This window comes from Protopterus annectens, chromosome 2.part2, assembly GCF_019279795.1.
Source record: "Protopterus annectens isolate FY-2018-M chromosome 2.part2, PAN1.0, whole genome shotgun sequence".
Taxonomy (NCBI): domain Eukaryota; kingdom Metazoa; phylum Chordata; order Ceratodontiformes; family Protopteridae; genus Protopterus; species Protopterus annectens.
This window is the reverse complement of record NC_056730.1, coordinates 85,625,705-85,697,793: the sequence shown is the minus strand read 5'-3', so window position 1 is coordinate 85,697,793 and position 72,089 is coordinate 85,625,705.

The following is a 72,089-nucleotide window of genomic DNA, read 5'->3' as shown; positions in this document are numbered from 1 at the left end:
TATAAGAGTATAATCTAGCATTTCAGAGGAAAAAAACAGCGTATTTATAGCAAAGACACAGTCTGACAGGTAATGACATATGTCAGAGTATAATAACAATACAAGGTGCAAGACATTTGCCTAGTAATATTAATTTCTCACATAGAGAAAAGAGTAAACATCGTACTGCAATCATCTGCTAGTTAAAGGATATGAAATACTGATAACCTGTTGACAGCTAATAGTAGAGCTGGCAGCTAATTAGTGGTACAGGAGAAGGGGGGTTAGTTGGGGTATGGACAAGGACATAGCCAGTGAGATTTTAGGTGTGCTTTAAGAGCATTTTTGAAGAGACTGCTGGAAGGGAGGGTAGTTAAGGCAGTGGGAAGTGAGTTCCATATTTTGGATATGGAGTAAGAGAATAGCGCTTCCCCTGCAGAGTTGTTGGGTTTGGTGACTTGGAGTAGATTTTTTTGCAGGGGCGCAGGGGTCTGGAGGATTGGTAGGGTTGGAGAAGTGTATGAAGTGAGGGAATTTTAAGAGGGTGGTTTACAAGTTTATGAGCAAAGGTAAGTTGGGTTAGGTGTAGGAGTTGAGGGAGCTCAAGCCAGTCTAGGTTTCTAAGGGAGATACAGTGGTGACTGCGGTGGGAGTCCCCTGATGCAAACTTTGCAATTTTACTGTAGCAGGCTTCGAGTTTCTTTAGGTCTGAATGTTGAAGATTTGTGAGTATGGGTGATGCATAGAGTAGGGTTGAGATTAGTTGGGAAGTTGCGATAGAGATTCTGGCTGGTTTGATTAGGTATTGTTGGTTTCTATACAAGGCACCCAGTTTTTTGTGGACTTTTTTATTGAGAGTGATATGTGAGTGTCAAATGTGAGTTTGTTGTCAGTTTGTACACCGAGTAGCTTAGTGTGGGCTGTTGATGAGATGGAAGTGTAGTCTTTGACAAGTATGTTGAAATGGGGGATGTTTGGGGTGGATTTTGAGGATTGAAAGATGAGGAGTTTGGTCTTATTTGGGTTGAGGAGGAGTTGAGCATGTAATAGCCAACTTTCAACAGAAGAGAAAGATGCTTGAGTGATCTGTTGTAATTCTGTTAGAGTTGGAGCTGTGCAGATGAGGGAGGCATGTTTGGTGGCAGTGTGCAGGTCATTGGTAAAAATGGAGAAAAGCAAGGGGCCAAGGATGGAGCCTTGGGGAACCCCAAGAGTAACAGGGAGGCAAGGGGATAGATTGCTGTGCCAGACAACTGACTGCTGGTGGCCATGTAGATAGCTGTGGTACCACCTGATGGCAGGTATGGAAAAGGAGAGGTTGAAGTGTGCAGAGAGTAGAAGATCATGTGATACAATATCAAAAGCCTTTGATAGGTCAAGAAATACAGCAGAGGAGGAAAAGGCCATTGTTTTTTATGTTGGAGAATGGTGTTAGTGAAGGAGAACAGAGCACATTAAAAGCCTTTTTGTTGTTGCCATGCAGAGAATATTTACATAACTAGATAATGTATAAGCCTTAGGTATTGAAATGCATATGACAGTATTTGTAGTAAAGGACAGGATTACAGTATTTTCAGAAGCTCACTACATTTGTTGGAGACTTGCAGTCATCTTTGCAGGCTTTACTAGTAAACTAAACAGAACCTCAATCTATCATGTGTGGTCCATAACCTGTGCAGTAATCCTTTAAACAATTTATCTTGAGCTTGTTTTTTGTTTGCTGTTCATTTTTTACTTTGATCATGTTTTCTCCATGAAACAAGTAGAGAGTTGTTATCAGGCAGTGGGTCTTTTTTGGATAAGAAACATTTTTACAAGTGGGGTATCACAGAGATTGCTACTTTCAGCATGTTACTTGGTACTTTTATAAAGCTGAATATAAATTATAATTAGAACTACAGTGCAAGGAGAAGTGGTTTGAGTTGCGTACTGCTTGTTTTTTATACTTGATTTTGACTGGCATTCCAGAAATGTATTTAAAAAGTAATTTATTTTTTCATGCCTCACAACCTTTTTGTTTCCATCTACATATTAAGTAAGCTGTCATGCAGACAATGCATTGAAATATTTTTTTCTTCTACACTTCATTTTTTCTTGATTGGACTCTCATAATGATGGATTGGCAACCTGCGCAGCATATTTAGTTAAAGCCCCAGTTTTCGTGGTTTTGGGTATAGCTCCACCCCTTTCTAGTTGGCCACACCCTTTCCCATTGGCCCTACCCATTCCACTGTCTCCTGTAGCCCCCCTTTGATTTGAAGTCACCAGCCGCCACTACAAAATGATCACATGTTACGCTTATTTGTATGATTGTAATGACAGACATTTTCAAATTAAGAAAGAATTAACTAGGCAGGCAAAATGTAGACTTTAAAGTTGGAACTAGAAGAGAAAGACAGTCATGATAATTATACCATGCTCAATTAAGAGTGAAAGAAGTCTGAAGAAATTGTATGAGTTGGCAGCTTGCATTTTAAAGCTAAAAATCAACTAAAGGATACTGTTAAACGAATTGTTTCATCCCAATGTAATACCATAGATATGCTAGTCAATACCCAGGACTGCATTTATGAATGACTGCCCATATCCAGGAGGGTAGTGGGTGCTCTCCCTGGTAAGAATTTATAGTGCCCCATTCACTCGTCCAGGTTTCTTTTGAACAGTGTCATAGAGGTGCTCTGTTTTACATGAACTGGTAACCTATTCCAAAGATGTGTCAGTCACTGGGAGACAAATCCATCTCTCCAGCATGTCCTATTTAAGCCGCAGGCCATATTTAGGTCCCTGGGTAGTTTTAGTCCTGTACGATTTACGGATGTGCAGCAAGTTTATTAGGTTTTAGTTTGAGATTGCTCTGTAAACCAGGCATAAGTCTCCTTAAGAAGTCTATATGATACAGAGTATAGTGACAGAGGACTTTAGTCGGTCTGTGTACAGCATGTGCTGGAGTCCCTTGATCTTCTTTATTAGAAACCTCTGAGATCTCTCCAATTTCTGCAGGTACTTTGTATGGTACATGCCGAATGGGGCGCTATGCTCAATTATGGGCCTGATTAGTGTGGAGTATAGAGGGGTTATAACCTTCTTTGCTTTTGAGGCGATGCTTTTACTAATTAAGTGAGCAATGCAGAAAGTCTTCCTTACTACAGTAGACACATGGTGGTCAAAGTTAAGGTCACAGTCAACTTTTGATCCCAGATCCCTTACCACTTCATAGGTACTTAGGGTATTGTTGTTGATTTGATAGTGTGAAGGGACATTATTTTTGTTTAAGGGTATGAAGATGCATTTGTTTGCATTCAGTTTGAGACCATGACCAAGACACCAGTCGTTGGTCTTCGTAAGACCCTCTTGGAGTATACTGACATAATTTAGGGATTCAACAATTGCACCTAGTTCATAGTCGTCTGCAAACTTGGTCAGCCACAACCCCTTAGTTTTGGCCTGAACTTCTGAGAAGTATATACCAAACAGTAGGGGGCCCAATACTGACCATTGTGGCACCCCACTGGTGACAGGTCTGCTGGTTGATGTGGAATCACCTGCTTCGATAGTATGTGTCCAGTTTGTGAGCCAGTGTGTCTGGTTTGTGAGATGTTTGCCAAAGAATCTCCAGATCTAGTCCAGGTTCAGAAATTAATGAAAATTAAAGAATATTTTTACTTAAAATTAAATAAGTTATCTGATAGCTATTCAAAGAAAGAAGGGCCAAGATCATCTCAATGAATTCTAGACTTGCATTATCATGTCATGAATTTATCAGAGAAAGAACGATCATTGATTTGGGGAAATTCATAATTTAAATAATAAGGTAAAGGAATTAGAAAATAATTATAAAACATAATGAATTCTGTGGGGAAACTGAAGTAAATTAATGGACCACATTGACTGTTGAAGCACTGTTCGAAGCAATGAAGAAATAAAATATTTAGCTTTGGGGAATGTTAAAAGTAAATAAAATGATTCAATTTAAGAATTCAGAAACTAATTTAGCTAATGCATTGGGGAAATGTGAAACAAGAAACTCCTGTTTATCTTACATTGCCAGTTTAAAGCAGCTTAAAACAAATTATGGTTGCCCAATAAAGACTATTGCATACCGGTTTGCTAAACAGATTCTGTGCATATATCACCTTTATGTGAAAATATGAGAAGAATTCAAACTACAGGAAATTAAAAATGCTGATAAGGGGTATTCTTCTGGTAGACATGACAAAGTTATATACATTACTTTGCACAGGGGTGAGGCACAACATTTATGCACATTTTAATGCACTTGTGCAATTTGCAGGCACAACAGATGCAGGAAGAATGGATTCTTTGAAATAGAAATAAAGCCCAGAACCCCTACTAACTCGGGAACATTTACAAAATATTTTAGTGCAAACTTCCTGCTCTTAAGTGATAACATGCCAAAATTTCCCTGCAAATACTGAAAACACTGCTGCCTATTCAGTATTGTTCATAGACACCCTGTACAGTCATGTTAATAAATGTACAGAGACAATTGTGCCTACAGGAATAAGCACAGAACAAAACCAAAAAAGCAAGCCACCCTGGTGGAATCCCAACATAAAAAAGAAGAAAGTCATGGCTAAAATTAGGAAGTGTAGAACCCATCAAGATATTAAAAAAAAAACTCCCATCTATTTAACTACATAACTCAGAGGGGAAATCAAAAGCCAAATCTGAGGTAAAAATAGCCTCTGAGGTTAAGGACAACTATAAGTTTTTCTTTAGTTATGTCTGCAACCTCGAAGGCAGTACATGATAATGTGCAGAACCTATTGTAAATGGAGCCACCTACATTAAGAAGATATAGCAAATGTATTGGCTGACAAATTCAGCTCTAGTTTTAGCCCTATTTGCCTTCCAGCCACCCTGAAGATGTTGAAGATACCCCCCCCCCCCAAGTATTACTAGGGAACAGGTTCTTGATGTGCTGTCCAAGTCAAAGAATATTGCATTAATGAGCCCAGATGATATCCCAGGATGCCCCCTAAATAGCATGAAACAAGACCTATCCAGACCCCTAGAGTCTCTATTTAACATTATCCTCCAGATAGGCATTGTGCTACACAAATGGAGAACTGCAATGGTCATCCCCCTACATAATTGCATGCCATCTACAGACTGTGGTAAATAAAGACCCGTAAGTCTGACTAGTCTCATATGCAAAGACACGGAAAGAATTATCATGGAAATGATTAACAATGACATAGGAAATCTAGAGACACCAGCTCCACCCCAGTTTAGTTTTGTCAGATAATGCCTTTTCAACCCAGTGGACTTCTTCAAGAAGGTCACCAAAGCAATGGACAAGGGCAAAATGGTGCATGATGCCTACCTTGATGTGGTCAAGGCATTTGACACAATATCCTGCCCAGGCATTGTAGACAAACTCATGGAATTAGGTATAACCCCCTATGTCACCAGCAGGATAATCTGGTGGTTCTCAGATAGGACCCAAGAAGTTAGGATAATGGAGTCCAACTCCACAAAGAGGCCAGTCACCAGTGGAGTCCCTCAGGGCGATATGCTGGGTCCGCTCCTTTTTGACATCTACTTCTCTGAGGTCAAGACCAACATCAAGGGCCTCTGGCTGACTAATTTTGCAGATGATTGCAAACTAGATGCAGTCATAGAATCCTCCCAAGACACTAATATCTTCCAATAAGGGCTGTCTCAGTCAAATAACTGGTGCCAGTCTAAAACTCAGTGCCATGAAATGCATTGTAGTATCTACTGGGAAGATGGTTACATCTGGAAACTACCTCATTGATAACACACTCCTAAGAGTAGATCCAGTAGTCAGGGATTTTTGGATGAATGTAGGCAGTAACCTGGTCTTTGACAATTATGTGTTTATGGTAGTAAATAAATTATTCAATGTTATGCAACTTATAAGCAACAGTATGGCATCTAGGTCTAAGGAAGTCATTGTTCCACTGTATTTGGCTCTCATCACACCGATCAATGAGTACCATGCCCCCTCTGGCATGTACCTGAACAGGAACATGCAAAAACTAGAACATCATCAGAGGTTCTACACAAAAAGGATGTCCGAATGGAGAGATGATAAAGGGTCCAAATGGAGAGATGATAAAATCAGCAAAAGAAGAGAAGTATTGCTGGAATTGAATTTATCCTCAAGTCTTGGTGAGTGTGCTCCTTCTAAAAAATCTGGCAACTCCTCCACTGTATGGAATAATTAAACCTTCGTGCCACTACCCCTTCCCTGTCTGTCCACTCCATACATTTCAGTCCTATCTGCTGTAACCCACGCAACTGTGTTCTGGCCTTACCTGTACTCACTGATGCTTTTTCAACTCACTTCTGCTGAGGGTTTTCCACATACTCCATTCGCACTTCGGGTTCACTCTGCTCCCCTACCCTGCCCCCAATTCTCATCCGCCCCACCACCTGTACATTTTTCCATCGCTAACTCCTCTCGCAACACCCATTATCCAATAATCACTTGCCACACCCACCAATCACACCACACCACTTCACACACACAAGCAACTACAATATGACCCACTCCATCTGACACCCACACTGCCTAGTATTAATAGTATTACTAGATACCCTCTCGTACCTTACACAACTCCCACAGCCCTCACATGACCTACCTTCACTCTACACATCATCCAACAGTCTCACCTACCCCCTTCTCCTCTATACCTCCAGAACTCTATCCCACCTACACCACCCTACTCTTTAGGCCCCAAATCCTTCCAATTTTAATCTCACCCAACCATCTCCACCACTCAACCCCTAACAAATACACCCTCTACCCATACCTTAAACCCCATTCTACTGTAGATCACATAAAACACCTACTATTCCTAGTTTCCCTCTTTCTGTCTGGTGATATACATCCCAACCCTGGCCCCAACAACTCCCCATCCAACGATGCCTCCCCTCATGTCAGCACCCCAAATTCCATTTGTTTCATCACAATTAATGGGCAAAGCTTATGTAACAAAATCCTCACCCTCCATGCCTGGCTCTCACATAATCACCCTGATATTGTAGCCATCTCAGAAACTTGGCTTAAGCCTAACATAAAAGACAATGAAATACTGCCTCCCAGCTACCAAATGATCTGGAATGATAGAACCAGTAAAAAAGAAGGTGGTGTAGCCATCATCTACTCCTTCTCCTACACAGTAACAACATTTATAAACCCCATTCCAAAATTTTCGATGTCAGAATTAACCATAGCCCACCTATAAATCAACAATCATAAATCCATATGCATAGCAGCCATATATATTCCCTGAAGCAACAACATTCCAGTACTATAAGACATCCTCTCCTGGTTCTCATCTAATATCAAAAATGAAACCTTTATCCTCAGTGATGTAAATATTAACTGGGCCAATATCAATTCTCAACCCCCTTCTCAAGCAACCAGCCTCTTCAATTTCAGCCAGGTCATTCAATCTCCTACTAGGCCTAACACAAATGGTGACTCAGGAACCATCCTCAACTGGATGTTAGTATCCTACCCTAACCACATCTCTACTTCCGGTATCCTCCCTGACCCTATCAATGGCCACCTGCCAGCCTTCACTGTGTGCCACCCATCTCCACTCCATAAGCAGCATCACTACATTCAAACCTGTAACCTCTCTAATTTCAACCCACAAATATTCATTGACTGTCTAAACCAAATTGACTGGTCCCCCCTTAAAACCTTACCCCTTGACAATGCTATCTGCCACTTTAATGAAACCTTCCTGAATCTACTAAACAGCCTTGCCCCACTCAGAACCAAAAGGGTCAAATCCATCATCTGTCCCTGGCTATCAAAAGAAACCAAACAAACTATGCTCCAACGAGACAAAAAATGGAATCAATACTATAAAACTAAACTGCCCAACACCCTGTTAGAATTCAAACACCTCCGGAATACCATAAAGAAATAATAACTAGAGATCACAAATCATACTACACCAAGCTCCAATCTGAGCACTCCACCAACCCAAAAAAGTTCTGGAACACCATCTCCTCTCTTCTCAACCCTGATAACAAAGTAAACCCTTGCCCTAACACCAACCTCTCTGACCTAGGAATCCCTTTTAACACCTTCTTCATGGACTATATAGCCAAATTAGCCACCTCCTTCCCTCAGGTCTATATTATAACATCAAAGTCTTAAAACTTCAAATGTTATAATATCAAACCCTATGCACCGAACGCTGAAAGTAGCAAAGCTGCAGAATATCAAATACTTTCCCAGGGAAAGTATTCAGTGGGCCGTTTCTGCAGCTTTGCTATTTCCTCAACTGTGGAGCAAAGGTTACGGACCGGGTTGAGGTAAGTGTGTGAACGAAGGTGACTGTGCGATAGGGACCTTAGGGTTAGGGAGCGGGTAAGGTGAGTGTGCGATAGGGACTTTAGGGTTAGGGAGCAGGAAGGTGAGTGTGCGATAGGGACTTTAGGGTTAGGGAGCAGGTAAGGTGAGTGTGCGGTAGTTATGGAACTTAGGGCTAGGGTTGGGTGAAGGTAAGTGGATAGCTAGTGGTGTATGTATGGTTTAGTGTAGGGTTTTGTGAAGTGTATGTGTGTGTATTATTTATTTTGGTGTGCTTGTGTTGTGTGTATGTGTGTCGGAACAGCAAATTTTTTCCCTGGGAAAAAATTCGCTATTCTGAGTGTTCGCTGTTATGGTCTTTTGATTGAAATGGTTCGATATTATAACATTTGAAGTTTTAAGACTTCGATGTTATAATATAGACCCCTTCCCTCATCCCCCTCCTAACTCTCCCCCCACCCCCCTCCTTTCTGCCAACGCACAACATCCACCCATCTTCAACCTCAACCCCATCCCCACAAGCACAATAAAAAAACTACTCCTCCAGCTAAAACCCTACTGTACTGCCCCAGACAATCTACCCCTCTCTACCTCAAACTATCTGCCAACAGCATAGCCCTGCCAGTCTCCATACTAATTAACAAGCATATTGAAGAATCCCATGTATCTTCTATATGGAAACATGAATTCATCATTCCTCTCCACTAAGGTGGTAAAAACGATGACACCACCAATTTCAGGCCCATCGCTATCCTCTCCCCACTATCAAAAATCCTGGGGAAATGTATACATAGACAACTGATGTCATATCTAACGCACAGTAACCTCCTTACCCCCATGCAACATGGTTTCCGTCCTGGCCACATCACAATCACTGCCCTTCTATCCTGTCTGAAATGCATCAACCATGCCCATGACTCTAGCAAATTAGTATCTACCCTATTCCTTGACCTACCCAAAGCCTTTTGACACCATCTCCCACCCCATTCTACTATCTCAGTTATCTTCTCACAACCTACCTCCTTCTTCCTTAGCCTGGTTCTCCAGCTACCTCTCCAATCAAGCTTGTAAAATGGAAATCTTCTATCTCTGCCTTCCTACTCACCCCACCGGCATCCCCCAGGGATCTGTTCTTGGCCCCCTACTCTTTAACATATTCATCAACAACCACCACCACTTCATCCCAAACACCTCTCTAATTCAGTATGCAGATGATTCTACAATCATCTGAACTGCTGACTCCCTCTCCGACCTACAGTTAAGACCTCTCCGACCTTCTCCTACACAGTAACAACATTTACAAACCCCATTCCAAAATTTTTGATGTCAGAATTAACCATAGCCCACCTATAAATCAACAATCATAAATCCATATGCATAGCAGCCATATATATTCCCCGAAGCAACAACATTCCAGTACTATAAGACATCCTCTCCTGGTTCTCATCTAATATCAAAATGAAACCTTTATCCTCAGTGATGTAAATATTAACTGGGCCAATATCAATTCTCAACCCCCTTCTCAAGCAACCAGCCTCTTCAATTTCAGCCAGGTCATTCAATCTCCTACTAGGCCTAACACAAATGGTGACTCAGGAACCATCCTCAATGGGATGTTAGTATCCTACCCTAACCACATCTCTACTTCAGGTATCCTCCCTGACCCTATCAATGGCCACCTGCCAGCCTTCACTGTGTGCCACCCATCTCCACTCCATAAGCAGCATCACTACATTCAAACCTGTAACATCTCTAATTTCAACCCACAAATATTCATTGACTGTCTAAACCAAATTGACTGGTCTTCCCTTAAAACCTTACCCCTTGACAATGCTATCTGCCACTTTAATGAAACCTTCCTGAATCTACTAAACAGCCTTGCCCCACTCAGAACCAAAAGGGTCAAATCCGTCATCTGTCCCTGGCTATCAAAAGAAACCAAACAAACTATGCTCCAACGAGACAAAAAATGGAATCAATACTACAAAACTAAACTGCCCAACACCCTGTTAGAATTCAAACAACTCCAGAATACCATAAAAAAATAATAACTAGAGATCACAAATCATACTACACCAAGCTCCAATCTGAGCACTCCACCAACCCAAAAAAGTTCTGGAACACCATCTCCTCTCTTCTCAACCCTGATAACAAAGTAAACCCTTGCCCTAACACCAACCTCTCTGACCTAGGAATCTCTTTTAACACCTTCTTCATGGACTATATAGCCAAATTAGCCACCTCCTTCCCTCAGGTCTATATTATAACATCGAAGTCTTAAAACTTCAAATGTTATAATATCAAACCCTATGCACCGAACGCTGAAAGTAGCAAAGCTGCCGAATATCGAATACTTTCCCAGGAAAAGTATTCAGTGGGCTGTTTCTGCAGCTTTGCTATTTCCTCAACTGTGGAGCAAAGGTTACGGACCGGGTTGAGGTAAGTGTGTGAACGAAGGTGACTGTGCGATAGGGACCTTAGGGTTAGGGAGCGGGTAAGGTGAGTGTGCGATAGGGACTTTAGGGTTAGGGAGCAGGAAGGTGAGTGTGCGATAGGGACTTTAGTTGGGTTAGGGAGCAGGTAAGGTGATTGTGCGGTAGTTATGGACCTTAGGGCTAGGGTTGGGTGAAGGTAAGTGGATAGCTAGTAGTGTATGTATGGTTTAGTGTAGGGTTTTGTGAAGTGTATGTGTGTGTATTATTTATTTTGGTGTGCTTGTGTTGTGTGTATGTGTGTCGGAACAGCAAATTTTTTCCCTGGGAAAAAAATCACTATTCTGAGTGTTTGCTGTTATGGTCTTTTGATTGAAATGGTTCGATATTATAACATTTGAAGTTTTAAGACTTCGATGTTATAATATAGACCCCTTCCCTCATCCCCCTCCTAACTCTCCCCCCACCCCCCTCCTTTCTGCCAACGCACAACATCCACCCATCTTCAACCTCAACCCCATCCCCACAAGCACAATAAAAAAACTACTCCTCCAGCTAAAACCCTGCTGTACTGCCCCAGACAATCTACCCCTCTCTACCTCAAACTATCTGCCAACAGCATAGCCCTGCCAGTCTCCATACTAATTAACAAGCGTATTGAAGAATCCCATGTATCTTCTATATGGAAACATGAATTCATCATTCCTCTCCACTAAGGTGGTAAAAACGATGACACCACCAATTTCAGGCCCATCGCTATCCTCTCCCCACTATCAAAAATCCTGGGGAAATGTATACATAGACAACTGATGTCATATCTAATGCACAGTAACCTCCTTACCCCCATGCAACATGGTTTCCGTCCTGGCCACATCACAATCACTGCCCTTCTATCCTGTCTGAAATGCATCAACCATGCCCATGACTCTAGCAAATTAGTATCTACCCTATTCCTTGACCTACCCAAAGCCTTTTGACACCATCTCCCACCCCATTCTACTATCTCAGTTATCTTCTCACAACCTACCTCCTTCTTCCTTAGCCTGGTTCTCCAGCTACCTCTCCAATCAAGCTTGTAAAATGGAAATCTTCTATCTCTGCCTTCCTACTCACCCCACCGGCATCCCCCAGGGATCTGTTCTTGGCCCCCTACTCTTTAACATATTCATCAACAACTACCACCACTTCATCCCAAACACCTCTCTAATTCAGTATGCAGATGATTCTACAATCATCTGCACTGCTGACTCCCTCTCCGACCTACAGTTAAGAACACAGTCAGCTTTTACTAAAACAGAAACCTGGATGCACAACCACCACCTTGCCCTAAATGCAACCAAAATTAAACTAATGATCTTCACCCCCTCTAGAGCCACCACCACTGAAAAAGCCTCCTTCACTATACTAAGTCAGGATAACACCCCCATTGAAAGTGTATCACATACAAAGTTGCTTGGTATCATCATTGATGAGCACACAAAAGTCGAGATCCATATTCAAACTGTCATGAAAAAAAAAAAAACATCAAAAACTAGGTCTCCTGTAGTGACACAATCACTTCCTCACCCCCTCCACCAGAAAAGCCCTATCCTCCTCCTACCTTCTCACCTCTCTCTTATACAGTGCTCCCCTGCTCACCAACATTCAACTTGGATTACAGTCCAAACTAGAATCCTGCTGCAATAAAATAAGCAAATTCACCACACACTCCAAAGCTTCTTCCCATCACTGCATCTCCCTCCACTCCCTACAATGGCTAGAACTGCCTAACTACCTTAATTTCCTAAAACTCACCACAGCCCACAAATTTATCTTCAGGCCATCCAGCTGCCCTACTCTCTCCACCACCTTAACCCCCTATATTCCAAATGGTTCATTACGATCTGAAAACCAAAACCTCCTACAAGTCCACAAACCTTCCCAACCCCCAGGTCACTTTCTGCTTTCATACTCCCTAACCAAACTTTGGAACTCACTCCCCTCCCCCCTTCGAACTACTCCACACCTCCCCAACTTCAAATCCCTCCTGCACTCCTACCTGTCCTCTAAATGGACTTGTCCCTGCTCTTTCCCTACTTGAACCCTTTAGCCTCTCCCTTTGACACACCTTTTCAACTCCTGAAATCTTCTTAATACCACCATCTGAACTTTCTCCTATCTTACACAACTTTACAACCACTACTAAACTGCATTTTTACCCTCATGCTATTACCTGCAGGACTGCATTTCTACTCTCACCTCATTCTCTGCTATTTTACTTCCATGTAAGACTCTTACTCATATCTAGCAATGGCACACCTTAAAGACTGCATCCTGCCCTCATCCCACTATCTGCTATTTAACTTCCATGTAAACACTCTTATTGTTGTCTTGAAACTACTCACCTGTGGAATTCCCTGTGTGCTTGTAGTATTTCCTTACAAGTTATTTGCTTATTGACACTACTACCAACCTATACCAACAGCACTCTCTTCTTATATAATGAACTTACTAACCCCAGCATGGGACAACATCCTATGCCTGAATGTCATCTCAATACTTCTTTCTGAACCCCCTTCATTTCATTGATGCACAATGCCTGCATCTATACATTCTTACCAAGTTTTACTTCTCTTACGGAATGTATATGTACGTACTGAATATTTATCTACAATTGCTACAGATACTCTATATACTCATGCTTGTGTTTTTCTTCCTACTTTGTTAATTGTACTGTCATCATGTCTTTCATGCTCTGCTTAATATGCATGTTTTAATTATTACTGTTAAATATTTTTTACTTACATTGTAATTCTCATTGTTACTGGAGCTTTTCTCCCCGGGCCTCCACTGAAAATGGGTTCTTCTTGGCCCAGTGGACTTCCCCGGTTATCAAACATAAATAAACAAATAAATAAATAAATAAATTAAACCCCAAAAGTTAGAAGTTTGATAAAACAAATGAACACACTAATTAGGACTGTCCATAGAGAATTATGTGATATAACAGAAGTAAACAGGATATATTACTGTGGCAGCCAAATTAATAACTGATAAAGTCCTACCACAAGGACACAGGGCAGTAAGGGAAAGGACGGGGAGAAATCAAATGCCATCATGGAAGTTATCGAATAGAGAAAACTATAAAGCAATTAAGACAAAAAAAAGTGTCACTATTAGAACAGTATAGAAGAGGGAACAGATCCATAAAAATACTCAGAAAAATAGACATGATAAAAGCAATGCGCAGTATTATAACAGATCAGGATTTATCATGCGCTATCACAAATAATAAACTAAAAATATCAGCACAGTCAGAAAAACGTAGAAGATACACAGATAAATATAAAGAAAAGTACAAAATAAGCAATTTATTGATGACCCAAAAAAGCCATTCTTTTATCAAATTCATTTACAATAAATGAAATGCAATACATGTGGTTAGTGTTACTGAAATAAATTCACTTCCTAACCATGTACAACAGGGTAGCTGTGTCAAGCTTCAGTTATCAATTTGAACCATGCTGATTACTCAGATTTTGGCATACTTAAACATATGTCATCTTTTTAATGTGATATACAGTATTAAAACTCAGAGTGATTTAGGTGAAACATATATTTAGTGCATTCTTTGCTTGTAATATATAAACAAGTGCAACATGTGCAGGACTCATTGATTTAAACAGAAACAGAGATTTTAATGGCAGATAAAGAACATCTATTCAACAATGTCTGCCATTTCTATACCTGCATGATAAACTGTAGGTCCCATTTACCTAGTACCTTATTTCTTTTTCCTTCCATCTAGAATAACCTCCTTACATCTGTCCTATGTATTATTCAATTACTGTCACTGCGTTTGAGGCTACAACCTCTTCACAAAGGCTGTTCCAATCACCCACCACCCTTTCTTTGAAAAGAAAAATTCTTATAAGCCTTCCATTTTGTATCTTCAAACTGTGGGCTCCAGCCAAATTAATCCTTTTTTGAAACAGTATATCACTAGGATTCTGGTCTAAGACCCATTTGAAACAGCAATAAATATGTGGTTGTGAGGTAACAACTACTGAGATATAATTTTTTATGAAATACAGAAGCAAAACTCCTGCTGGTGGTGTAGCTGTTTCATCTAAAGACTTCCCTAACTGATGAGTGAAACTCCTGGCCATATCAACTGTGGTGGGTCACAGTTCACTAGCATAAATATGTCAAGCTGGAATAAGAAATTCATGAAAGTAATTTGCACATATGTATCTCATCAGCATTCCAAAGTTAGTAGAAGTGGTTGGGTGGGTAATGGTAAAGTCAGATGCTAAAATTATACTGCTGTGTGAGAGCAATGCTTACTGGAGAATCATGACCCCTTTTGCCATGATGTAGTAAACTTGAATTGGTTATGACAGGTCATATAGTTTCCCACAGAATTGGCATGTTCTCTCCATGTATTTCAAATGTGTACACCGACTCTGGAAATTGTAAATATTTTTGCTATGTTTATATCTTTCATACATTTACAATGTAAATAGTTTTGCTACTCGCATATCTTTGTTCCCTTTCCTCAGCCATGCAGCCCAACCACCTATTTATCAAATGGCAATAATGTAAAAATAAACAATCAATAATCCCTGCTTGTTCCATCTCTGACTGGAATATATTAAGATCATTTACCTTTCCTGAATAAAGGACTTTGGTATTTCAAGAGTAACTTTTTATAAATCTGTCCTGCTCTTCTCCATGACCTTTTGACATGAAATAGGTGTGTTTCCCTTGGATGATACCTAAACTAAAACTCTGCCATTACTGCACAAGATTGTGTTTTGAGGCAGTAATAATGGATAAACTCCTAATTATCTTCAAATGGAGGGATAGTAAAGAAATGTCTATACGTTCCTTATGGTAAGGGTTAAGGACTGTAAAAAAGCCTTTTTTCACAAACAAACCTATCAAAAATTAACTGAGATCTCAGAAATGGTATAAACCAGTTGTTTCTACTTAGTAAAAGTAGACATTTTTTTTTATTTACTTTATACATAGGCATATGGTATCACACAAGTCCTTTTGCAATCACAACCTTGTAACAAAGTTGTTGCGTCTTTTGGCTTTTCCCAGTTAGGGGCCACCACAGCGGAACTCCGGTCCGCTAATGATTGGCAGTAGATTTTTACGTGCCGAGTTGCCGGCCCTGATGCACAACCTTCAATGAAGGTACGCCCATGCACGCATGTCTCCACACAGAAGACGTTCTAGCTGAGAATCGAACAGGACAACATCTTACTGTGAGGCGACAACGCTACCGCAGCACCTTGTAACAAAGTAAAGATATATAAAACTGTAAAACTTGCATACCATGTACTCTTTTTAGGTTGGCAGTAAGTGTACATTTTTTTCTTGAAAAGAGTTTAAGGGATTAGTACAACAGGGGAGTACGGTGTACTCAGCTTCATATGCAAGCCACACCTGAAAAATATGGCTAAGCTCATAGAGTATATATTTGCAGTTTTCAGTTAATAAATTGCAGTGATTATTAGATTTGAATTCTTATACTGTGCAGCTGTTTTTTCTGTTTCTTTGTTTGCTGATCATATGGTTATTACCACAACTCTGTCGAGTCCTTCTCCAGCTGACCAATCAGCAATCAATACTGGGCTGTCAAGCAGCAAGCCATGAGGACATTTTTGCAATGTTCCCTATGTTGCTTAAGTATTCCAGATGTGCGAGGGAAAATGAGTGCATGATGAGGTTATAATTTATTTCTAGGAGAGACATAACCCCTTATACAACCATGCTTCTTAATTAAGTGGACAGTCCACACACACACACACACACACACACACACACACACACACACACACACATATATATATGTATGGGTCTACTTCAGATGAATGAAAACTAACTCAAAAAAGAAATCGACAAGACAAAATTGCCAAAACATGAGTTTAATGAAAGACTGGAATGGCGAAACTTTACCCATGCTAAGTATCTACTCGACCAACATTAAAAAAGAAACACACCCCACCAGCTCCATCCCACGCAGGTGGGGGGCTATGCTCCCCCTCTAAATATTCCAACAATGAGATCACACTACAGAGCAGAAAAGGGCACATTTCCCCATGTTGGAAGACTGGATACGTAGCCTGGGTGAAGGTTTGGCAATCTGGTCATTCGTTAAAATGCAGTTTTGGAATAAGAAATTCATGAAAGTAATCTGCACATATGTATCTCATCAGCATTCCAAAGTTAGTAGAAGTGAGTGGGTGGGTAATGGTAAAGTCAGATGCTAAAATTATACTGCTGTGTGAGAGCAATACTTACTGGAGAATCATGACCCCTTTTGCCATGATGTGGTAAACTTGAATTGGTTATGACAAGTCATTTAGTTTCCCTCAGAATGGGCATGTTCTCTCCATGTATTTCAAATGTGTACACCGACTCTGCAAATTGTAAATATTTTTGCTATGTCTATATCTTTCATACATTTACATTGTAAATAGTTTTGCTACTCGCATATCTTTGTTCCCTTTCCTCTGCTTTTGTGGGGTCCAGGCTGTGGCTGAAAGGATCAGCCGTGCAGCCCAACCACCTATTTATCAAATGGCAATAATGTAAAAATAAACGATCAATAATCCCTGCTTGTTCCATCTCTGACTGGAATATATTAAGATCATTTACCTTTCCTGAATAACACACACACACACACACACACACACACACATATATATATATATATATATATATATATATATATATGTTAATAGAAGGGCTGAGAGAGATTTTTTTCTATGAAATGACCAGTGGGAGACGAAATCTGGGGAACAACTAAGTTGTGACTGTTAATCTGTGAATGCCAGATTTTGTTCTAATAAAAGTTGTTGTCAGCGTAATGAGTTAAACCACTTGTTTAGGGTACTTAGGTTTAGTGTGAGATTTTCATGAACAGTATGGTGATGTCCACTGGAAGAACAGAAGATAAAGTAAGTGGGATAAGGTAGAAAGTTAGCAGAGGTGAGAATATTGGGAATATTGTTAATGCAGCAGTAAAATCATGGGTATGACCAAGACCCACGAGAAACTGCTAACTGCTGGGGTTTTGGTGACATGATGGTAGTATGGCATGTCATATGAATGGTACAGTCTTTTATATTAGTTTTGAGCCATTTAAGACTGATGTTATCTAGACTGAATTGTAGAAAGGTTTATAGTAGTTTGTAATGTGACATGGTGTCAAAGGTTTTGTTTAGCTCTAGAAATACTATGCTAGTTAGTTTGCTGTTGTAGACATGCTTGTGGATGTTGTTAGTAAAAGAAAGGAAGTTTCCAAAGATGCTGTGACCCATACAAAAGCCATATGGATTTTGACACAACAGCTTGTCGAGATCATGCTGTGATATCAGCTGCTCTGAGATAACATTTCTGAGGATCTTTATGATAGCAGATAATATTGCTATGAGCCTATACTGATACAGAAATGATGTATTAGACGTTTCTAGATTGGAAATAATAGTAGAAAATTTCCTTAAGTCAGGGAACGTACCAATTTCCGTAAGCCTGGGAATGTAACATTTCCATAGGTCTTGGAATATACCAGTTTCTAGAAGTCTGGGAAGATACCAGTTTCCATAGGTCTGGGAATGTACCACTTTCCATACACCTGGAAATCTACCAGTTTACACAGGTCTGGGAAGGTACCAATTTTAAACTAGATACTGATGATATGCAGTAAGGGGATAGTACTGATGTATAACGTGCATGTATGAACTAGGGCAGAGTTGTTCAGGGCCTGATCAGCCATATGGATTAATAGTCCTGAGCTGTTTGTTAATTCCAGACAGCTGGATGAGGTGAAACAGAAGATGGAAATATGATATGGTACAACTTTTTTAATGGTGGTTTGATTGTGTGTTAAGGTTTTGTAGTTTTTCTGCACTGCTGTTAAAAGCAGAAGCCATTGATTCTGCTAGTCTAATATTTTTGGTCTTATTGAGTTTCTGTAATCTGTTTTTCATCATCAGGCTTAATATGTCTATCCATCAGTGTTAAATCAAGCAACATTTTCCCTTAGAGTATTTTCTTCTAAACTGAGAGCACTTTCTTTGTTCTCTGTTTCCTGTGGGCATTCTAGAAAAATTTCTAGAACTTCTTCCTGTGATAAATTCTCTTCAGTTGGATCCTGCATCACCAGTTGCTCTTTCATATGAAATCCCACTGGCTTATCACTCCACAACATTGACTGTGTCAGAGTTGCCACCGTTTCCTATTCCTTCCCTTGCTGTACAACTCCAGCTGAACTTTTGTACTAGTTTCCTACTGAAAACTCCAGAGTATCTTCATGTGGCAACTGATCAAATGCTTCCCATTCCACCTGTTTTTCCTTAATTTGGGGACTCACTGTTCTGTCATGACGTTATCTGAGTTGGATTTTCTATACTAAGTCCTTCACTTTGCAGGTAATCCATAACTTCAGTTTCTATTTCTTTCACTTCTCCATTAATCATCCTCTTTTCTACTTCCCCCCTTTGTTTTCTAATTTTTGTATTGTAAAATTTTCTATATACCGATATCTTTGCCTGTATTTCTCTTCAAATATCTTTGGTGGTGCTCATTTTGTATTGATTAGTTTTGGTTTCTTCTTTGCATAAATATTTCACCATATTGAATCTCTTTTTCATTCCCATGTCCATATTTCCTCTTCAGATGTCTCTCACTCCACCTGTTTCTCCTTATTTTGGGGACCCATTGTTCCATCCTGCTGTTACATGACCTATGTTAGACTTTGTACACTAAATCCTTCACTTTGTAGGTATTCCATAACTTCAGCTTCTATTTGTTTAACTTCTACTTTACTAATCTTCTGTTCTATACTCCCCCTTTGTGATCTTATTTTTTTTTGTATTGTGAAATTTTCCATATCTCGGTGCTTTTTGTGTATTTTTTTCAAATATCTTTGGAGCTGCTTTATTTTGTATTGATTAGTTTGGCTTTCTACTTTGCATAGATATTGCACCATATCATATCTCTCTTTCTTTCCCATGTCCATGTTTCCTTTTATACCTTTCATAATCTCTTGATTTTGTTGTTTATATTTTCACACTTCCTCAGTCGCTTTTCTTCCAAAAGGCCCAAGGTTTCTTGGTCTATATAATGTTTTTCATGAACCTGTTGTATTAATGGACACAGATTTGCTTTGAAGCTTTAGACAGTTGTTCTTGTACAAGTACTTTTCTTTTCAGTAATTTCTCCCTTAAACTTTTTGAATATCTTCTATCCAGAAATTCTGGGCTTCTTGCACAATAGCAACGATGCATAATTTCTTACTTATCCTCAATAGTCTACTCTATCATCTTTATGGCTCTTTTTTGGCCTGTTAGTTTTTGTGGGCTACAATTTCCTTCTCCAACAGGGGGGCATCCTCCCCCTGGGCCTGGCCTAGCTCCATTCTAGGAATGTTTCTGTGTTTTGAGGATTCTACACTGTCATTTTTTTCCAGTCCTGGTACCAGTGCACCAAGGAGGATTGAGAATTTTTTTATCCTGTATCTTGTGCATCCAGCTGTCTTTTTTTATTTTTTAACTTCCTTCTGTCCATGCTATATAAAATACAGTCTATATTTCAGTGTTGTCTTGGTGAGATTTTGTAAAAAACAAGGTTCACCTCATGAAGGTACTCACTAAGACTTGAGGATGAATTCAGTTCCAGCAATACTACTCACTTTGCTGACAGATTTTATCGTCTCTCCATCCAGACCCTAAATTTATCCATTGTAAACTAAAAAATGATATGGGTGTTTAGGCACCGGACCTAAACTAATCAAATGTGTTCCATTGCTATTAGCTATTTTGATATTCTTTGAAAACTTTCCCTACCTAGTAATGAACAGGTTTATGTTTACTGGTTTCCCATCTATTTTTATGGTAGGTGGTATATCGTAAGAATGGAGGAATCACAGTTATTTATAGATATATAGATCTGTAAATAAACTATGAAGTCTCTATGAATAGCTTAACCTTGTCCAGATATGATGATAATTTACTCCTAGTTTATGCTGAGGACAAATGTCAGGCATTCAGCTGGAAATACTGAAAGTCTCTGGCAAGCTTGAAATTTATCTACTTAACTCAGGCATGCAACCTAACACTTAAAAAGTATATGCTGCTCTGTATTAGGACATTCTGAAAGGTGATTTTGACTCACATTAATAGTCAGTAGTTGTGTCATCATTGAAAATGCTTATATATATATATATATATATATATATATATATATATATATATATATATATATATATATATATATGTATTATAGCAGTGGGCTAATGTTCATTGAAGTGATATGCTGAACAGTGAATAAATCTGACCAGAAGCTTTATAGACTCTGTCACAAGAAGCTTTTTCAGTGATGAACTGAGGTTGAAAGTTAACAATGTGACATCACTACATAAACTCAGTGGTGGCTCTATACCCAGCAGAAGCTTTTTGGCTAATTAGGTAGTGAAATGGAGATTCCTTCCAAATAGCAGCATTGTCACAAAGTTTAATTGGAAAGAATATCATTGCATGCCACTGAAACAAAAGTGCTTGTCTGGGTTTTGTTTTAAATTTTATTTGCTCATTCATTCATTCTTTGATTACCTAAGTAATCCAATATAGAATTCTGGGAGGAGCTGGAACCTAGCCTGACACTCAGTGGGCTCAAGGTGTAGAATTTCATCCTAAGCAGTGTTAGTCTATCACACATTGCGCCCACACTCACATGCATAAACACACACACACACACACACACACACACACACACACACACACACACACACACACACACACACACACACACACACACACACAGATGCTCAGTAATACCTGAGGGCAATGTACATGGCTAACAATTTGCTGATGACATGTCTTTGTGAGTCGAGAAGAAACTGAAACATTCAGCTTAACCCAAAACGGATACAGGGAGGATATATTGACTCATCGGTTCATAGGTGTTTACTAGGCTAACAGCCACGATGGCCTTTTTAAGCCTAGCCATGCATCCCAAATCTCTGACAAGTTCTGATACCCTTGATAAGTGTAAACATGGGCCTGGGAGATGAATCACTTACAGGTTACCTGTTTGCATCAGAGACATAGGTGCCAAGCCAGGGATGAATTTCCGGATTCCCATCCAGTTGTCCAAGTTGCACTTGAATTGGATTTGTGAGGAACTTTGCTTCACATAGATGAGGAGCCTGTTCCATAGATGGGGTAGTCTCTGGGATAGACAGGGTTAACTCTGACTCTGCAAAGAAGGTGACTTAGCTGAGAACTGAGTTGAATAACCAAGTGCAGAGAGAAGTATCAACCACTGCATGCATCACTGTGTTGCCCAAAATGAATTGAGCTGTCACTTTATTCTGGGCATGAAACCCAGCTTTGGAATGTTTGTATTCTGCTGACAATTCCTGTTACCTGAATGCAAAAGACCTTAAATGATTCTGTCATCTGAAACATTAAAATAGATTTGGTGATATAATCTTGGCTGCCTGACATTTGTATGAACATACCTCCCTGACATAGTTAGAAGGATAGGATTAAAACTAAAATTAGGAGCTTCTGTGTTACTAATTGATCATGTTTCCATTAGGTGACCTGAAATACCATTATTTGGAGGTCCTTTGATGAATCATTAGTAATAAATATGTTTGTTTTGTAAAATTATAAAATGTGCAACATACTTTTCAACTGTCAAGATTTTGAAGGGACAGCCTTAATTTGTTCTCAAACATTTGCTTCATGCCTTCTAATTAGAAATTTTTCCCTCACCCTCCTCCTTCCCTATTGTTGCATTCTGAGCAGCATACCCTATTCCCTCCTAACCATTCTGATCTGTTGGTTCCCACATTTCTGTATCCAAATACATCAGTCACATTGGTAGTTCTGCCAAATATTTATTACTTCCTAAACCAGTTAGAATCATGTTTCACTGATGTGGTGCTCAGCCATTGAGGTAACTGCATTTTAATACAAACACATAAAATGTCATTCTTTCCATGTAAATCTGCAGTGTGATGTTTCACATATGTCGGTATGAGATTGTGGGTCATAAACATCTTCAGTTCGCTATCACTCCATCTATTTTCTCCCGATAAATCAGCTGTTGGCTCTCAAGCTAGCTTAGGCAAACTAATAACATCCACACGGTCATGGCAAAGGTTTTGGGCAGGATTCACGATGGCTTGCACGGAGTCTAAGAGGTGTGTAAGACTCCATGCAGCCATTGCGATCCAGGAACAGCCCAAAATCCCGTGTAAGAGAAAGCTAAAATGACTCTTACACGGGCAGGGCGTGGATATGCTAATCACCCCACTTGCAGCCGAAAGGCATGCAAATGAGGTAGATTAGCGATCCACGAAGCTCAAACCAGCCCATGTAAGAGTCGTGTTAGCTGCAGAAATGTACTCAGTTGACAACTGAGTACGTTTCTGCAAATAACACAATGGAGCCATGTCAGCTCCAAATAAAGGGTGCATATGTGTCAGGCAGCATGCCAATGGCCAAATATGTGGCCATTGGCAAGGTACCCCGATGCAAATACCCCGATGCAGCCCCGCGCAAACAGGCTGCACTACATAAAAAGTAAGGTTATAAACCCACAAATGTGGGTTTTATGCAATGCATGGATGTACAATGCAGGGACCAGCAGACCAAAAACAACATGGCCACTGTTTAGTGGTTGCTAAGGGGGGAAGCTGAGTCTAAGACATGTAACTAAGCATTAGTAGGCAATCCTATGTAAATGAGTGTTAGGATACTGAATCCCACTGTCACATAGCAAATGAGCACATTTCGAGTAGTGTAAGAGTTACATAAGGGGGAGGAACAGAGTAGGAGATAGGTGACATCACAGGGGGGGAATGGCAGAAAGAAATGCAGTTCATTGGAGGTCAGTGTTACGTGACAGATGTCAGACACATATCATGGAAAGAGGAGTGCCACAAGATAAGCATGGGAAAGTCAAGAAATGGAAGGTGTACACTGTTGCCAACACCAAAGTTTCTTGCTGGGCGTGCATGCACACGTGTGCGCGCCAGGAGGCGCGAGTAGGGCAGTGTGCGCACGTGTAAGGTAGACTTAGCATGTGGGAGCCTGTAGGCAGACTTGTAAGACTGTTTGCACTGGTGTGCGTGCGTTTTAACCTGAATAAGTAGATTCTAAACTGTGTAAGCATGTGTGCGCGCGTGTAAGCCACTGTGAGCGTGTTTCCACTGGTATGCGCGTTGCTCCCCCCTGAGGAAACAGAAAGGAAAAAGGAAGCAACAGAAATAGTAGGAAGCTAGCAGGTAATACTGCTGGAGCTAGCAGGTGAAAACAATTAGAAGCAGGCAATCACACAGGCAGAATACTAGCCCAGCCCAGCACTTAAAAGTCTGCAAACAGCAGTGCAGTATGATTCTCTCAAGAGACACTGCAAGACAGGAGTAAGCTATTAGAAGTGAATACTGAAAAAGCTTCACTCAGACCAAAAATGCTAGGGGCTACCATAGCTGTCATAAGGAGATATAGGCGACTTGTTGAGGGTGGTGACAATGCAAATGCTGCCAGACAACCCACAGTGAGGAGACAGAGAAGAGTGTACAGGCCCAGGGTCACCTACCAGGGGTTACATGAGCTGGAGATAGTGGAGCACTATAGAGTGGACAGAGACCTCCTGCAGCAAATTGTTGAGCTGTGCAGGCCACGCCTCACACACAGAACCAACAGAGAGGAACCCATCCCAGTGGAAACCAAGGTATGTGTTGGCTTAAGAATACTAGCACCAGGTACCTTCCAGAGACCAACTGGTGATATGATGGGGATCTCACAGGCATCAGCATCCAGGGTACTGCACCAGTTCCTGGATGCCATGTAAGCACATGTCGGAAATCATGTATATTTCCCCAATTCCCGTGAGGCATTGGCCAGCAATATACGTCTCTTCCAGCAAATAGTGGAATACCCTGAGGTAGTGGGTGCAATAGACTGCACACATATACGCATCAAAGCACCAGCTGGTGAGCGGGGTAGGGGCCTACATTAACCGCAAGGGCTTCCCCTCCATCAACTGCCAGGTCGTGTGTGATGCCCAGGGCATAATAATGAATGTGTGTGCTGGCTGCCCTGGAAGCTACCATGATTCCCATATCTGGCATCTGATGCAGCTGTACCAGACATTTGCCAGTGGGGACATCCCACATGGTCACTTAGTAGGGGATGCTGGATATGCACTGGAGCCGTGGCTGATGACACCCATCAGAAATGCACACACACCTGAACAGGAACGCCATAATGAGACACACGCACAAACACGAAATGTAATCGAGCGTGTGTTTCGGCTGCTCAAGTCACGGTTCCGGTGCCTGGACACATCTGGTGGAGCCTTGCAGTACTCACCAACTGCATGTACCCAAATTGTCATGGTATGTGCTATGCTACATAATATGATTCTGTGAAAACAGCTGCAGCAGGATCACCATAGGGCTGGGCCAAATAGCCCCCCACCATTGCCAAATCAATCACAGGCAGAGCGTGACTCGGAGGAGGAACAACTTGAGTCTGCCCCAGTAGGCAGAAGGAGGCGTGCCCAGTATGCCTTGGCCTTGGCAAAGCGGCAATGCATAGCACATACACTGGCTCAGTAGGGACCCTGGAAATGATACCTCTCTCCGACTCACACATATAGTAAAAGGGACGCCTAAGTTGACACAACCTGCTTTCAAACATGTACAGGGAGTGTAGTATGTGCATCCAACATAGGCAGCCCTGTAGCACCACCCGAGGCATGATTGCCATGTGTTAAGCAATGTAACACCATGTAGTATATGCAAACTTGATGATCCTGACTAACATCCTACCCTCACCAAGCATGATGCCACAATATGAAGATGAGATGATCAATTGCAATAATTGGCTGAAGTATTGCTGTTAGGCAAAGGGGATCCAATGCGTGCCAGCCTGGGATGACATGCTGAGCATGACATGATGCTCCACCTGCTAGGGGTGGTGTGCACCTATCAGTCCTGGCCGTATGGATAATGGCAAAGGCTGTTGTTACCCCCAGCATGCCTTGAATAGGTAAGGCTCAAAACACAAACCCACCTCCATAGGTATCACAAGGGATAAGAACCGAGATGTAATGCTACCCAATGCCAGAAGTCTAAACAGCAAGATGCATGCAGTATAAACTCCCCTCAGCATGGAGAATGTTGATATCTGTTCTGTAACAGAAAACTGGGTCAAGGCTCACAACAGCACCCTAACACTACCAGGTTACACCTCATACTGTGCTTTACAGCCCCAAAACATGGAACAAGCTACAAAAGGAGGGTGACTAGCAATAATTGTCAATGATAACCACACCCCCTGACTGAAAATACCCAAACATAGACTGGGAGCATTATTCTAGCTCCAACACCCTAGGACAAAGGTTCCTAGAATCCATAAACCAAAATGCTCAGGAACAATGTACCACTCCCACAAGAGGGGTAAGCATACTGGATGTGATAATCAGCAACATGGGTACTGTATGGCCAGATGAGAAGTGTATCCCTCACTGGTAAGATCAGACCATTGAGTAATCACACTGGATATACACATCCTGACCAGAGTCCCTGGCCAGAACACCACAGTGAAAAACATGTGTAAAGCAAATGTTGCACTCCTCCAAACTGATGTGGAATCCAGTAAAGGCCCTGTGCCTGTGCAAAATATGGGCCACACCTCAGAACCCATTATACATGCATTTCATGAACACTGCCAGGAATGCATGGATCATGCAATCCCAAATAAAACCAAGACATAATGCCATACACGCAGGCATCTGGCATGGTGGACCGCAGACATTACCAAACCATGCAAGAGAATGAGGAAGCTACTACATGATAGAGCAAACCTAAAAAGGGAAGTAATATCTGATCAGTATTATGCAATAAAATATATCCACTCATACAATCTACTAAGGCCAGCTACAACAAGTTGAATCTGTGAATCTTGAGGCAATGTTACACCTGCCCCATGTACACAGACAACCCTCTCCTCCCCCCAAGAAATACAAATATATGTGAGAGATGTAACCATTTATCCAAACCGGAGGCTGAGCTCTCTCAACTCAGTACTGTCAAAACTAGTCAGGAGGAGAAGGTAACCACATACACCGCAAACCCAGTCTCACATAACAGCCAGCGTTGTGCAGAGAAAACGTAACAAACTAGTCCGGGACTTAAAGGACTATGAAACTGGTATTATTTTTAATTGGCAACGTGAACCGGTACGTAACCGATCCAGGGGGAGGAGCTGGACTCGCAGTTCCAAACGAAGAAACAACTCAACATCAGCGTCTTCCTTTTCGTCTGTGGAGAAAGAAAATGTTAGCAAAAATGTTTCTTTTGCTAGAAATATTGCTTCCAATCGGGCCAATGATGGAGAGTCTGCAGAGGCTTCTAATGAGACTCTTAATTTAAATACGGCGGGGAATACGGGCTTTCAAAATGGCAGTTACAATAAGGAGAAGAATGGAAGAAACGGCAGAAAGGGGCGAAACCGCTATAAATGAAGGTTTGACAATATGTGAATCTAATGGGACTCATAGCAATGTTACTTCCTTAAAGTGTGTTAATTTATCGAATATTAATTTAAATCATGACATGCTGAATGTTTTGTGTAAGGGAAGTAAATTTGTTCCCACTATCTTTCCTTCTTTTGCTGACATATACTTTGAAGTAAAAGCATTCACTCGCAAGTTATTGCTAAGGGTGTATTTTAAAAAGTTTAAGAATATGAATGTGGATATTACTGTTCAAAATGAAAAAAGTAATGAAAATGAAACTGGTTTTGATGACAGTTTAATGAATTTGTCAGTATATGATTATGAACATGATGAATCTGATTATTTTTTGGAAGATAGTGATGATAATGATGACTGCTTAATGTGCTTCAGTAATGATAGTAGCTCTGATGTTAGTTACTTAACAGGTTATGGAAAGTTAATGATGCCCAAATTCAGAAATATTGGAAGTAAATTTACACCCACTATTTTTGTATCAGCTATTTCAACTTTTCAAAAAGTTGTTCTTAAAGAGATGAAGTTAATGTTTGAAGAGTTTAGTAAAGAAAAAAAAACAATACAATTTAAGCAAAAATGAATGCCAAGCTTTAAAAAATTTGAAAAAAATGAAAAATGATTATATATTTAAATGTGCAGATAAAGGGGGTAATTGGGTTATTCTTAATAGATCTGATTATTGTACTATGGTTAATAGATTGCTTTCTAATAGTGAAGAATATTCCAAACTTGATGGGGATCCCACTAAATTGTATAATGAAGAATTGTTAACCCTTCTGGAAAGGGAAGCGATTAGGTTTCTTTTTGCATACTGATATCAAGAAGATGTATATTAAGGACCCTCGCATACCCATATTATATGCTCTTCCCAAGATTCACAAAGATCTGGTAGAGCCCCCTGGTAGGCCAATTATATCAGGGATAGGCTCTTTTTTGGAGAATGTTAATGTTTTCCTGGATTTCCAGTTGAAAACTCATCTCAAAAAAGTAAATGCTCATATTAGTAACACTCAGGATCTGATTAATGAAGTAAATAAAATTTCTTGGGACAGAGATTTTTATTGGGTAACCATCGATGTTAAGTCATTATATACAAACATCAACATAAGATGGGGGCTTGAAGCCATTCATAATATGTTAGGTGAAGGTCCGAGGACCAGCTTTTTGATCTCCTTGTTAGAATTTTGTTTAACTCACAACTATTTTGTATTTAATGAGGAATATTTTTTACAAATCAAGGGAACGGCTATGGGAGCAGCTTATGCTCCCACTTATGCCATTATATACATGGATTCCTTTGAAAAGAAATTTATCTATACCTCAGATTTCTTTAAAAATAGAGTGGTTTTGTACAAGTGTTTCATTGACGACTTAATTTTTATATGTAGAGGGGATGTTATAGAGTTTTGTGAATTTTTTGAAAATTTGAATGAAAATGAACATAATTTGTCATTTTCATATGAGATCAGTAGGAATCAAATCAATTTCTTGGATTTGACATTATTTGATAAAAATAATACTATAGGATTCAGACCTTATAGGAAAAGTACGTCAGTGAATATGTTTTTACATGCTAGCAGCATGCATCCTCCACATTTGTTAAGAGCCTTACCTCATGGAGAATTCAAAAGGATATATCAGCATACCAGCATAGAATCTGAGTTAGATCATGAATTAAATGAGGTATATGTTAGATTATGTGATAGAGGTTATGATAAAGGGCAATTATTAGCTAGCATGAATAACATTAATAAACAGAAAACATTTAGGAAGATAGAAATGAATGTTATAGATTCTCACAAAAAAGATAAAGATATTGAAGATGTGTTTTTTGTAACTAGATATACTGCCTTTTCTGAAAAATTTGTTTCTATTATCAAGAGATTTTGGTTTTTGATCAGTGAGGATGATCAGATAGGTGAACTTTTTCCTGATCACATAATATTTTCTTATAAGAAAGGTAAAAATTTAAAGGAAATATTGAATAATAATCTCTTGACAAAAAGAATTTCCAAAGCTACTAGCATGGGATCTTTTAGATGTGGATCTTGCAGTTTATGTGACAGAATTTTTGATGTCAGATGTATTAATAATGTTAACCATTACCCCAAACACTATTTTACTTGCAACTCTATTGGTGTTGTATATACACTTACTTGTTCTTGTAATAATACATGGTATATTGGACAAACTAAAAGAATGGTTAGGGTGAGAATTCTAGAGCATTTAAAAGACATCCGAAACCATAATTTATCTAGTCCAGTTGCCAAACATTTTTTAGAAGTTCATGAAGGAAAAGCTGATAGTTTAAAATTTAGTATTTTGGGCAAACCTTTTTGTTGTAAAGGTGATAATATTTGTGACAGATTATTGGAGCTAGAAACTAGAATGATTCTAAAATATAATACTTTAAAACCTTTAGGACTGAATTTAGAATTAGGCATATGATAATTTCATTATTTAACATGTTATGAATATTTTTTGATCAAATAAGTAACATAAAATGTTTATATTTTTGATACTAATATTCATATATTTATATAAGAATTTATAAATAGGAAGGTCACTTTAAATATATTTCTGATGCTTTTTTTCCTCCTTTTTTGCATTTAATGATGTAATAAATTGAATAATTGATCCAATTAATGTTTATATAAATACTACTACTAAGTAACATTGAATTGTGATCCTTTGAAGGCGAATGGCCGAGGTACCAGATCTTTGGAGAGAATAAAGAAAATTTCTGCTGGATTAAGTATTGGCTGTTTGGTGTGTTTTATATTTGCTTTTTTGCTTCATCAAGTTTGTTTGCCAGTCTCACATAAACCTATCACAACTGCAAACCAAAGACATAAACACAGAAAACATTCCCGGAGGCTCTAATTACAAACACACCACATCAACAGAGGCCTCCAAAGCAGACACCCAAGCAACCACTACCTCCAAACATAGCACATGCAACACATAGTACACAAAGCTGGTGTGCCAAACAGTCACAGGCCAGAAGGAGAAACAACATGCCTGATACAGTTGTAATAGGTGACTCCATAGTCAGACACACTGCTGACCCGCTCACCAGACTGAACAAGGGAAAGGGTACAGTAAGCTGCCTGTAGGCTGCTACAATACGCCACATAACACAAGCACGCAGGTCACCCCAAAGCAAGTACAAATATGATGCAGTCATTGTCCATGCTGGTGTGAATGACCTGAGACGTACCTCCCCGGAGTACATGAAAAGAGACATAGATGAGCTCTCCAATTATGTAGGCCAGGCCTGTATGACTCTGACCTTGGGCAGCATCCTACCTTCACCAAGAATGATGCCACAGTACAAACACAGAATGATCAGCTCTAACAAGTGGCACAATTACTGGTGTCATTCCAAGGGGATCCAATGTCTGTCCGCTTGGGATGTCATGCTTGACAAGCCATGCTGCTTTGCCAGGGATGGCTTGCACCTGTAACCCCTGGGTGTCTGGATATTGGCTAAGGCTCTTGCCACATCCATAGAGCCTTTTGTAGGCAAGGCTGAAAAGACTAACCCACCTCCCTAGAAAACATAAGTGGAAAGAAACATAAGGGTAATGCTGCCCAATGCCAGACGTCTAAACCTCAAGATGCATGCTCCCGAGGCCCTCCCCAGTATGGAGAACATCGATGTCTGTGCAGTGACAGAAACCAGCAGCAAGGCTCCTGAGAGCACACCAGCACTACCAGGTTATACCTCATATCATGCGTCTTGGCCCCAAAACCTGGAGCAAACCATAAAAGGAGGGGGAGTATCCATATTTAGCAAAGATACCCACACGTCCAGGTAACTGACAATGCACGAAGCATTGGAGACCACCCATGTGCAACTAGCCATAGGCAAAACTGCTGTACAGTCTGTATAATGCTACAGACCACACTCTCACACACAGGAACTCCACTCAGCCTTCCTGACGACACTGGACATTATGAATGTCTCACCAAATACCAAACAAGGTACTCACAAATAACCACATAGGTGGTAATCCATTACGTATGGAAGGAGTAATCAGGGACCTAGGGACACAGGTGGACAGTAACCTGTCATGTGACACTCACATTGCCAACGTGGCTAGGAAGACCTTCTATATTGGCCACCTTATCATGAAAGGAATCACATCTACATCAACAGAGGTCATTGTGCCCCTATACTGTTCTCTTATCAGGCCCATAATTTAGTACAATGCCTCATTTGGGATGTACCTCACCCGACACCTGCAGCAGTTAGAAACACCTCAAAGGTACCTCACCAAGAGGATAAAGGTTCTCAAATATATGTCATATGTTGCCTGGCTGTAGACACCCCAGCTGTATGCAGTCACATACTGCCTACGCAGAGGCGTTGTATGCCTGTTGTACAAGGCCATGTCCAACACAGGATTAATGGACATGCTCCACCCCGGAAAACCCAAATCCATCAGAGCTGTGAGAGCGAGAGATGTCAACCTCAATACATAATGACATAGGATGTGCTGGAGGGACAGATACATAACCCAGAGGCTCCCTACACCCCCGAACGGAATCCCACTCCATGTTAGGCAGAGCCCCTCACTGACTCTCTTCAACAGGAACCTTGCCAAGTGGATGGGTGATCGTAGATGTACACTGGGGGTCTTCACTGTGTCACATCTAGACAGAGGCACAGTAAAGTAAATCCTAAATGGCCATAATATTCACATAGCAAGGGGTGGCGAAAGCCACACACACTCTGGCTAGGCTTATAAATGCCCTAGGGCAGATAGCCTAGTATGAACCTATGAACCTATGAAGATACAAATTGTACAGGACACTAAGGATAATCACAAGGCTTTCTTAACTGATGGTAGGAACCTTGTTGGGAATTCACAGATATGCTCTGAATCAGTCAAATAATACCAACAATATACCAAACACACACACATTGCCAACATCCAACCTGACAGCTTCAGTGCAAACTCCCCCCACCCCCCAAATGCCAAATATCTATCCCAGCAGAGTGCTGGCCCCCTGACATTGCAGATGCTGAGGTAACAGCCAGCATCTACAAAGCAAAACACACAGCATCAATGGTATGAGATGGTGTCCTGGGCGGAGTCCAACATGGACTCCAAGAAGAATGGAATGCCATATAACACTACTGCTCAATGTCAGCCTTACCACAGGATATGTACCCAAAGAGCAGTGTACAACAACAGTGGTCCTTCTCCACAAAGGTGTTGCCTGAATGGATACTGCAAACTACCACCCCAGAATCCTGACAAGCTTGGTCTGCAAAGCTATGGAAAGGATCAGCATGTACCTCAGACATAAAGATATTGGGGACCTACTGACACTGGCCCCTACCCAGTGTGGCTTTCTTAAGTGCAGATCCTGCCCCTTAAACATGTTTGACTCATTTGAAACAGTCATTAAGGCCATTGATGAGGGGAATGTGGTCCACACAGCCTAGCTGGACCTTGCAAAAGGCTTCCATACAATACCCCACGTGTTCATTATAGATAAGCTCACCAACTTAAATATAAACCCCTATGTCAGTAGAGGGGTTGCAAACCAGCCCAAGGACAGAACTGACATGGTTGGAAATGCTGCAGCCATGTCAGACTACAAACCAGATACAACTGGCATCCCACAAGGCTCGGTCCTGGGACCTCTCTTGTTTGGTATACATGTCCCATAGGTACAGACCAACATGGAAGGACTGTGTCTGAACAAGTTTGCAGAGGACTACAAACTGGCCACCATATCTGACCCTCCAGCTGACACAAGCATCTCACAAAAGGGCCACATAGAAACAGACAACTGGTGCCATAGCCATGTCAGCAAGCTAATTGCAGAAAAGTGTATAGTCATCCCCTGTGGATATACAGTAAGTGCCCACCAATTACAACATAGGTGTTATCCCATTAAGTACTGAAGAAGTAATAAGAAACCTGGGGGCACAAGTTGATAGATATCTTGCATTGGACAAGCATGTGGCTGTAGTGGTTACAGAAACATACCATATACCCACCTAATCATGAAGGTAGTCAGATCTAGATCAGGGGGAGGTCATTGTGGCTCTGCAGTCATCCTTCATCAGCCTCACAATTGAGTACAATGGCCCCTGTGGGATGTACCTCAGCAGACACCTCCATCAACTGGAAAGACCCCAAAGGTACCTCACCAGGAGTATCAAAGAGCTCGAACAGATGCCGTATGTTGGCTGATTAAACAAACTGCAGCCTCACAATTGAGTACAATGGCCCCTGTGGGATGTACCATAGCAGACACCTGCAGCAACTGGAATGACCACACAAATACCCCACCAGGAGGATTGCAGAGCTGTAACAGATGCCATGTGTCACCTGAGTAAAGTAACTGCAGCTCCACACAGTGCCATACTGCCTGGCTGGAGGTGAACTCTGCCTGATGTTTAGAGCCATGACCAACTTGGTATCAATGGACATTTGGCACCATGTAAACACTGAATGCTGGTGACCTATGCGTCTGACAGTCCTGAACCCCAGCACAGACAAAAACAGGACATGCTGTACTGATTTGTCCACAACCCAGAAGCTCACTCCACTCACGACTAAACTCCAACTACAGGATATCCAGGGAGTCCCTCAGTGACTGTCATCCAGAGGAATCATGATGACTGGATGGGAGATGGCAGATGTACCCTAGATATCACCTGTATGTCATAGGTAGACAGAGGCACAGCACACTAACCGTGACATATGTCATGGCAAACACCAGTAAATGTGTGTTGAAGGACAAACACTCTCTGACTAGCATTACAAATGGACTAGGGCACATGGCCATTGTTTGTCACTGTCCAAACAAGTTGTGGAATACAATAACAATGTCGGACAATCATGTACTAAGCTGTCCATATCTGAACATAATGCAACATGGTCATATCTGCACAACTGGCCCTCAACCAGTCTGGTGAGCTCACTATAAACATTACAAGCAGTGATAGGACTGAAACCGATTATACTGTTCACCACAGTGAATGTTTTGCACCAGTACACTATACAACAATACAACTGTTTGGTCAGCAGGGAAAGATGATGACAACTGTATGCAAACTATCTCATGGCAACCATGCAGGCACAGCATAATGCCTGTTAGGTTCAGACACACAGCAGTTGGGCAGTAAGAACACAACCTGATGTCCAACACTCAACTGTACATGTGATATATAGATGGCGTCCACACACAAACAAAAATGTGGTGGTCCACAGATCCAAACATAAGGAAAGGTCACACTGGGCATGCTCGCACACTTAGATAAATGAGATGTGGCAGTCAAGAAGCCATACAGATTGTGAACTGGGCATGCTCACACACTTAGGCCATGTCACAGTTCAGCAGTTGCACACACATATCTGGCATTTATATGTGTTAACACAGGAACCTCCCACGATACAGACATCTGCCCAGTGCACACAGTGAAGTTACAACAGAGACATAAGTAAAGTACTGGATCCCACTCATATGCAAACATCTCCCACAGTACACACATTGTTTATAGAGATAGGGAAGGCTATGGCAATAAAGACCCACAAACAGTATATGAGCAACAGATACGTGCATCTGACAGGTAAACATATGGCCGTAGAGTGCAATACCTGACCGTTGTCCCTAGGGAATACAGAAGGCTATCCACAGTGTATTTGGCGTCTGCCTCCACAGTACAGTAGGCCACTGTGCCTGTGCAAAGTTAATGCATAGATATGCTCTCCCCCCTACTGATGGATAGTAACAGATGTACATACATCTTCATCCATAATGATGTCAGCACACTATACATATGTCAGGAGCAGAAATTTTACCCAGTAATGTGAATAGTGCGCTCCGCTACTGCGTCTCTAACAAGTGTCATAACATAGTTAGGTAGGGGTTTGAATCTTGCAAGTGCCCAGTGTGTGTGTGACTGTGTATGGGGGAGTAGTGTGTGCAATTCCATGTATATGAGAAATGTCCCTTTTGGCAACTAGTACTACACAAAACATGCTGCATATTCCACTGTCTAAACACTGATGATGTCAGCACCCTATAAGTACAGCAGGAGAAAAGAATCCCCCCAGTAATGCAAATAGCGCACTCTGCTAATGTGTCTCTCACTAGTGTCATAACATAGTTAGGTAGGGGTTTGAATCCTGCAAGTGCCCAGTGTGTGTGTGACTGTGTATGGGGGAGTAGTATGTGTAATTCCATGTGTATGAGAAATGTCCCTTTTGGCAACTAGTACTACACAAAGCATGCTGCATATTCCACTGTCTAAACACTGATGATGTCAGCACCCTATAAGTACAGCAGGAGAAAGCAATCCCCCAGGTAATGCAAATAGCATGCTCTGCTAATGTGACTCTCACAAGTGATCTAACATGGTTAGGTAGGGGTTTGTATCCTACAAATGCCATGTGTAATTTTGTCACACAGTTTGTCCATGTGTGTGGGGTGTTGTTCCCAATATTGCACGACATACATTATATCAGTAATGTCAATGCACACATGATGTATGTGTGTGCCACCTACACATATGTACCTGTGAACTGCAAGACTTCCCATGTCCGAAGCCTGTCTCATGTGAATACATGGAATATGCATCAGACAACTGTATGACTGTGGTGTTCTGTGCAGGGGCTGCATGTGGTATATGACTATACAGTGTGGGTTGTAGATGGTGTCATCCCACCAGCGAGGGATACATGATTGGTCTGGAGCATATAGTCCACATGTTGGTGATGAACAGGTGCAGCATGTTGTCACCACTTGTGGGAGTGGTAACAAGTTGTTCCATAGCAATGAAGGGAATGATTGATAAGACACCATCAGATAGGGTCTTGCAGCTAGAATAATGCTCACACGGTATGTTTGGGTAGTTGCAGTACAACCATATAATGGTGTGTGTAGAGACCGTCATATTCCCAGTGTTGTCAGGAAGGCCAAGTGGGGTTCCTGGGTATGGGAGTGTGGTGTGTGCCAGGCTATGAACCTGAAGGCAGTCTAACCCACTGTGTGTTGCACATGGAGAGGCTCTGATGCTTTGTGCAGTGCCACCAACCTGGGGGTGTATGTATCTGAGGTGCCTTTGGATACATCCCCCCTGTTCTGTTTTGGAGCATGTGTAGGGGATGACAAGCATGGTATCAGGAATAACCTGGCACTGATGGTGTGCACCTGGGAGCCTTGTACCAGGAGTCTGTTACTGCATGGATATTGCTTTACCCCATGCTAAGGACAGTTTCCACTGCATGCATCTTGAGGTTTACACTGCTGCTGTTGAGTAGCATTGCTATTAGTGTCCCATCCCGTGTGCTACCTGTGTAGGTGGCTATGTAATGTCAGCCTTGCATACAAAGGCAGTATGTGTGTAGCAACAGCCTCTGCCAATATACAATGGCCCATGGGTGACAGGTGCAAGCTGTCCCAAGCAAAGCAATGTGGCATGTCCAGCATGTAATCCCACACTGACAGGCATTGGATCCCCACTGGATGTCACTGAAAGATACGTTAAGTGCAGAAACCGATGATCCTGTCTACATATTGTAGCAGCATTCATGGTGAGGGTGAGATGCTACCCAAAGCCAGGGCCATACCAGCCTGTGCCATAACCTCAGAGAGCCCCTCCATGTCCCCTAACATGTAGTCCAGGGAGGTGCGTCAGAGGTCATACACACTGGCACAGACAATGACTGAGTCATACTGCTACATGCCTTGGAGTGACTGCTTTGCTTGTGTTATGTGGTGGATCATAGTGCCCAACGGGCAGCTCAGCGTGACCATCACCTTGTTCAGCCTGGGAGCAGGACCACCGTGTACGTGTCAATAGAGGTACCTCATACAACCATAGCAGGTGTGTTGTCTAGCCATATGGCCTGACACTGTTAGGCACACAGGCTTTGTGAGCTATGTGTCGCTTGTGCTCTGCTCTGGCGTAATGTTTGCTTGTGTGTCTGCTTTGCAGGTGTCAGCTGCACAGGCAGGATGCTATTCTGAGAGCCCAATGATGTACCTGTGTGTGTCTGTGTTTGGATTGTGGTCGTGGCAGGTCTATGGGAGACTGGTGCTGTATTCACTGTAGTATCCCACTCCACCTGACAGGGAATGCCAGTGCTGAGTAAACAGAGCTTAGCCCCCAGTTTGGCTATGTGGTTGCATCTCTCACATGTGTTGTACATGTATGGGAAGGGGGGAGGGTTGTCTGTGTACATGAGGCAGCTGTAACATTGCCACATGACTCACAGATTCACCAACTGGACCTGAGAGTAGATCGACAGGTGACCTTTGCACATGCTACCATAGCATTGTGACTCCCACACTAAGTAACGACACATAGGGCCAATGGGGAACAAGGTACTCAAGGTGACTATGTGAGGGTGTAGTGCTCCTGAATTGCTAGTGCTGGCATATATGAATGCTGTCTTGAGCAAATGTGAGGTACATCATATGCAATGTGTTACGGGCAAGCTACATGCAAACAGGTCAAACAGTGACGTTCTGTCAAGTGACACATGGACATTAGTACAGTAAGCAACACAGATGTCACTAGGGATCCACAGAGGCACTGTATATCTGCACCGCAGGTGGAATCAGTGTTTCAGGAACATAACAGGCAAACATGCATACAAACAAAGCTACAGTCAGCAGGCCTGTATGTAGACTATGCTACAACAAACAAGGTGTACGACTTCCAATATGTAACAGTGCATATATGCATGCACTCTAAGCCAGTACCCGGACATTCCCAGGTCAGATGGGCTGGGTCCAGCCGTAACCTCCACAAGTGTATAGACCACGTACCTTCGTAATGTTGAATAACTGGCCTGATACCCAAGTGCTCATACCTGTAATAATACACATCTCAAATAACAGACACTGAGCCCTCACTCAGCACTTCCAGATGTAGTATGATGTATGCTACCTGTCCTGGCACCACAGTATCCTTGACATGTATGGACACTCTCCCTCCTGTCATAGTTAGTTCTGTGTTTTGGTGCTGTTATGCATGGTATGAGGTGTGACCTTGTAGTGCTAGAGTACTCTTGTGAGCCCTGAACCTGCTGTGTAGTACTGCACAGATATCAATATCCTGAAACATCTGCATTGCACAGTCGTGTGTGGACAGCATGCAACTCGCAGTTGACATGGCCATCATTGAGTATCAGTATGTACATTGTTGTATCCCCTGTGCTACCTATGTAGGTGGCCATCCCTTCACAGCCTCACCACCAGTATGCAAAGATGTGCAGACAGAACACTGTGGTAATTAGTATGGGTGTACAAAACAATACAATGACATTCATACTGTAACTGCATCAGGCATGCTGGTATATACCCACAATGCTATAATTACACTGTACTGTTGTCAACATCATACTATTACAATATGTCTATGTAGTCACCCTGTGCATCAGCACCATGTTATCCTGTTCCTGCACCGATCTTACAGATTGCAGGAGGTGGCACAGTTTCATCATATGCACAGGGTGTGTACCTGGTATGCCTGAGTCTGCCACTGATACAACCAATTGACATGTCTGTGTGTGTGTGTTGGTGAGGAACAGCAGTACAAGATGGGGCAATGTTGATGCAGTGTGTGCGTGTATGTGGTAGCCCTAGGTGTTATCACTTTGCATGTGTGTATGAATGCACACAGTCCCACCTCATGGCTGCCATATACAGGTGTTTGTGGACAGCCGCAGACTGTACCTGCCTGGACATACAGATCACTGTCTGTGGCCACAGACACGGTACCTGTGCCTGGCAGGGGTGCTACGGACCGTATCAGGTACCAATCCAGACTGGGTACTGTCATCAGAAGCAGGTGTTTGTTGTCTGGAGACAGGTCCTTGTTGGGACTTTCCAGCACCACGTGCACATGGTCTTCTGGGGTGGTCCGATGACAGCACAGACCCAGCATTGCTGGGGCTGCTGCTGGCACTATGTGAGAGGCTGCGGCCCTGTTGTCGTCCGCGACGGCTGCCAGCTGCTGCTGTTGCTGGCATACAGCCACATCGACACCTCAACTGTCCACCATTGCCCTGGCTTATGGACATATAGTTGTGGAACAGATCTAATGTGTCCCTCCATCATCTGTCAATGACCTCTGTGAAGTTGCGGATGGCAGCCGCAACATCACGCATACTGTCACTCATGGCTGTGCGACATGCTCTCAGCTCCCTCAGACCCTGTCTGGTGTACCGTTCCATATGTGACTGTGCCTGCATTACAGCCCAGAACATAGCTCGGGTTGAAAGACCTCTGTGGGCACGTCTGACATGGGCGGTACACCCACGGATGCTCCCACGAGAACCCATGGATGTCTGCCTGTGTGGTACCGTGTCAGGGCCCTAGCCATGGCTGCAGTGTGGGGATGCATGTGCCACCGGTACCACATTACCCTGGTCAGTGCCCACTGTATCCTGTCCATCACCTAGGGACATTGGTGACAAAGGATGTATTGGCAGGATGACTGTGCGCATAGATGGGGTTGACAGCTGTGTAGTGTCAATTGGCTGACCAATGACGGACCCTGGCACACCTACCTGTGCCATTACACAGGTATCATCATCACTATCCACAGCAGCTGATTCAGGTTCCCTGCTGCATGACACCAGAGCAGCACCAGAACCTGTGGGTGTAAGACAGGAAATACAGTTTACAATGTGTACACAATGCCACCACTGATGCACACATGCACACATGGGCACATGCACACACGCACACATGTGCACATGTGCACATGCACACATGCACACATGCACATATGCACACATGCGCACATGCACACATGCACACATGCACACATGCACACATGGGCACATGGGCACATGCGCACATGCACACATGCACACATGCACACATGGGCACATGCACACATGCACACACCTCAGTATATGAGATATCAACCCACAGACACAAACACACCTGCAATCAAACACATTGCACTATTGCTTCAGCCTATTATTACTATTAGTATACGGAGTAGTGAAGGTAATGGTATTACACACTCACCAGCATGGATAGGCTGCCTTGCTGTTACACCAGAGGGACCTGCTACAAATCGAGGACACACCCCACACATGCATAACCTAACAGTGTACAGAATGGTCACCATACACATGGCATGTTACCTGCACGCTCTGTGTCCTGCTGCTGTGTGGCTCCAGCCTCCATCATTACACATGTATGCTGTTGTTGTTGCTGCTGTGCTGGAGCCACAAGACTCAGGAGTAGTCCCTCCAGTCTGGTGAGGGGGGGATGTCTAGCCACCCCACCACTTGTGGCAAGCTGCTGCCTATGGATATCCAATGCACGCTGACGGACATTTCTAATTAAATCACTGCAGTGATGGCATACCTGCTCATATGTCCAGTTAAGTGTGCCTATGTCATTTACCCGATGGACCAGGTCTTGCCACAGTGCAGCCCTCTCCTGCTGGTTCTGGCTGGTGTGGGAAAAGAGTACAGCGAAATCCAGCACCAGGCTCTGGTGTATCTCCTCCTCTTCTGCAGCGGAGTATACTGGGTTCCGCTGGTGAACCATGTCCCTGAAATGGAGAAGGGAAATATGTCAGCAATATCTGTCAGCAGACTATAGCACACATAATACACATTATACTTGACTGCAGTGATATAACTTAGGCACCATATATAGCATCTGTCTGTCTATTGGGGGATACACATGTACACGACCAGATATCAGTGCTCATCCGACAACTGTGCAACAGTACCTAGCACACTCCATACAATAGACTAGTATACTGCAGCAGTCAACGCACTGTTTCAGGTACAATACACAACCCCACACTGGGGGTTTGAATCAAGGTACTGTATGGGGAACATTATCAGCCCATGCACAGCACACAATGCATGTTACATATTTCACTGGTACTGCACACTACTCTTACTTGCCATAACCCTACCTACACCACAGTGACATACAGGGTAACACAGCACAACATATGGCAATGTAGTATGTGTTGATCGCAATACCCCACACACCTGTCTCTGGCCTCACACCATGGACACACACTACCATGACAGACAGACAGTCATGGTGAGCAATCACACCAGTACACAACATGCACCCAGTCACTAGCACACTCATTCCACCTTACATATTCCATTTGCAATGTGTTAATGGGTGTGCATTGCATCCTAGGTAGGTAGTGTGCTTTTGGCCCTGGGCCTACAGCAGCATACTGTTATGCTATCCTGCCCCTTGTGACACATGTGTTATGATCATACCTGCTCCTTACAAACAGTTACACAGGGTGACTCATATGGCATATTGCCTATCAGCATAACATTCAGCAGGGGTATGTCTGGCATCTACTCATGGGGAGGCTTGCTTCTTAATTTTGTGTGGTCTACTACAGGATATGTCATATCTGTGGGTAGGGTCCCATACCTCCACCATGTGCTCTATACTGCAGTGATAATGACGACAGACGTAGGTAATTTGTGTTGTGGATGTTGGAGGTGTTACCATGGTTGGGAGACAACTGTCATGGGTGTGACCGAACTATGTATATTCAGCAGTGGTAACCTCTATGTAGGTAGTCTGTGTGCGCTCTGTAGTGTTTGAGTGCATTGACACAGTTACTTGCATATGTCTGTGTCCTTCACCATATCTGTAGCTGTCATGGGAGGTACATACCGTGTAGGTCATTGTGGGGTGTGGAGGGGTACAGTGACCTACATGTCCATAGCTGACACACCATGTCCGCTGACACATTCCATGTACAGGTATTACAGGACTAGTGTGCCACTGTGTGTATCGATGTGGAGCCTTTTGTACACTTGTTGACCCTGTTCCCCCCTGACACATGCAGGGGTGGGCAGGCATGTACATATGTGGTGGTTACCGGTGTCAGTGTTTTTGAATGGGGTATGGTACGCCAGTATCCACACTGGTGTTCACTCCATGCCTGTGACACCAGGAACCTGTAGCAAGACATCTGCACACATGTGCCTCACACAGTCTATATATGTGTATATATATATATATATATATATATATATATATATATATATATATATATATATATATATATATATATATATATATATATACACATATATATATGTATATATATGTATTGATATATTTATATCTGTATATGGATATATATCTGTTTGTATATATGTATATATCATATGTATATCTAGATGTAGATATATACATATAGATGTGGGGAGAGAGGGGGAGAGTGAGAGAGAGACACAGGGTGAGTGTGAGTGTGAGGGGGTGGGACAGAGAGTGAGAGATAGTCATATACAGACATGTCTGTTGTCAGTCAGCTCTATCTGTATATGTGTAAGTCTCTACAGATATCTATATATGTATGTGTGTATTACATATATCTGTACATACATATTCTACCAATCTCGATGTCTGTGCAGTACGTGAGAACCTGGTTCAAGGCTCCTGAGAGCACACCAGTGGTACCAGGCTATACCCCGTATCATGCATTTTGGCCCCAGGACTCGGGACAAAACGGACAGGGAGGGTGTGTGTCCATATTCATGGAGGACACACACACCTCCAGGTCAGTGGCAACACATGAAGCATCACAGACCATCCAGGTGCAGATAACCGTAGGCAAACCTGCTATACAACTGGTAGCATGTTACAGACCACCCTCCTGATCTCAGGGACCACAGTCGGCCTTCCTATAGACATTGGAGGATATGAATGTCCCACCACACACCATCATATTGGGATAGTGCGACTACCCTAACATACACTGGGTGCATTATTCTACCCCAAACACCCTAGCTCAAAGGTTCCCGGTATTCACTATGTCAAATGCAATGGAACAGCTAGTCACCTCTCCCACAACAGGAGAAAATATACTAGACCTGATCATCACAAACATGGGGACAATGTGCTACACACTGGAAGGATACCCCTCACTAGTCACATCTGACCACAGACTAATCACCCTGGATATACATATCCCACCTCCCCCACAACACAACAGACTACAGTGGGAGACCTCCCACATGCCAACTTTACACATCTTATAACTGAGTTGGTATCCTGAATGCCCACTGGGCCAGTGTAATCCACTTCCCACAATGCAGACACCCTCACATATGCTTCTACAGACATCTCCAAGAATGCATGGATCATGCAATCACAAATGAACCATGACCCTCTCCACCAAGGGCAGGCATCCTGTCTGGTGGACCCCAGCATTGAACAACTTGTATAACAACAGATGGTAGCTACTGCACGGCAGAGCATACTTCCATAGAGCTACAGCATCTCTCATCAGCAGTAGTAGACAGATGGGTTTTGTCATACAAATATGCAAGGCCAACAATGAGAGGGACATCGCTATGGTCACTACAGATAACCACAAGGCCTTCCTCTGCTATGTGACACACCTGGGTGGGAACCCTCAGTTGTGTTCACAGTTAGTTCACAGTGACATACGCTACACTGAACACACAGATAATGCTAACAGTCTGGCAGACAGGTTTAGTGGAGGTTTCTACACTCCCTCACTCACACATGTGGAATTACTTATCCCAGCTGACTGTAACCTCCCTGTCATCTCGGATGTCCAGCTGGGAACCACCCTCAGCAGAGCTGTAAACACAGCAGCAATGGGACCCAACGGTATTGCGGGTTGCATGCTACGTGGACTGCAAGAGGAGCTACACATGCACATTACATGCTATTCAGCCATAGCCTTACTACAGCATATGTACCTGGACACTGGCATAGAGCAACAGTAGTCCCACTCCACACAGGAGGCACCTCTACAGACCCTGGTAACTACCACCTACGCTTAACCAGCCTGGTCTGCAACACTATGGAAAGGATCATTATGGTACCCATACACAGAGACATTGGGGACTTAGACACTTGTTCCCACCTGGTTTGGCTTTGTAGAGGGCAGATCCTGCCTTATGAACCTGGTTGAACTTTTCAAATCAGTCACTATAGCCATTGCTGAGGGCATAGCGGTCCATACAGCCTACCTGGACTTGCCTACAGCATTCGACACAATACTGCACTCTGCCATCATAGACATGATCAACAGCTAACATGTAAATCCATATGTCACATGATGGGTTGCAAACCAGCTAACGGATAGAAACCCTATAGTCAACCTCACTGGTGCCATGTCAGACTCAGAGCCAGTCACATGTGGTGTCCCACAGGGCTCTGTCCTGGGACTACTCATGTTCGGCATATCATTCTCAGATGTGGAAGCAGACATGGGAGGGTAGTGGCTGACAATGTTCAAAGATGACTGCATACTAGGCGCCATAGGCAATACACCTGCTGACACATACATCCTACTGACAGGCCTCATGGACACCAACTGGTGGCGGAGTCATGGCCTGACACTGCATGCCACGTAATGTATACTCATACCCTTTTGGACGGACAAGGTACCTACATATTATCACATAGACAATAACCCACTGAGTACAGGCAAAGTAATCGGAGACCTGGTGACACTGTGCAATGCTGACCTCTCATTTGACATCCACGTTGCCGAAGTGGTTGGATGGACTTCCTACCTTGCCCACCTTATCATGAAGGGATTCACATCCACATCAAAAGGGGTCATTGTACCCTTATACTCCTGACAGGCAGGGAAACCAGCTAGGAACATAGCACAATAAGCGCCGACCTCCAAAATCGATGACCCGCGCTCTTTGGCGTGGTCATCATTGTTCTGCCTTCTTCTGGTAATGTTCTGCCTGTCAGCTGCTTGTTTTTTGTGGACTTGTTGGTGCTGCAGCCTTTCGTTTATTTGGTACCCTTATACTCCTCCCTTATCAGGCCCATGACTGTGTACTATGCCCCATTTGGTATGTACCTCACCTGGCACTTGCAACAGCTAGGGGGACCCCATGAGTACATCACCAGATGGATCAAGGGTCTGCAACACCTGTCATATGCTGCCAGACTAACGTAACTCATGCTGTATTCCATAGCATACTGCCTACGTAGGGGTGATCTGTGCCTGATGTAGTAGGCCATGTCCAATCTGGTAGTGATGGACATGTTCCACCTCATACAATCCAAATCCATCAGAAGCACGACACCTACGGATTTAAACCTTAGCACACATATGAATAGGACATACTGTAGGGACAGATCTATCACTAAGTGGCTTCCCATACTGTGGAACAGGATCCCAGTTCATGTTAGGCAGAGACCCTCACTGACACTCTTCATGTGCATTCTTGACAAGTGGATGGGAGATCATAGGTTTACAGCAGGGGTCATCTCTGTGTCACTACTAGACAGAGGCACAGTACACTAACGCTATTATGTATACAGAGGCGCAGGTTTCTAAATCTATTCTATACACTGTCTGCAGATAGCCTAGTACTATACTATGCCACTGTGAAACTATATCTGTCTATGTATTTCTACATCCCTGTCTATCTATGTATACACATATGCATATTATATATATATATATATATATATATATATATATATATATATATATATATATATACATACATATCTCGATATACATACGTATACACATGTTATATATTTATATAGATATACTCCTTTTTAGGTCCACATATGTATACACACAGTAACGTACTGCTGAACACCCATTACTGTACCACCTACTTGTACATTGCACTACAACCTACATTGCTATGTGCACATAGCTACCATCACAGACATATGTATGTGGAGCCTTAAGTGACAGTTTCAGTATGTCCCCGTCCCTATGCACATCCTCATATACATAGATACCGACCAATAACACATCTGGAGGGTTCACAGTATGTAGCGTATTATAGTAGTACTTTACATTACCTGTGTTTGTTGCAGCTGTTTGTGTAGGCTTGCAGTTGCTTGGCCTGCTGTCTGCCTCTTTGCCTTGATGTTTCCGGTTTGTTATATCTTTCTCTTTCTTTCTTTCTTTCTTTCTTTCTTTCTTTCTTTCTTTCTTTCTTTCTTTCTTTCTTTCTTTCTTTCTGTCTTTCTTTCTTTCTTTTTCTTTTTTTTTTTTTTTTGGTTTTCTCTCTCTCTCTCCCTCTCTCTCTCTACCTCCAGTGGGTGCAATGACAGTATTGCATGTGTGGACTGGGAGTACAGGATGCTTTTGTAGGTATCTGCACATGTCCATGTGATGGCCTCTGCATCAGTTGTTAGCCATCATTTACTAATTGCATGCAGCCTGTTGTGTAGGGATTGCAGTTCTCACTGTGATTACAGGCCTGTGCTATAAAAAGGTCTGTTAGGTAGGCGTAGTCCTTTCAGATTATCAGGGTGGGGACCATGCTGGTTTGCTGTGGACACTGTTCTGTGAGTGTAAGGGTTGGTATGTCTCTCATATTTCAGGCTGTGTTGTAGACACTGCAATGCATGTTGTTCTGTAAGCTACTGTTAGTACATTTGGCAGGGTGTCAGTGGGGCACAGTTGACATTTGTTTTCACATCAGGGACATCCTGTAACTCAGTCACAGTTGCTATGTCTGCACTCTTAACTATTCAACTATGGCTGTGTTTATCCTGCTCTGAGTATGTGTGTGGCTTGCCAGATGCTACTGTGACATTATTACCTAGTAGCTACCAACTAGCATGACTGTTTCTCAGCACACAGTACTATTTTACAATTCCACTAGATTTGACAGTAAATATACATGACATGCTTTGTGTGCTAGACTTGTATATTCCCTTTAAATTAATTCCTACTATTTTATGATATATTTCTTTCAGTACAATGTTCTTGTATAGCACTCATGGCTTAGTGGTACGTCATGCAGACTAGTGTTTCCTGGGTTTGAGACTGAGGGAGGTATTTTATTTTGCTGCTGAGAAAACTACAGGCCTTGACATTCAGAGTGACTAAGGCACTTTTAAGCAGTTGTAAGCGGGTTAGCGCTGGTTTGCGTGGAGGTCACGCATGCGCACTGCCGCTTAGCTTCACGCACACATGCTTAGCTAAGCGCACAGAAGCGCACACCTGCTTACTACTGCTTAAAAGTGCTTACTCTCGTGCACACACGCGCTATTTTCTTTGAAAGAAAAGAAAATAGGGAGATAGGAAAGTGGTGAAAAAGGGGTCACAAGGAGGGTAGGACAGTAGAGAAACAAGCTCGGGTTTTGCAGGGGGGATGTAGGTAAGGCCCATAGCTGCCCATTTCTTCATCAGCAACAGCTGTGCATATGTTTGTAATTTGGTGTGACATTTGAAACCTTCCACCCTTGAGAGAGGTGTAAGGACAACAATAATACTTGTTGTACAGCCAATTGTAATTGACAGTTTACATGTCCAGCAGACGTGTGCAAAATGGGCAGCTATGTATGGGACATAATTCTTTTGTAGGTACAGAGTGCCCTTTTTTTTTTTTTCAGGTGAGAGTGGTATGTCAGGTACAGGAAGTCAGTATATCTGGGGAGGTAGGTTGGGTAGGTTAACAGACAAGACAAACAAGACGCATACAGGGGCGGTGTATGACACATGTGGGGGGGTTATACAATTGACGGGGATGGATGTTTGGATATCTCGAGCCCATGAGCCCACAGATGGCAATAGTGGAACTGAGATCCCCACCCATGGGCAGTTGCCACTGTGCCTTCACTGCCCAGGACAGGGCTGTGCTGGAGGCTGTGTAGGCCGGGCAGCAGGCACGCCTGTGAGTTGTGACACCCATGCCTCAAGCTGGCATAGGGGCCCAAGCACAGTGTGCCAGATCTCCCTACGCACCACAGTCCGGACACTACGGAGGGTGAGTGGATGTTCTCCTCCGGTCACGCTTGCAGAGGGGGGATGAGCCCCATCCCCTGCAGTGCTTCCACCCGCAGGTGGCACAGGGCCACCGGAGGAGGGTCCGGCCTGGGCACTACTGCCAGGTGCACTCGCCAGCTGAGGTGGGAGAGGTGGGTCCGCTGGAACCCGCCTTCCCTGTCATCCTATGTTTTGCATTATGTTATGACAGTTTGGGTTAGTAACATACAATACCATTCACAATTAGTTGTAACAGCATGCATTAGTATTCCCATTAACCAAACACCCATATATTCAAGCCATTGAACAGCAAGCATAACACATGCATAATTTGCACAGCAATACACAATCCAACAACATGCAGGGTTGATTGATGGCAACAGGCCATCAGGTTTGGATGTATGGACAGGGCAGATGCATCAACGTACATGCAAATATGTATGAACCAACAGGACAAATGTCCAGGGGTGTTAATTGTGATTGCACATACCAATTTCATGTGGAATGGATTATATGTGATTATAGGGTAGGGTGAAGAATATTTAATTAACAACTTCAAATACCAATACATATGCTGTACATTTCTACTAGCTGCAGATATATACACACTACAGTTCTGCCTACAGTTTCCTCTGTGATTACTACTTCAGGTTGGTGATAGGAATGTTACTGCTACATCAATATACATTTCATTTTTATTCATACACATTCATATCTGGCTCTGTTCAGCTACATCATCCTGCTACATTTGCTTTATATAGCTATAGACAACTGTGGATGTTTGGTATTTCAGACAACCATACTATCTGCATGTTGCAGACTGAGAGAAACATATCCAGATTTTGGGACACACATTCCAGCTGCAGTACTGTTTTCAACACATGTTACTGTTTGGTTCTGCCTGTCACATTAATTTCATTCTGTACTGACTGCAGTATACTTTATTCAGGAGTTATTACTACTTTATTTTTGGATTCATACAACTTTCTCACACTCTCTCACTTGTTTCATTTTTACAGTTCAGGATGGTACTTAATTCTAGGCTTTATTGACATGTTTTACCTGTAGTTATAACAATCCTTTCCAACAGTCTCACTTATGTCATGTTTCTGTATTTCAACAGGGATATATTTCACACATGTGTTTTACTCAGCTTCTGCAGCTATACTTTTCAGCCTGCTGCAGGTTATGTACTATTATATTACAGGTGGGACATCTTTATTTCAGACTTGTTTCATTTTTATATTTGGATTACAGGCTGCATCACACTTTTGTAATCAAGCAATACTTGCAAACCCACTTACACTGTTACTTGCACATTTTATTAATTAGTGACCACACTGCACTCTTTTGCTAACTGTCATACTTATATATTTATTTACAGTTACAGGGAGAGAATTACTGACCTGCCTGGTGGCGCAACCGCACCAGCCTAGCGCCATAGGCTCGACGGTTCGCAGAATGGACACCTGCAGCTGTAATATAAATAAAGTAATATTGGAATACACATCTCCATAATATCAGCTAGGTTAATTTCTTACATAAATAATTACATGTAACTTACTCAGTAGTGGGGCATTGGGTATTTGCCAGGCCTCCTGGATCCAACGGTTCAGTTGGTCCTGCTTCCATCTCTTCAGGTCCGCATGGTGGTGACGGACCTGCTCACCAGTCCTTCGTATTCCTGTGGCACTGGTGAGATCATGAGCCAACCGGTCCCACGCCTCAGCCCTATATGCTCCCCACAGGACCTGGCCCTGCATGAGTTGGGCCTCATGATTATGGACGAGGAGCCAAACCATATATTTGGACTCCTCAACGCCCCACCTCTGTGCTCGGAAGCAACTACCCTCACCTACACCTGACATCCTGGCTGCAAGTCGGTTCTACAATCGGTTATGCTGTGTATTCCCGCCTATGGGGCTTATATATGCCGTTTTTCCTGCACTTATCTGTGATTGGCCATTTTGGAATTGTATCAGCTTCACAAAACCTGCTTTGTCATGCTCCTCTTTCTATTCATTCCTATATATATGCTATTACTGCATTTCTCAGTGCAACTGTCATGACTTAGTGGTTCAGTACTTTGACTATGGTGCATGGTATCCTGGGTTCGAACCTGGCCATTGCTTTTTATATTTTATGACTGTCTACACAGGCTAGGAGGTGTGTCTGTGTAAAGGCAGTTTTGATACAGCTTGCTCAACGTTGCTCGTTGGTTAGCTTGTTGGCGTGGTGTGCAGCTCCGCGCAAACGGGTTACGCCGGTCTATGTGTCGTTTGGCTGTCAGCACGCATATTACGCTCAGCTCAGCTACGGGCACAAAGTTTCAGCATGTTAAAAGGCTGCTCAACCCCGGGCACTCATTTTACACCTATTAAACCACTGCTCATCTACGGGCACACATTTTACACCTGTTAAAACACTGCTCACCTACAGGCACTCATTTTACACCTGTTAAAACACTGCTCACCTACAAGCAGATATCCTCAACTTGTTAGACTGTAGCTCAGCTATGGGCACATCTCACATTTTTTTTTTTTTTATTTCACATTTCTTCAAAATACATGGCCCATTTCATTACATTTTACATAAAATATAATTTTATATATGTACATATATGTCAGGGACTTGTTTCGTGCTTATTTCACTAAAAATAAAAATTGATGTTGTGGGGGCTCGAACCATGACTGCATCCTCTTCAGCCGACGTCTCTACCGCTACGCTATTGCTTCTTGGCTTACTTTGCATATTTAGTTCTTATATGCTTTTCCACTGACTGCTAACTGTGGCTAAGTGCCAGGCACGCCCGCTCAAACGAGCTCACTCACGGGCAAACATCTTTACAACTTATAAAAAAAATTATTAGATGTTCATTTCTACATTTTATGTTCATAGTCTGTGGGGGCATGTGTTGTGTTGTGTTTATTCACATTTACACAGACTCTGTTGTGGGGGTTTACTTTCAGGATTTTTACTCTTCTGGGGGCGTCTCCGTTTGCAGGGCTCGCCCTATGGACACACCCCCTACTGTCTTACACGGATCGTGTTAGCCTTAGGTGTGATTCAGCATGCCCTCATGCATATGCATGACATGCTGACGTCACACCGTTTAACTGCAGCCTCCGTGTAAGCTTTGTAACTCTTACACGGAGGATTCGTGAATCCTGCCCTTTGTCTTAGTCTATGCATTACTAATAACATTCACATGGTCACGGCAAAGGTTTTGTCTTAGTCTATGCATTGCAAATGATACAACTGGACTGTGTAACTGTAACATTTTTGATTTTTTGTTTTTATTCTGTAATTGCTGTTTCATTTCTCGTCTTCTTTTTAATGTACTCCTAAGCTGTTATTGCTCTATGTGCTTTACTGAAGAATGAATTATTTCTTATATATAGTACACTTAATTTTATTTACTTTGCTATATAACTGAAATGTCTTATGATTGTTGAATACTAAATTACCATCTATGTGCTACAGGGAAATGTTCTTATACAGTGAAACATTATTTTGTATGTTTTTGGATGCTCTGTAATTATAGAAATGTTGCCTTTATAAATTGTTGCTTTGAGTTTTCTTTCTCCAGCTAAATATTGCTTTGCACTTGAAATGGCTCTGCTTTTTATTAACTAAGAAGGTAGAAATTAAATATATTAACCTTTGTTCAAGACATTATTTTTCAGTCCAGTATTGAATAATATTACCAGTGGTTAGAAATAGACAAATTACCACAATATCATGTTGATATAAATTATCCAGCATATAAGAATGAAATCATGCTTTCAAATCATAAAAGGAGCACTAGCAGGCTGAGGTATATATGTGTTACTGAAAATTAATAACCTTTCTTCACCTCAGGCTTCTTATTATTATTATCTTCAAGTGATTCTTTCTATAGGGTGATTAATTAAATAGGGAGAGAAAACAAAAATCTAATTAGAGAATGTAGTTATGGTAAACAAGGACTTTTATTTCGAGAACATCCTTGTCTCCAATTAAAAATGAACTCTAATTAAGGGAATGACACTTACTTTGGATCTGTGCCAAGGTGATGGCAAATGACGTGGGTAGTACTTACAGAACATAATATTTTACCCATAAGAAAAACAATTACAATGTGGAAAAGATGGCCGAATTATAAATAAAATCCTAAATTACACACTACGCAGAAGCAGGCTGGATCAAATGAGGTGTCCGAAGATGAAAAGGTAAATATGGAAGAGAGCTGTTGGGATGGGTGTGAATTTCAGTATCCGAGTCCCGCTGCACAAGGTACGGGTCTCAGGTTTACATTCACTACATTTTCATTATCAAGAGAACTTAAAATTACTTGTCATACTTTTGTTCATACTAAATTTGTTATAAGAAAAAAAAAACATCATATTCTGGTTATTGTGGTGGGAGTAAAGTGCAGTCTGCTTGTTCATACTGTAATACAATGGAACATTCAAATACATTTTTTAAACCCACATCCATTTAAAACCTTGGCTATATCCCAAATAACACAAGCTCAGTCAGCAACTTGAATACCAGATGAAACTGGTGGGACAAGAATTATACAGTTTATCCAGTATGTTTCCTTTCAGGAAGAGGTTGTGAAGGCACGTGTTGATAGGACAGAAAGGAGACTGGCATCCAGAGTATAGCACTGGCTTCAATGGTGGAAACAGGGCATTACTAAGGGAATATGTCATTTGTGAAGGACTATCCTTCCCTGATGCCTGTTGCACAGAAACCTAAAGAAGTTTACTGGGCATGCACCGTGGCATAAGGGAAGAAAAAGAAAAACCCTTGCCTTCACTAAATAATGGCACTGTTTCTGCTGCTTGGATTTCCCCTCAAGAAGAAGGAATGAGCTGTACAGCTTTCATCTTCTAGGGGAAACAAATAGGCTAATACAGCAAGAGGAGGGGAGATTTGATGATCATAAGGACAGGGGTAAAAAGAACCCCACAAAATAAAGATGTAACAGATAATTTGATCTTGAGTTTATTTATCATAAATGATTCTGAAGTGCTCTTGTTCTCTAATAATTTACTTTCTTGATTTAAAAAGTTTCTTTGGCACATATAGTAACTGTCTTCTTACTACTGAAATAACATGTCATAATTAAGAAATGCATTTAAATCATATTTAACAAGTATAAAATTGTAGTTTATGTATTTGTATATATATATATATATATATATATATATATATATATATATATATATATATATATATTCATATATTCATAGATATTCCAAGGCCACTGTGCCTTATGATCATTCATGCCTTGTCAGCACCCTCCCACAGGCAGTACCTCCTTTCTCCAGGATACCCATCCAGTCATCTAGTTTATGGTTAAAGAAGAATAGTGGACACAGTGTTTAACATGAAAAGGAAGTTTGTTCCAGTGGTTAAATCAGTCAGTGGAACGATCTTTCCAGTCCAACATTCATATTTATTTTCAAGAACGTTCAACAAAAATGAAAAATACAGTTTATACGAAAAGTTCATCCTGCAGTAGTCAATCAGTTGCAATCTGAGATAAACTATTTCTCTGGCAAACATTTACATTTTGTAGGCTTTGCACAGTTCAGCATGCACAAAGTGTTTTTTTACACTTAGATCCAGGACCCCACATGTACAGGCTTCTGGCAAAATAACTGGATAAAATCATATGAAGTACTTTCAGGGACCTCACAAGACAGCTAGGCACCGGTAGATTTTACTTTATGTTTCCTCACAGGTAAGAGTAACTTGAAGTACCTATCACTGGGACTTCCCCATAGTAAGAAATATATGCAAATGTTTTTTCCTCTAAGGGTTATCAACTTCTTTCACTCAAATGAACACTCCTTGAATTGTCGTTCTTCTGTAACTTGTTATTCCTAATCAAGTTTTCCCAGAATCCTCTTGAGAACCAAAGGTCATGAATCTCCTCAATAGCAGGGTACTGGAATGTAAACAGGCCTGTGAAGCTGTCATTAACTCTTACTTGTCCGCACCTTTCTGAACTAGCATCCATCAAGAGATCAGCCACCATTATGCTACAGTATATTTTAAACATATATATATATATATATATATATATATATATATATATATATATATATATATATATATATACATACACATATATATATATATATATATATATATATATACACATACATATATATATATATATATATACATATATATATACATATATATATATATATATATATATATATATATACATATATATATATATATATATCTGCATACATATAGATATATATATATATATATATATATATACATATATATATATATATATATACATATATATATATATATACACACATATATATATATATATATATATATATATATATATGTACATCACCTAGAATCAAGGAAATGTAGTTTTCCAGTCTTAACAGTAGTACACACTTTCTTTAAGAAAGAACAAATCAACAAAAAGGTAAAACTAATTATACAGGAATCACTGCTGTAGATATTGGCATATGAATTACTAAAATGGGCTGTTGTCTCAACTTCTTATGTAAGATCTGTATTAAAGATCACTTTGTATTCCTACTAAAAATAATAAAAAAAAAGGATTCAAGCTGGAATTGTTTGTTTAAACAATGGTTTATTAAGTTAAAACAAGAGATTGGCACTTTTGCCCTTGTCAGAGCTTCATATATGCAAAGACACACACATACGCTTGAGCGCACATCCACATATATATGTAAATTTACAGAATTATGTTGACATACCTTAATGCTGATGTCAAGAACGCCAGCCATAAAAGGTCGACAATTGAAACATTGACAGTCAATTTCATATGAGCGAATAAAAGCCTTGTCATATGCTACCAACCCCCCCAAAAATAGCATGGAATGGAGTTGCTATGGAACAACTTGTTACCACTCCCACAAGAGGGGAAAACATACTGGTCCTGATCATCACCAACATGGGGACTCTATGCTCCAGACCAGAAGTGTATCCCTCACTGGTAAGATCAGACCATAAACTAATCTCACTGGATATTCACATCCCGACCCCACCCCCTGCCCAGAAAACCACAGTGAAAAACTTCTCTAAAGCAAATTTCACACTCCTCAAAACCGAGGTGGAATCCTTCAAAGCCCCCGGGCCTGTGGAAAATACGTCCCAGACCGCAGAATCCTTTATAAACGCATTCTATGAACACCTTCAGGAATGCATGGATCATGCGATCCCAAATAAAACCAAGACCCAATCCTCCAAAGGCAGGCGTCCTGTCTGGTGGACCCCAGCCATAAACAAACTATACAATAGAAGGAGGAAGCTACTACATGATAGAGCAAAATCCCAAAAATGAAGGCATCACTGATCAGTATTAGCAAAAAACTACAGGCACTCATAAAATTGTCTAAGGCCAGCTTCGAGAGAAAAATTGCACAGGACACTAAGGATAATCACAAGGCTTTCTTTAGTTATGTTAGGAACCTGGGTAGTAATTCCCAGATATGCTCAGAATTAGTCCAAAATGACAAAAAATACACTGAACCCACAGACATTGCCAACATCCTAGCTGACAGGTTCAGTGCAAACTTCTCCCCCCCCCACCAAAAGGGCAAATATCTATCCCAGCATAGTGCTGCCCCCCTGACATCTCAGATGCTCAGGTAAGAGCCGCCCTCTCCAAAGCAAAAAACACAGCATAAATGGGACCAGACGGTGTCCTGGGCTGCGTCCTACATGAACTCCAAGAAGAGCTAAACCCAAACATAAAACTACTGTTCAATCTCAGCCTTACTACAGGATATGTGCTCAAAGAGTGGCGTACAGCAACAGTGGTCCCTCTCCATAAAGGTGGTGCCTCAACGGATCCTGGAAACTATCGCCCCATAAGCCTGACTAGCTTGGTCTGCAAAGCTATGGAAAGGATCATCATGGACCTCATAAATAAAGCTATTGGGGACCTACAGACACTGGATCCTACCCAGTTCGGCTTTGTTAAGGGCAGATCCTGCCTCTTAAACCTGGTTGATTTCTTTGAAACAGTCACCAAGGCCATTGACGAGGGAAGGTGGTCCACACAGCCTACCTGGACCTCGCAAAAGCCTTCGATACAATACCCCACTTGGGCATTATAGATAAGCTCACCAGCTTAAATATAAACCCCTATGTCACTAGATGGATTGCAAACTGGCTCAAGGACAGAACCCACATGGTTAGAATTGCTGGAGCCATGTCAGACTCCAAACCAGTTACAAGTGGTGTCCCACAAGGCTCAGTCCTGGGACCTCTCTTGTTCAGTATATATTTCTCGGAGGTACAGGCCAACACGGAAGGACTGTGGCTGACCAAGTTCGCAGATGACTGCAAACTGGGTGCCATAATCGACTCTCCAGCTGACACAAGCATCCTCCAAAAGGGCCTCATAGAAACAGACAACTGGTGCCAGAGCCATGGCCTCAAGCTAAATGCCAAAAAGTGTATAGTCATCCCTTTGGCAAAACAAAGTGCCCACAAATTACCACATAGGTGGTAATCCATTAAGTACAGAAGAAGTAATTAGGGACCTGGGGACCCAAGTTGATAGCAATCTCTCATTTGACAACCACGTGGCCAAAGTGGTTAGAAAAACATTTTATATAGCCCACCTAATCATGAAGGGATTCACATCTAGATCGGGGAGGTCATCGTGCCTCTTTACTCATCCCTCATCAGGCCCATAATTGAGTACAATGCCCCTTTTGGGATGTACCTTACCAGACACCTGCAGCAACTGGAAAGACCCCAAAAGTACCTCACCAAGAGGATCAAAGGGCTCAAACAGATGCCATATGCTGCCAGGTTAAAGAAACTCCAGCTCTACTCAGTGGCATACCGCCTGTTCAGAGGCGATCTGTGCCTGACGTATAAAGCCATGTCCAACCCGGAATTAATGGACATGCTGCACCTCAGAAAATCCAAATCCCATCGAGCTACGCGCTCGAGAGACTTGAACTTCAGCACTGAAATAAATAGGACATGCTGGAGGGAAAGATTCATAACCCAGAGGCTCCCTTCACTCTGGAATAAAATCCCAGTCCAGGTTAGGCAGAGTCCCTAACTGACTCTCTTCAAGAGGAATCTTGATGAGTGGATGGGAGATCGTAGGTTTACCCCAGGTATCACTTCTGTGTCACTGTTAGACAGAGGCACAGTATACTAACCTTGAAAAAGGGCATAGCAAAATAACTTTAAAATGGGTGGCGAAAGCCAAACACATTCTGGCTAGGCTTATAAATGCCCTAGGGGCAGATAGCCTAGCATGAACCTATGAACATCTAAACTTAAAACCTTTTCTCTACAGTTTTAAAGTCAATTTTGTTACACTCTCTCTTATGTTGTTGTTGTCCCATAAGCCCAATCCTGCAAGCATGCATAGGATCTGCTAACCAATGTTATTAAAAGTAGTTAAGTTGTTGTGTTCTTTTTACCACCATTGGTCACAAAAATATTCCATTTTTAACTTTCTCTGTCTTTATACTAACTCACTTTTCATCTTCATGTTGTTTCATCAGATAGATAATTTTACTTTCTAATGGTCTCCTATTGTCTTTTTAGAATCTCAGGTTTATCTCTTTAGCTGAGCTGATGGATAACCTCCCCAACAACTGAATGACTCAGGTACTTGTTTTCCTTTGAGGTTGTACTGTGAATCTCTCTGTCTCTTCTTTTTTTGTGATTGCTGCTGAAGATTTTCATGTTATTGGTACTTAAATCTTGAGTGTTTGATTGGCAAAGAACTGGATTTGATGAGCTATTTGGTCAGCTGTCCCCAGCTCTTCAATTAGAAGGCATGATGACCTCATTAATATTAATACCCTAGGTGGTCCACCACCTAGTGGCATTTTTCCTATTTTTAGTTTCTGCCTTTTAATGGGGAGTCATTTCCATTGCAAACTTTATGAATACATTCACCTTTAGATTACATAACACAACCTTTATTATGATGTTAAGATAATAAAAACGTTTTGTTAGAAATTTTATAATTTTCGTTATTTTTTCTCACTTGATCTTCATTAGCCCTCCACTCACACAAGTGCTCAAGTTAAATCCTAATGGAGCACTTCTTGACAGGCATTGGTTTGAACACTTACCCCGCTACTCTTTAATGTTCAGTTGTTATCGTTTAGCTGAAATTTCTAGTTCTATATTTAGCAGTACTTTGAACGTGAGTTTATAGGTTCATAGGTGATTACTAGGCTAATGGCACAAGAGACTTTACAAGCAAAGCCAATAATATACAGGATATGACAATACTATATCTTAATTTCCCAGATATGGGATGGGATATTATCAGGGTAATGGGTCTTTGGGTGTTGGAGCCCTGAGTCATTTTACAGACTGCATCTTTCCATAAGGGATATGGACAGTACCCTGGGAGTGAATGTATGGTTCTCCATCCATTTATCCAAATTTTTTTTGAACAGAGTGAGGGACAGGCTTTGTTTTACGAAGATGGGAAGTTTATTTCATAGATGAGGTAGCCCTTGGGTTACAAATCTTTCTCTCCAGCAAATTATGTTAGAATCACAAATAAGGTTCAGGTCCATGGAATGCGTAACCTTTGTATAATTTTTCTTGCAAATATGAACAGATTCACAACCCCAAAACTTCTGCTCCCTGTATTCAGTTTTCATTGGTTCATAGGAGATTATTAGGCTAAAGGCTTAAGAACCCTTAAAGCCTAACCAATATAACTTGATTTTACCCAGTATATGGCCCTTAGGAGAGCAAGGATGTCATGGATTTGTGTCGATGCTCTGAGTATCTTACAGATTGCTCATGTCCATCAGTGCTACCCCAGATGTTAATTTGCAATTCACCATCCATTGATCCAAACTGTGTTGAAGAGGGCCAGGGCAGGGCATTCGTTTATGTGAATGGGAAGCCTGTTCTGAAGAAGAGGCAATCTCTGAGACACCTGTCTCTTCAGCATGTTTTGTTTGAGCTGCTGACTAAGTTTAGATCCGTAGATAGGTTGACCTTAATGCTGTTTGACTTGCGGTCGTGTAGCAGTTCTGTCAGGGCTGGATTTGTTAGTGCCTTGTAGATCAGGCATAGGTCACCCTTTAATAGTTGGTAGGAGATAGAGTAAAGGAATAGGGCTTTTAGTTCATGTTATTTACACCCTGTATTTTCTCTGTGTGGAACCTCTGAGGTCACTCCAGCTGCTGTAAGTGCCTAGTTAAGTACATTCCTCTTCGATGACCGGTTTCTTTTCCTTTACTTTCAGTTTGTGGCATTTTAATTTTTAGTACTTTTTATGTTTGCTAGCATCAGTAAGGCTGAGCTGCTTTACTTTCCTTTAACCTTTATGTCTATGGACACATTTTCTACAGTCTGTCAAAACTCTTAATGCCACATATACAGTAATTTTGCCAGTTAATTATAGTCTTTGTGGTAGACAGGACATTTTATGTGATAATATGGTTCCATTGTTACACACATGGACTTGGAGCTGACTCCCCAAAGGGTTTCCCAGGTCTTTTTAGGAAACAAAAATTTCCACCATTCTGATTAGCATTGCACATTATGAATCATAAGTAAATTTGGTTGAAATACGATTGCCTGAAATGTGTCCCTTCTTTCCACTTGTTTGCTATACACTAACCTCTGACTGGCAGACAATGATTTTGAGTAATGTTTTCAGTAGAATGACTTTCTTTCTAATGTAGTCACACCTCTTTTATTCATTCAGTTATGGGACCATACTGAATGTAAAATAACTGAGAATAATAGCAAAATTCAGTGCTTGGTTTGTAACTTGTGTATTATTTGCACTTTACAATGTAGTCCAGTAATTATCCAAAAGCACTTAATGGTTTGTGGATTAAAAATGCTTCAGTTCCTGCATTATTTCTATTAACATATTTTTATGTATACATTGCAGTATCTAGTAAACACTGAAGACTGACTCAAATATAAATACACTTTATTTATGGTAAGTTGAACTGAAAGTTATTTAAAAATAAGATGATACAAGACATTCAGAATATAGTTTATTACTCACAGAATCTCAATGTTTCAAGTCACTCAGGCTCTAGTCTATTGCTTACTTTTTCTCACAGCAGTTCCTCAGTTCATGTGGCTTATTTTGTAGGCTGCTACTTTCATCTCCATTTTAATCCATAGCTTTTCCAGATTCCTTACTGTTGGCTTCCAAGACCCTCAGTGATAGGGGCAAATGTCTCTTTTTTTCCTTTATCATGCTCTGGCCTGTGGGTCTCTCCCAATGTCTCAACATCTCACTTGAGATGCAAATGTCTTTGTTTTCCTGTCTCTGTTTTTCTCTTTTTATAAAAAGGAGATGTGGCCTTCCTGTCAGCATACCCTGAAATTAGGCCCACAAGCCTCACAGCAGTTGTTAGGGGGACAGTATATTGCATGCCCCCTGCAACTCAGACTTGTGGAGATGAGCTCCACTGGTGAGCCAGATCCCTTCTCAGCTGGCCTATTGATTCACTAGGATAGATTTATTCATCTTCTTCTTCAAACTCAGACATCATCTGGCAATGTGTATGATCCTGAAGCAGCTGTAGCATTTCAGTGATGCCACAGTTACTCCTTTTCTTCATGGACATCTCTTTCTGGATTACCAGTGTGGCTAATGCCACTGTTAATAAAGTCAGAACACTGACGTTGTTCTTGTTTTTGTTGTTAGCATCTTCCACAATAAGAGTTGTGGCAAATAACATACCTTGACCATTCACAGCAGAAAAACCTCCTCGATGGTCTGTTCACATTTGTTGTTGTTGGAGACTAGAGTATCTTGCTACAGTAATGTTTCTTGCTCAGCATTTAAACTTTGCAGCCAAGCCAGGTATGTCATCAAAAGATAGTAGGAGTGCAGGAAAAAGTGGGATATAGAAAAGACGGACCAGGCTAAGAAGTAGTACTGGTTGGCTAACAAAGAGGTTAAGAGAAAAGTTTCGTAGAAAAGAAGGCATCAGAAGCACTTTACCAGCTTTTGGAAAGTGTCTCCATAAATGGCACAAAGGAAATCTATCAGGTTGCAAAGCAAAGACAGAAAGATAAAGAAGATAGTCAGACACCCTTCATAAGGGATGTCTGCAACAACCTACTCACCAGTCCACAGGAAATTCAAGGCAGATGGAAGGAGTATTTCCAGTAGCTTCTGAATGAAAAATATCCCATGGAAACTGTACTGCACCAGACACTGCCTACGATGAAAGATGAAGAGAAGCCTACCATAGACTAAGTAAGAACAGCACTATGGAAAATGAAGTCAGGGAAAGCAGCAGGCTCAGATGAGGTCATAACAGATATGATCAAGATGTTGGGTGAGATAGGGGAGAAATAGCTCCTGAGGTACTCAGAGCAGTATGGAGAGAAAAAGCATATCCCAGATGACTGGAGAATAAGCATACTAGTGCCAGTGTGTACAAGAATAAAGGGGACATTCATAACTGCAGGCAGTACAGAGGTACCAAACTCCTGTCATACTGCAAAAAATCTCTGGAGATGGTAATTGATAAACAAATTTTGCAGAGTACTAGAAAGTAAGGTAGGAGATGAGCAGTTCAGAATCAGATCAGGATGCAGCACAACTGACCTGATGTTTGCAGTGAGACAGACAGTTGAGAAGAAGCTACAGATGAGGAAAGAGTCCAACTGGACATTTCTAGACATGGAGAAAGTGTGTGACAAGGTCCCATGAAAGATGATTTGGGCAGTCTTATGGTGGTTCAGAGTCCCAGAAACATTAGGAGAATTAGTGCAGGCTGTGTACAAGTACCCAATGGCTCGAGTACGAACAGTGTTTGGATACACAGAGGGGTTCCCAATGGGAGTGTGCATCAAGGCTCAGCTCAGAGCTCACTACTCTTCATACTGGTGATGGAATACATTGGCAAACAGACTGGAAGGGATACATCAACAAAGTTGCTGTATGCAGATAATGTGGCATTACAGGCAGACGTTAAGCAAGAACTTCAGCAAAAAGATAGGGAAATGGAATGCAAATATGAAGGTCAACTGGCACAGAGTGCCAAGGGTAATGTATGACAGAGGAATGCCAAAGAACCTTAAAAGTAAGGTGTAAAAAACAGTGGTGCGACCAGTACTGCTTTATGTTACAGAAACCTGGCAGTAAGTGCAGAGCAGTTAAGGAAGCTAGAGGTGGTGGAGATGAAGTGCCTGAGATAAGTAGTAGGATGCACAAAATGGGTCAGACAAAGAAATGAGGACATCAGAACAGAAGCTAAAGTAGCTCCAATTACATAGGGAGTCAAAGAGAACACATTATGGTGGGTTGGGCACACATTCAGAAAAGCAGAAGATAATCTGATGAAGATGATTTGTGACAGACAAGAAGAAGCAAGAGGAAACAAGGCAGTCAACAAAGAGATGGATGAATTGTGTGAGAGAAGACCTGTGACAGGCATGACTGTTGAAGAAGGTAGGAGAGTGACACTGAGTCGAGAGAGGGATGGTGACAGTTGACATGACACCCCAACCCCACATAGAAAATGGGAAAGGGAGGACGATGATGCTGATGATGGTGATTATCATCATCATCATCATCATGATTCAAACTATTAGGTTCATAGATTCATAGGTGTGTACTAGTCTAATGGCTCTGGAGCCTTTACAAGCCTAGCTCATAAAAGTGCCCTGGCATCGTGATGCCTGATGTTAGTTCCCAGTGCCTCTATCAAGTAGAGCCACTGGAGTGATCCCCAGAGTGAATTTTCTATTTCCCATCCACTCATCAAGATTTCTCTTGAAGAGGGCCAGTGAGGTGCTCTACTTGACATTTAAGGGAAGTCTATTCCATAGCATGGACAGTCTCTGGGTTATGAACATGTCCCTCCAGCATGTTTTGTTGATTGTGGTAATGAAGTTGAGGTCTCTGGAGCGTGTGGTGCGGAGGGATTGGGATTTCTTTAGATGTAGCATTTCTAACAGACCTGGATCAGACATGGCTTTGTAAGTCAAGCAGATATCACCTCTTAGTAGACGATATGAGACAGAGAATAGCTGAAGTTTTTTGAGTCTGTTCATGTAGGACATGTGTTTAAGGCCTATGATCCTCTTTGTGAGGTAATTTTGTGGCCTTTCCAGCTGTTGCATGTGTCTAGTGAGGTACATGCCAAATGGTGCATTATACTCGATGACTGGCCTAATGAGGGAAAAGTAGAAAGAGATGATGACCTCTTTTTTCCTGGATGCAAAACCCTTGGTAATGAGATGTGCCACACAGAAGGACTTTATGACCACAGTGGCAATGTGGTGGTCAAAGGAGAGGTTGCTGTCAGTCCGTGTCCCCAGATCTCTTATAACACCTTCAGTGTTCAATGGGCTCCCAGCGATATAGTAATTAGTGGGAACTGAGTTATTCTCAAAGGGGATGACAATGCATTTTTTGGCATTAAGCTTAAGGCCATGGTTTCAACACCAGTCATTGGTCTCAGTGAGGCCTTTCTGTAGTACGTCTACATCACTTGGGGAGTTAATAATGCCTCCCAGCTTGCAGCTGTCTGTGAACTTGGTCAGCCAGAGTCCCTCTGTGTTGGCCTGGACTTCTAAGAAGTAGATGCCAAACAGGAGAGGACCCAGGACTGATCCCTCTGGGACTCCACTCATGACTGGTCATCAGTCTGATTTGGAGACTGCTACTTTCACACTGTGGGTTCTAGCTGTGAGCAGATTTGCAACCCACCTAGTGTTATAGGGGTTGATGCCTACTTTGATGAGTTTATCAATAATTCCTGAGTGGGAATGGTATCAAAGGCCTTTTCCAGATCAAGGTAGGCTGTATGAACTGCCTTGCCCTCATCCACATCTGTGGTGACTGACTCAAAGAAGTCAACCAGGTTGAGCAAGTATGACCTTCTTTTCACAAAACCAAATTACATGGGATCTAGAGTTTGGAGATTTTCTATATCCTTGTTAATTAGGTCCATGATGATGTGCTCCATAGCCTTACATATCAGACTCATCAAGCTAATGGGGCAATAATTTCCAGGGTCTGTAGTCACTCCTCCTTTATGGAGAAGGATGACTGTAGCAGTGCACAATTCAGTAGGGACAAAGCCTAAGGCTGTGATTGAACAGGGCACACAGATATGGTGCCAGTTCACTTTGTAGATCATGTAGAACACATCCAGGGATATTGTCAGGTCCCATGGAAGCTGCATTCCTGGCCTTGGACAATGCAGCTTTAACCTGTGCTGCAGTAATGCTGGGTGCCTGGCATTCCTCTGGTATTGTGATTGATCATTTAGAGGAGGAGACAGGGGTGAAGTTGGCACTGAATCTGTCAGCCAGTATGTTGGCAATATCTGTTGGCTCAGTATAGGAGGTACCATTGTGCAGTAACTCAAAGCAAACCTGGGGGGGGGGGGGGGGGCATGGCTAGGATGTAGACTGGTTGGCAGCATCTTTTCTCAGCTCTGCACTCAAAAGATATTTCTGACAGGAATTTTTAAAAACTAGATATTGTAGACAAACCTATTCTGTTGAATTACTTCTACTAATATCACTAGAAGTCTACAGTGCAAAAAATTTGGCTTTAAACATTATTTTTCCTATCAAAAACAAGAAGGAAGGTATCTGAATCTACTGAAAATGAGCTTTTCTAAGCATACCACACAGGACCAGATGATGAAAAAGGAGATACAGTCTTTATTAAATGCTATACAAGACTTGTCAGTGAAATTTGACAAAATGAATACCAAACTGGACACTTTTGAGGAGAGATCTACAAAACAAATACAGCAACTACAAGAAATAATGACACAACAGAAGTCTCAAATAGCTGACATAGAGATCCTTAAATGATACTGAGGGCAGACTCTCAGAACAAGATCTTCAGCTACATTTTTATCACAACAAAATGCTTCATTACAAAATAAAATAGAGGATCTAGAGAACAGGTCCAGACGAAATAACCTTCGCATCTATGGGTTACCAGAGAAAACAGAGGGAGATAACATGGTGACTTTCCTTACTACCTGGTTACCAGAAGTTTTAAAATTGCCTGAAGCTCTTTCTTATGCAATTGAAAGAGCCCACAGATCCTTAAGAGCTGCTTCATCAACCATCAAATCAAAAAATCACCCGAGATCAATAATAGTAAAGTTTTTTTCATCACAGGACAAGGAACTTATTTTAAAAACACCATGGTCAACTTCTCCAGTTAAATACAAAGACAACATAATCAGATTTGATAATGATTATTCTGCTGGAGTTATAACTGCAAGAAAAGAATGTCTCCCTCTGATAAAGGAATTGAAAAAGATAACTTAAAGTCCACTTGCTGTTCCTGCAAGAATAAAAATATTTTTACTGAAGGTCCTAAAACTTTTGACACTCTGCAAGCAACAGTTTCTTATCTTTCAGCTAATAAAACCTTGGATAATGTGGAAGAAATGGATTTCTCCCAATTTGGGGTTAAGCGTCACTTAGAAAAAAATGAATGGAGCACTGCTGACAAGCAGAAGAAGAAACGATAAAAGACATATGAAAAACACAAATATTATTGTCTTCTATTTGCTCTGTAAGGCAAAAAAGTTCTTTGAAAGCATTCATGCTTTACACGTGTCAGTCTTTGAAACAATATAAATACAAGATAAGCAGGACATTTTATAACGAAAGGAAACAACCCTAAAGAAAGCAAGGTAACATATCTTTCTCTATTGCAGTGTAAATACTTACAGTCATGATTTTTCTAGCTCTAAATGATGTTTAGATAGTTCATTTATAAATTACCTGCCTTTTACTGCTAGTATAGAATATGATGTATTTACACTGACATATTAATGTGGTGTGTTTAAATGAGCATGATTCCTTTTTATATTATTTACACTAAGCTGCATGAAATATCTAAACTGATGTATTTAATACACATAATAATATATAAAAATTGATAGTAATAACTGTCAAAAAGTGCCTTGAAAAGTAATTATCTATTCTTTGATGCTAAAAGTGCCTTTTTGACTAACAAACAACTGTTTGGCTTGTATATCTGCCCTTAATGTTAAGAAAACTAATAGAAGTTTAATGAGCTGGTGTTCAGTTTAAAAAGCCCTAAAAACTTCACTTACTTTGTTTTGTCTTCCCCATGGTCACGAGCTGGGAACTCTTATTTTACCACCCCTGAATGAAGGTTCTTCAGTTAGAATCCATTACAGTGTGTTAAACCTTCTAACAGCACAAAATGAAAGTAAACAGTCATGAGTGATGTCAGCACTAAAACAAGACAGTATGGGTGTGGTGTCAGCTCCTAAGCTACTTAAAGTAACCAGCACACTATTTATGAGATGGCAAAGTGCTTTTACAGTTTTAACAAATATTAAAAGTACACTGAAGTACCTAATGAATTTAGAAGGTATCAACACATACATGACGTTTTATTATATTGTAATATTTGTTATTCATTTTGAATTGTACACATAAACAGCACACAAAGCTTAAAAAGAAGTATATCACTTGGAAGAAACTGTATGAATAGTTAACACATACAGACTTTACTATAATCTTTTCTGATAAGAAAATTACTATAATTTAACTTAATTTTATAAAAATTTAATATACTTAAGTCCTTGACTGGAACTATATAACATATTTGTAAACACACTGCAGCTAGTATACTCAACCTTAAGGATAGTAAGTCAATTAAGGTTCATGAATGTAGCTATGTGTTATTAGACATTTAAGGGTAAAAAGGAGTTGCTGTTTAATTATCAAGATACTCTGTAAATATTAAATTGTTCAAGTAGCACAATCATTAAGCAGTAATGAACAAGAAAAAATCTCAGTCTTGCTTATGATATTGTTATTTATATATATATATATATATATATATATATATATATATATATATATAGGAAAGAACTGCTGAATTATAAGTATGCTTTTATTAAAGGCAAGTTATATTAATATTGAACATCCTCACTGAAAACGAATGGTTGTGTAGATACACAGTAACTCCCATTATATAACCAAGGCTAAAGAGTTTGTCTTGTATATCTAAATTGATCAGCCTTGAACCTTAGATTGCAAATAGACATGCAACATACTTTTACTTATAATACTGAATATATATTATATAACATCCGCCATTGTCAGCTACATCTCATATCAATCAGCATTAAAATATGATTTGAATAGCATAGGCATTTACTAACATATTGCTGTTGGTACCTGATATGCATATAAGTAACAGGTCTAATTTCTGTCTATGAAAGTAAATACCAGGCTGTGTGCATTTGTTAATTATGAAACAAGAGCGTGCTGTCTATTCTTTTTAATATCCTATAGGTATGTACTTGTCAGAGACACACACACATGCTGCAAAGCTGCTAGTTATTGCATATTCATTAGTATATTTCTGACTGCAGTGTTATAAATATATGGTGTGGACCACTTGAGTTAAGAATATGTCTCTATATTGGGCATGTTCTCTGTTTGAACGTTGTATATTATCTATAATATGATATGGAGTACCCTCACTAAATTCAAAGAAGCCACAACAGAAACAAATATTTATTAAAAATGGAGAATAGAAGGATGAAGAGAAAAATGAAGGAAAATGGTTGATGGACATATAAGGTTATCTTTTCCTGTGTATGTAGAAGAGTTGACAGTAATAAGTACCAAACAATTGTGTTATAGCATATTTAAAGCCTACTTTGCTTCTCATATTTTCCAACCTTACAGTTATAACGCTGCAGATAAATCCTGTAATATCATAAGGAGTATGAGTTGCTATTTGACATATGACATATGTGGTACACTAGCGATGAAATATGCCAGTGGCACTAATAAATATATAGGAATTGCTAAGAAATATAGTCTTAAACTATATAATACCAATGCCAAAAACAAATTAGTAGCATTCATACCACTAAAATATGACTTTTTGAATTAAAAGAAAACTATAAGACTACTGATAAATGACAATACAAATGTAACGTTATATTCATTGTTATAGATACTTTCTGATTTAATCAACTTGTGGCATGGTTAACTGATGCATATAATGCTTAACATTTTTTTTTTTTTATGTATGTGTGTATATATATATATATATATATATATATATATATGTGTGTATATATATATATATATATATATATATATATATATATATATATATAGGTAGACCATTACAATAAATTTGATACCTATGAATGCCACTCACACTATAAGGGAGATAGACAGCAAACATATTATTTTTAAGATGCATAACCGTTATTGCTACACAAAAGATATATTAAAATAAAAGATTTTCCTTTACAATTTAAACAAAACCAAATAGTTAAGTATTAAATCTATGTATAGTTGTGTTGCCTTAGTGTTTTATAAAATATTAAAAATAGATAAAGACTGTATTTAAGTAATCTGTAAAGACAGATACATGTATACTTAAAAGATATATAAGATACTTTTCATTATAAAACTACCATATGGCGGGGCCGGGGAGGATGCTGAAATGCAGACTTAGAGATTGCTTGAATGATTAGATCATTCAAGGATGAGATGTTTTTTCTCATGGAGGGTTTGGTGGTTGTTTATCTTATATTGTTCTCAGTTATGATCTTGTAATTTACTTTTATTGGGTGTCTATAATCTATTGTAATACTGTTGGAAGAAGAAAGAACAAGTCATTCTCTTCATGTACACACATCTACACATTGTTACGAGTATATGAATATGGATAAAAGCAAAGCTAATATAAATCCAATTGCAAAATGTATATCTCTTAATGTAAATGGTTTAAATAATAGCTGCAAAAGGGGAAGTCTTTATAGATATTTAAAGCTATGTGAAGTGCAACTAGTATTTTTACAGGAAACACACCTTACACAGGAAGACATAAATAAAATAAACAATAAAAATTATACAATACTAGTAAGTTCCACCTATAATCAGAAGCGAAGGGGAGTAGCAATTTTGTGGAAAAACACTACTTTAATGCCTAAAATCATAAACACGTTCCATGACAACTCAGGAATGTTTTGTCTAGTGACAATATCTATCAATGAAATGATATATACATTAGTATTTACTGGATACCAGGACTAGGTGTTAGAGTGGCCAAACAACACTTAGAAGACATTGTACAATATACCAAAGGCAATTTAATCATAGCTGGAGATTCCAATTGCATTATAAAAGAAACTGACACAAATACTAAAACTACATGCAAGAGATCACCTTTAACAAAGTTGTTATCTGAGTTTGTTGAAACTTTTAATATAGTTGACATAAATGAGTATAATATCCCAGATTCACTATTCTTTACACATTTTTCCCATAGACATAATACATACTCTAGAATAGATAGAGTGTACATAACAAAGGATTTAACCTCTAAATTAAATAAAGTCAAGACAATTTCATGTCCATTTTCGGACCATAACACCATAACGTTTGAGATAGACTTATGTTTCAAGAGAAGGATATCAGTAACAAGAATACCATCTTACATAACAAATCTCAAAGATTTTAAGGAATTTTATATTAAAGAGACACAAACATTCCTAGATATCAATCTTACAAAAGATGTATCTGAAATATATATATGGGATGCATTGAAAGCATACCTATATGGAAGAGCGGTGGGATGGTATAAAAATAAACAAAAACAGTGGAATAAGGAATTAATGGAATTACAGTCAAAAGTAGATAATTTAAAGCTTGATATTCAAAATGGAAACACCAACTTAATAAAAGAACTAGAAGATACTAATAAAAAATACTCAGAGACGCCACACCACACAACAATGATCAACTTAGAAAAAATTAAACAATGTTACTATTCAATGAACCCTAAAAACCAATGAAGAATAGCAAATAGGACTAAAAAGATTATTAAAACAAATCAAATCAAGGAAATACATAATATAGAAACCAAAAAGAAAGTATCTGATTTAGAAGGATTACTAGAAGCTTTTAGGCTATTTTTTCATAAACTTAATAATCAAAATGAGAAAACAGAAACACATTCAGCATTGAAAGCTTTTCTCAAAAACAATGTTAAAGTTAGGTTATTAGAGGAGCAGGTACAACTAATAGATAAACAAATAACAATGACAGAACTTAAAGGTGAAGTAAATAAGCTAAAATTAAACAAAGCTCCAGGTACAGATAATATCACCCCAGAAATGTTTAAATTACTATCAAATGAGGCTTTGCTGTTGTTATTGAATGTCTTTACATCAGTTAAAAATGGTAAAGACATTCCTCCTTCTTGGAAGTACACATTAATATCACCAATTCTGAAACAAAATAAAGATCCCAGTGAATGTTCATCATACAGACCCATTTCACTTCTTAATATAGATTATAAAATTTTTATGGCAATACATGCTGCTTGAATAAAACAATTACTACCACTTTTGATAGGGGAGGATCAAACAGGTTTTATTAAAGATAGGAACACTTATGACAACATTAAAATAATTATTTCCTTAATTGATTATATAAATGTCACAAAAAACAAAATGAATGTTATTAGCTTAGACATAAATAGCGCATTTGATTCAGTGAACTGGGATTATCTGTGGTTAGTTTTAGAAGAATATGGCTTCTCAAACAACTTCACTTTGTTAATAAAATCATTATATGAAAAATCATTGGCTTATATAAAACTGGGATCTTGTCTGTCTAAATCTATTAAAATAACTAAGGGCACAAAACAAGGCTGTCCTCTTTCTCCGTTATTGTTTGCGCTAGTCATTGAACCCTTAGCAAATAATATACGTATGGATAAAAATATTGAAGGAATACAACTAGACAACAGCCTAAAGCTTAAAATTCAACTTTTTGCTGATGATATTTTAATTACCTTAAAAAATAATAATAGCAGTTTAAAAGCATTATGGGACTCGATTCAAAACTTTCAAAACTTTTCAAGTCTTAAATTTAATGAGAACAAAACAAATGTATTGCTTATAAATACTAATAAAAAAGATCTAAATAAAAAATACCATAAATATATATCTACTGATAATATAATTAAATACTTGGGAATTATAATGACTAACAACCTAGATACTACAATTGAAACAAATTATAAAGAGATCTTAAATAATATTAAAAATCTAATACAAAGATGGAATAAATTCTTCTTTTCAATGGAAGAAAGGTTTTATATAATTAAAATGATCATATTTCCAAAAATTCTTTATGTCATACAAGCTTGTTCTTTGCCACCAGCTAAATCGCACCTAAAACAATTAAATGATTTAATGGTAAGATTCCTATGGTATCCAAAAAAACCAAGGATAGCTATGAAGTATCATCTAGATGATTGGGATATAGGTGACATAGGTTTACCAGACATAGAAATATATTTGCATTCATCCATTATTAAAACAATATCATTATGGCTAAATACAAAATATACATCAAAATGGAAGCTAGTTCATGAGAGAATCTGGTTAAAATCAGGATTTGTAGTAGCAAATAAGTATACAGATTTCATACCAAACAATTTTCTATGGCTGATGAAGGAATATATGATGATACATAAGAATAAAAATATAAGTTCCAAATACATTACTTATACATTAAAAATTTTCCAAAATCTTATTAATAGCAATCCTGATATTAAAGCATGGTCATTTCTTTTATATCCAGTAGCATACACACAAGGTAATATAATAACATTTAATATGGAAGTAGTCAAAATGCTTAAAGAAAAGGGATTAATATATTGGCATCAATTGCTAAACTCTGGAAAACCTCTGACAATAGACCAGATTAAACAGAAATTATATATGGAGGATAGTTCGTGGTTACATGTACAAGAATTAAGACGGTATATATTAAGCAAACAAGAAACAATGCAACCATCAATAAGACAAACTGTTCCTAACCTTATAGAACATATAATATTACTAACGAATCAACCCATTACTGGAAAGGGATACTTATCATCTATTTATAAAACAAAAAAATAAAAATGCATAATAATGACAAAATATGGAATTATTATAGATCAGTTAATGGACATGTGCCAAATGACATAGATAAAAAACTAATTCTTCTCTCTCCAAAGCAGACATCACTTTCATTA